The sequence below is a fragment of the Oncorhynchus masou genome, chromosome 23 (assembly GCF_036934945.1).
Source record: "Oncorhynchus masou masou isolate Uvic2021 chromosome 23, UVic_Omas_1.1, whole genome shotgun sequence".
NCBI lineage: Eukaryota > Metazoa > Chordata > Actinopteri > Salmoniformes > Salmonidae > Oncorhynchus > Oncorhynchus masou.
The window spans coordinates 9,920,520-9,982,598 of NC_088234.1; the positions used below are offsets into that span (position 1 = coordinate 9,920,520).

General features: G+C 45.4%; 2 protein-coding genes and 1 pseudogene across 2 annotated transcripts in view; 1 reads left to right on the plus strand and 2 right to left on the minus strand.

The window, feature by feature from the left end:
- The window catches only part of m1ap (meiosis 1 associated protein), a 79,262-nt gene extending 61,148 nt beyond the window's left edge, over nt 1–18,114 (minus strand). The window contains exons 1-4 of the mRNA XM_064932867.1: nt 17,860–18,114; nt 17,459–17,650; nt 11,651–11,768; nt 11,262–11,327 (exon numbers count right to left, since the gene is read on the minus strand). Coding sequence (XP_064788939.1) covers nt 11,262–11,327; nt 11,651–11,768; nt 17,459–17,650; nt 17,860–18,114 — 631 coding nt within the window. The remainder of the gene's footprint in view (nt 1–11,261; nt 11,328–11,650; nt 11,769–17,458; nt 17,651–17,859) is intronic.
- Nucleotides 18,115–48,623: 30,509 nt separating this feature from the next.
- Nucleotides 48,624–51,693, plus strand: LOC135509908 (uncharacterized). The gene is made up of 2 exons (XM_064930736.1): nt 48,624–49,105; nt 50,881–51,693. Exons 1-2 carry the CDS (start codon nt 49,004–49,006, stop codon nt 51,436–51,438), a joined length of 660 nt encoding a protein of 219 aa, XP_064786808.1. The 5' UTR covers nt 48,624–49,003; the 3' UTR covers nt 51,439–51,693.
- On the minus strand, nt 49,600–50,280 carry LOC135511206 (uncharacterized; annotated as a pseudogene).
- Nucleotides 51,694–62,079: the final 10,386 nt, after the last annotated feature.

Sequence of the window (62,079 nt, forward strand, 5' to 3'; positions counted from 1 at the left end):
TTAGATGATCATCTTTACTGTTGATAGCAATGGAGTCCGATGATCAGCTTTACTGTTGATAGCAATGGAGTCCGATGATCAGCTTTACTGTTGATAGCAATGGAGTCAGATGATCATCTTTACTGTTGATAGCAATGGAGTCAGATGATCATCTTTACTGTTGATAGCAATGGAGTCCGATGATCAGCTTTACTGTTGATAGCAACGGAGTCCGATGATCAGCTTTACTGTTGATAGCAATGGAGTCAGATGATCAGCTTTACTGTTGATAGCAATGGAGTCCGATGATCAGCTTTACTGTTGATAGCAATGGAGTCCGATGATCAGCTTTACTGTTGATAGCAATGGAGTCCGATGATCAGCTCTATTCAATTTTATACACTTACATTTTTTTATTCCACAGCTTCACTTTTTGTGATGAGTCTCAAAGGAAGGAGCACATCTCCTCTGGCCTTCAGGTAATCCCTCCCTGTGTCAGGGATTCATATTCATATCGATTTGTAACTGCTTCTCTACTTGTGGGAAATCTCGGAAGAGGTCAAAATGTAATTAACCTGGTTAAACCCCTAGATTACAATCCCACCAACCTGGAGGGACTGTGGGGAATACGATGTCACACATATGCAGGGACACACACACACACTGTGTTCCCCTCTGTCTGTCTGTCTGTCTGTCTGTCTGTCTGTCTGTCTGTCTGTCTGTCTGTCTGTCTGTCTGTCTGTCTGTCTGTCTGTCTGTCTGTCTGGTTAACTCTGTTCCCCTCTGTCTGCCTGGTGATCTCTGTTCCCCTCTGTCTGCCTGGTTAACTCTGTTCCCCTCTGTCTGCCTGGTTAACTCTGTTCCCCTCTGTCTGTCTGGTTAACTCTGTTCCCCTCTGTCTGCCTGGTTAACTCTGTTCCCCTCTGTCTGCCTGGTTAACTCTGTTCCCCTCTGTCTGTCTGGTTAACTCTGTTCCCCTCTGTCTGCCTGGTTAACTCTGTTCTCCTCTGTCTGTCTGGTTAACTCTGTCCCCCTCTGTCTGCCTGGTTAACTCTGTTCCCCTCTGTCTGCCTGGTGATCTCTGTTCCCCTCTGTCTGCCTGGTTAACTCTGTCCCCTCTGTCTGCCTGGTTAACTCTGTCCCCTCTGTCTGCCTGGTTAACTCTGTTCCCCTCTGTCTGCCTGGTTAACTCTGTTCCCCTCTGTCTATCTGGTTAACTCTGTTCCCCTCTGTCTGCCTGGTTAACTCTGTTCCCCTCTGTCTGCCTGGTTAACTCTGTTCCCCTCTGTCTGTCTGGTTAACTCTGTTAAATAACAGTAAATATTACACTCACAGAAGTTCCAAAAGAATAAAGACATTACAAATGTTATATTATGTATATATACAGTGTTGTAATGGTGTGCAAATAGTTAAAGTACAAAATGGAAAATAAATAAACATAAATATGGGTTGTATTTACAATGGTGTTTGTTCTTCACTGGTTGCCCTTTTCTTGTGGCAACAGGGTACAAATCTTGCTGCTGTGATGGCACACTGTGGTATTTCACCCAGTAGATAGGGGAGTTTATTAAAATTGGATTTGTTTTGGAATTCTTTGTGGGTCTGTGTAATCTGAGGGAAATATGTGTCTCTAATATGGTCATTCTCTCTCTCTCTCTCTCTCTGCAGCACTTGAGTAAAAACAGGATGCTTATCTAGGCGTTAGCTTGGCGACACACACACTTCATGAACAATAGGCTTGTGAAACCTCTCACTGATATTAGTGCACACCTGTGTAGGCCTGAGGTCGTCTGTCCATGTTAGAGGTCGTCTGTCCGTGTTAGAGGTCGTCTGTCCGTGTCAGAGGTCGTCTGTCCGTGTCAGAGGTCATCTATCCGTGTCAGAGGTCGTCTGTCCGTGTCAGAGGTCGTCTGTCCGTGTTAGAGGTCGTCTATCCGTGTTAGAGGTCGTCTGTCCGTGTCAGAGGTCGTCTGTCCGTGTCAGAGGTCGTCTATCCGTGTCAGAGGTCGTCTGTCCGTGTCAGAGGTCATCTATCCGTGTTAGAGGTCGTCTGTCCGTGTTAGTGGTTGAGAGGTGTCAGACTCAGGGCAGTGATTTAATACATAGAGTACAATGTTAAATTCAAACAAAAGAAGTTCACTGATGAGATTTTTTTGTTTCTTTGGATTAGTCCCAAATGGCACTCTAATCCTGGTCAAAAGAAGTGCACTACACAGGAGATAGGATGCCATTTGGGATGCAGATCTTTGTCTACAGTTATGCAATTTCCATCCACTTCTTCGCCAAGAAGGTTAAGAACTCCTTTCATGAGAAAAGGGGAAAGTGAGAAAGAGAGAGTGTGTGAGGGAAAGAGAGAGAGAGAGAGAGAGAGAGAGTGTGTGAGGGAAAGAGAAAGAGAGAGAGAGAGAGAGAGAAAGAGAGAGAGAGAGAGAGAGAAAAAAAGAGAGAGAGAGAGAGAGAGAGAGAGAGAGAGAGAGAGAGAGAGAGAGAGAAGAGAGAGAAAGAGAGAGAGAGTGTGTGAGGGAAAGAGATTGTTCTAGATTAACTTTGAAAGGGAGAATGTGCACTACTCCACCCAGTTCAACTATATTGTAATATGTTACCTAGCTAACATACACAAACACTAAGATACATACAATTGAAGTCAGAAGTTTACATACACCTTAGCCAAGTATATTTAAACTCAAGTTTTCACAATTACTGACATTTAATCCTAGTAAAAATCCCCTGTCTTAGGATCACCACTTTATTTTAAGAATGTGCAATGTCAGAATAATAGTAGAGATAATTATCTATTTCAGCTTTTATTTCTTTCATCATATTCCCTGTGGGTCAGAAGTTTACATACACTCAATTAGTACTTGGTAGCATTGCCTTTCAATTGTTTAACTTGGATCAAACGTTTTCGGTAGCCCTCCACAAGCTTCCCACAAGAAGTTGGGTGAATTTTGGCCCATTCCTCCTGACAGAGCTGGTGTAACTGAGTCAGGTTTGTGGGCCTCCTTGCTCGTGCACGCTTTTTCAGTTCTGCCCACACATTTTCTATAGAGTTGAGGTCAGGACTTTGTGAAGGTCACCTTGACTTTGTTGTCCTTAAGCCATTTTGCCACAACTTTGTAAGTATGCTTGGGGTCATTGTTCATTTGGAAGACCCATTTGCGACCAAGCTTTAACTTCCTGACTGATGTCTTGAGCTGTTGCTTCAATATATCCACATAATTATTCTGCCTCATGATGCCATCTATTTTGTGACGTGCACCAGTCCCTCCTGCAGCAAACCACCCCCACAATATGATGCTGCCACCCCAGTGCTTCACGGTTGGGATGGTGTTCTTCGGCTTGCAAAGATCCCCCTTTTCCCTCCAAACATAACGATGGTCATTACGGCCAAACAGTTCTATTTTTGTTTCATCAGACCAGAGGACATTTCTCCAAAAAGTACGATCTTTGTCCCCATGTTCAGTTGCAAACCGTAGTCTGGCTTTTTTATGGGGGTTTTGAGCAGTGGCTTCTTCCTTGCTGAATGGCATTTCAGGTTATGTCGATATAGGACTCATTTTAATGTGGATATAGATACTTTTGTTCCTGTGTCCTCCAGCATCGTCACAAGGTCCTTTGCTGTTGTTCTGGGATTGATTTGCACTTTTCGCACCAAAGAACGTTCATCTCTAGGAGACAGAACGTGTCTCCTTCCTGAGCGGTATGACGGCTGCGTGGTCCCATGGTGTTTATACTTGCGTACTATTGTTTGTACAGATGAACGTGGTACCTTCAGGCATTTTGAAATTGCTCCCAAGGATGAACCAGACTTGTGGAGGTCTACCATGTTATTTCTGAGGTCTTGGCTGATTTCTTTTGATTTTCCCATGATGTCAAGCAAAGAGGCACGGAGTTTGAAGGTAGGTCTTGAAATACATCCACAGGTACACCTCCAATTGACTCAAATTATGTCAATTAGCCTATTAGAAGCTTCTAAAGCCATGACATCATTTTCGGGAAATTTCCAGGCTGTTTAAAGTCACAGTCAACTTAGTGTATGTAAACCTCTGACCCACTGGAATTGTGACACAGTGAATTATAAGTGAAATAATCTGTCTGTAAACAATTGTTGGAAAAATGACTTGTGTCATGCACAAAGTAGATGTCCTAACCGACTTGCCAAAACTATAGTTTGTTAACAAGAAATTTGTGGAGTGGTTGAAAAACAAGATTTAATGACTCCAACCTAAGTGTATGTAAACTTCTGACTTCAACTGTAAATAGGACAGGTCTCAGGGAAACTAGAGAGACACATCTATAGAAACACAAACATTCCAATTCCAAGATTCCAACACACTTAAACCACCACCTCACCCACTGACACAATTACCATTCAGCACTACCATTCCCCACTACCATTCTGCACTACCATTCCCCACTACCATTCCCCACTACCATTCCGTACTACCATTCCGCACTACCATTCAGCACTACCATTCAGCACTACCATTCAGCACTACCATTCCCCACTACCATTCCGTACTACCATTCCGCACTACCATTCAGCACTACCATTCCCCACTACCATTCTGCACTACCATTCCCCACTACCATTCTGCACTACCATTCCCCACTACCATTCCCCACTACCATTCTGCACTACCATTCTGCACTACCATGCAGCACTACCATGCAGCACTACCATTCAGCACTACCATTCCCCACTACCATTCCCCACTACCATTCCCCACTACCATTCAGCACTACCATTCCCCACTACCATTCCCCACTACCATTCAGCACTACCATTCAGCACTACCATTCCCCACTACCATTCCGCACTACCATTCCCCACTACCATTCCCACTACCATTCTGCACTACCATTCCCCACTACCATTCTGCACTACCATTCCCCACTACCATTCCCCACTACCATTCAGCACTACCATTCCCCACTACCATTCAGCACTACCATTCCCCACTACCATTCCCCACTACCATTCAGCACTACCATTCTGCACTACCACTCAGCACTACCATTCTGCACTACCACTCAGCACTACCATTCCCCACTACCTTTCTGCACTACCATTCCCCACTACCATTCCCCACTACCATTCCCCACTACCATTCAGCACTACCATTCAGCACTACCATTCCCCACTACCATTCCCCACTAACATTCAGCACTACCATTCAGCACTACCATTCAGCACTACCATTCCCCACTACCATTCCCCACTACCATTCAGCACTACCATTCCCCACTACCATTCCCCACTACCATTCAGCACTACCATTCCCCACTACCATTCAGCACTACAATTCAGCACTACCATTCCCCACTACCATTCCCCACTACCATTCAGCACTACCATTCCCCACTACCATTCCCCACTACCATTCAGCACTACCATTCAGCACTACCATTCCCCACTACCATTCAGCACTACCATTCCCCACTACCATTCAGCACTACCATTCCCCACTACCATTCCCCACTACCATTCCCCACTACCATTCAGCACTACCATTCCCCACTACCATTCCCCACTACCATTCCCCACTACCATTCCCCACTACCATTCCCCACTACCATTCAGCACTACCATTCCCCACTACCATTCCCCACTACCATTCAGCACTACCATTCAGCACTACCATTCCCCACTACCATTCAGCACTACCACTCAGCACTACCATTCAGCACTACCACTCCCCACTACCATTCAGCACTACCATTCAGCACTACCATTCAGCACTACCATTCAGCACTACCATTCAGCACTACCATTCAGCACTACCATTCCCCACTACCATTCAGCACTACCATTCAGCACTACCATTCAGCACTACCATTCAGCACTACCATTCAGCACTACCATTCAGCACTACCATTCCCCACTACCATTCAGCACTACCATTCAGCACTACCATTCCCCACTACCATTCCCCACTACCATTCAGCACTACCATTCAGCACTACCATTCAGCACTACCATTCAGCACTACCATTCAGCACTACCATTCCCCACTACCATTCAGCACTACCATTCAGCACTACCATTCAGCACTACCATTCAGCACTACCATTCCCCACTACCATTCAGCACTACCATTCCCCACTACCATTCAGCACTACCATTCAGCACTACCATTCCCCACTACCATTCCCCACTACCATTCCCCACTACCATTCCCCACTACCATTCCCCACTACCATTCAGCACTACCATTCAGCACTACCATTCCCCACTACCATTCAGCACTACCATTCAGCACTACCATTCAGCACTACCATTCCCCACTACCATTCAGCACTACCATTCCCCACTACCATTCCCCACTACCATTCCCCACTACCATTCCCCACTACCATTCAGCACTACCATTCCCCACTACCATTCCCCACTACCACTCAGCACTACCATTCCAGACTAACAGACGCTGTATCTATTCCAGACTAACATTAGACACTGTATCTATTCCAGACTAACATTAGATTCTGTATCTATTCCAGACTAACATTAGATGCTGTATCTATTCCAGACTAACATTAGATGCTGTATCTATTCCAGACTAACATTAGATGCTGTATCTATTCCAGACTAACATTAGATACTGTATCTATTCCAGACTAACATTAGATGCTGTATCTATTCCAGACTAACATTAGATGCTGTATCTATTCCAGACTAACATTAGATGCTGTATCTATTCCAGACTAACATTAGATACTGTATCTATTCCAGACTAACATTAGACACTGTATCTATTCCAGACTAACATTAGACGCTGTATCTATTCCAGACTAACATTAGACGCTGTATCTATTCCAGACTAAAATTAGATGCTGTATCTATTCCAGACTAACATTAGATGCTGTATCTATTCCAGACTAACATTAGATGCTGAATCTATTCCAGACTAACATTAGATACTGTATCTATTCCAGACTAACATTAGATACTGTATCTATTCCAGACTAACATTAGATACTGTATCTATTCCAGACTAACATTAGATACTGCATGCATTCCAGAACCCAAATCACCCTGTACAATACTGTAACATACGGACAGACATTAGACACTGTATCTATTCCAGACTAACATTAGATACTGTATCTATTCCAGACTAACATTAGACACTGTATCTATTCCAGACTAACATTAGACACTGTATCTATTCCAGACTAACATTAGACACTGTATCTATTCCAGACTAACATTAGACACTGTATCTATTCCAGACTAACATTAGATACTGTATCTATTACAGACTAACAGATACTGTATCTATTCCAGACTAACATTAGATACTGTATCTATTCCAGACTAACATTAGACACTGTATCAAAGTTCACTCAGCCTATGACTGTATTTACACTACTGCTAAAATACACCAATATGACTCCCTGCTACAATAAATGTGAAAGAAAATGTACAAAGTTAACTATGAGGCTTAGACAGGTAACAATCTAGTATTTAAGCGGACTCAGCCTTCACACGGTTAACTATCAATCGGTGTACTTTTGTTTAGGCACATGTCTTCTATTTAATACAGTTCTAGTTTCCCCCCTAACAATTCTCTCAAATCAAAATCACATTTTATTGGTCACATACACATGGTTAGCAGATGTTTTTGGTCATTACACATGGTTAGCAGATGTTATTGGTCACATGGTTAGCAAATGTTATTGGTTACATACATATACATGGTTAGCAGATGTTATTGGTCACATGGTTAGCAGATGTTATTGGTCGCATACACATGGTTAGCAGATGTTATTGGTCACATACACATGGTTAGCAGATGTTATTGGTCACATGGTTAGCAGATGTTTTTGGTCATTACACATGGTTAGCAGATGTTATTGGTCACATACACGTGGTTAGCAAATGTTATTGGTCATATGGTTAGCAGATGTTAATGGTTACATGGTTAGCAGATGTTATTGGTCACATGGTTAGCAGATGTTATTGGTCACATGGTTTGCAGATGGTATTGGTCGCATGGTTAGCACATGTTATTGGTCACATGGTTAGCACATGTTATTGGTCACATGGTTAGCAGATGTTATTGGTTACATGGTTAGCAGATGTTATTGGTCACATACACATGGTTAGCAGATGTTATTGGTCACATACACATGGTTAGCAGATGTTATTGGTCACATGGTTAGCATATGTTTTTGGTCATTACACATGGTTAGCAGATGTTATTGGTCACATGGTTAGCAAATGTTATTGGTCACATACACATGGTTAGCAGATGTTATTGGTCACATGGTTAGCAGATGTTATTGGTCACATGGTTTGCAGATGGTATTGGTCGCATGGTTAGCACATGTTATTGGTCACATGGTTAGCACATGTTATTGGTCACATGGTTAGCAGATGTTATTGGTTACATGGTTAGCAGATGTTATTGGTCACATACACATGGTTAGCAGATGTTATTGGTCACATACACATGGTTAGCAGATGTTATTGGTCACATGGTTAGCAGATGTTATTGGTCACATGGTTAGCAGATGTTATTGGTCACATGGTTTGCAGATGGTATTGGTCGCATGGTTAGCACATGTTATTGGTCACATGGTTAGCACATGTTATTGGTCACATGGTTAGCAGATGTTATTGGTTACATGGTTAGCAGATGTTATTGGTCACATACACATGGTTAGCAGATGTTATTGGTCACATACACATGGTTAGCAGATGTTATTGGTCACATGGTTAGCATATGTTTTTGGTCATTACACATGGTTAGCAAATGTTATTGGTCACATGGTTAGCAGATGTTATTGGTCACATGGTTAGCAAATGTTATTGGTCACATACACATGGTTAGCAGATGTTATTGGTCACATGGTTAGCAGATGTTATTGGTCACATGGTTAGCAGATGTTAATGGTTACATGGTTAGCAGATGTTAATGGTCACATGGTTAGCAGATGTTATTGGTCACATACACATGGTTAGCAGATGTTATTGGTCACATACACGTGGTTAGCAAATGTTATTGGTCACATGGTTAGCAGATGTTAATGGTTACATGGTTAGCAGATGTTATTGGTCACATGGTTAGCAGATGTTATTGGTCACATGGTTTGCAGATGTTATTGGTCACATGGTTAGCAGATGTTATTGGTCACATGGTTAGCAAATGTTATTGGTCACATGGTTAGCAGATGTTATTGGTCACATACACATGGTTAGCAGATGTTAATGGTTACATTGTTAGCAGATGTTATTGGTCACATGGTTAGCAGATGTTATTGGTCACATACACATGGTTAGCAGATGTTATTGGTCACATGGTTAGCAGATGTTAATGGTTACATGGTTAGCAGATGTTATTGGTCACATGGTTAGCAGATGTTATTGGTCACATGGTTAGCAGATGTTTTTGGTCACATACACATGGTCAGCAGATGTTATTGGTCACATGGTTAGCAGATGTTATTGGTCACATGGTTAGCAGATGTTATTGGTCACATGGTTAGCAGATGTTATTCGTCACATGGTTAGCAGATGTTATTGTGAATGTAGCGAAATGCTTGTGCTTCTAGATCCGACAGTGCAGCAGTATCTAACAGGTCATATCTAACAATTCCACAACAAAACCTAATACACACAATCTAGTATAAGTATATATGAGTATAACATATATGGATATATCTACGTGGCTAAATATTTTCACAATATAGAATCCCTCCCTCAGTGATATACCGCCTGGATACTTTACTGAAGAGCAGTAGAACTGGAGAAAACACACACACACACACACACACACACACACACACACACACACACACACTGGGGTTTGGCGCCACTGCGATGACATCATGTTGTGTTTGTGTGCTCCTAAACAGCTAAGTAATTCATCAGTTCTGTCAACTCTCCCATACTCAACACTGTACTTATCCTTACACACACACACACACACACACACACACACACACGCGCGCGCGCGCACGCACACACACACACGGCCCTTAAACTTCCATGCTTCCGCACTCCTAGACTTTTCCGGTAACTACAAAATTAGTGTCTACAATATCTACTTGTGTTCGGTTCATATGCTGTATTTCATGGTGTTTGGGTTAACATAAGTTGCACAGTTAATGGCTGGGTATTCTCAAAAGGATGTACATTATGGATTTCTCTATGGCTCTGAGTCCCAAATGGCACCCTTTCCCTATGTAGTGCACTTCTTTTGACCAGAGTCCTATGAGCCCTAGTTAAAAGTAGTGCACTACATAGGGAATAGGCTACCATTTGGGATGAATCCATGGTGTCAACTTGAAAATAGCTCACTACAGTGAGTTACCACCACAGCACCCTGATGAGTATAATCAAGAAAGAGGAGGGAGAGAGGGGGGACAGAGGAGGGAAAGAGAGGGCAGAGAGGAGGGAGAAAGGAGGTAGAGAGGGGGGACAGAGGAGGGAAAGAGGGGGAAGAGAGGAGGGAGAGAGGAGGGACAGAGAGGACAGAGAGGAGGGAGAGAGGAGGTAGAGAGGGGGACAGAGGGGGGAAAGAGAGGGCAGAGAGGAGGAAGAGAGGATGAAGAGAGGAGGGAAAGAGGGGACAGAGAGGAGAGAGGGAGGGGACAGAGGAGGGAAAGATAGGAGGGAGAGAGGAGGTAGAGAGGGGGCAGAGAGGAGGAGGAGAGGCGGAGAAGGGAGAGAGGATGAAGAGAGGAGAGGAAGAGGGGGCAAAGACGGGGGGAGCAGGGCGAAAGAGGACGGAGAGAGAGGAGGGAGAGAGGTGAGGAAGAGGAGGGAGAGAGGAGGGGAAGATGAGGAGAGAGAGAGGAGGGGAAGATGAGGGAGAGAGAGGAGGGGAAGATGAGGGAGAGAGGAGGGGAAAATGAGGGGGAGAGGAGGGGGAGATGAGGGAGAGAGGAGGGGAAGATGAGGGAGAGAGGAGGGAGTGTTGAACATAGCAGAGAAGAGCATAAAGATTTAAAGAGTTCAGAAGAGTGTTTATGTTCTAAGTTCTAAGGTGTGTATTTGTGCATGTACATCACTGCATAAATGTGTATCTAGTCTGTGTGTGTCTGTGTGTCTGTCTGTGTGTGTGTGTGTGTGTGTGTATCTAGTCTGCGTGTGTCTGTCTGTCCGTCTGTCTGTGTGTGTGTGTATCTAGTCTGTGTGTGTCTGTGTGTCTGTCTGTCTGTGTGTGTGTGTGTATCTAGTCTGTGTGTGTCTGTCTGTCTGTCAGTCTGTCTGTATCTAGTATGTGTGTCTGTCTGTCGGTCTGTCTGTATCTAGTGTGTGTGTGTTTTCCTACCTTCAGTCTCCTCTGCAGTCTCAGGTGAGGGTGTGTCCTGCCCCCAGCAGTCAGTCTCCCCTCTCCCTGCAGTAATTATGATGTTTAATTATTATGATGTACTTCTGGCTTGCCTAATGCTACTAACTTATACTAATACTGATAACAAATAACAAATCGGTGGTCGAGACATACACACACGCGCACAATGGTACAGAAGTATTCTTGAAGTTACGAAAGGGACCAGCTGAACCCTTCCCCCGCCCCAAGGCATGTTCAGCAGCACGCAACAGTGTTGTCACGTTCAGATAGAAATACGCTAAGCAGAACGAAAAAAAAATACTTCTCTGACATGTAGAACAGAAGTCCGTACCAGCTTCACCCACTAGAAAGAGTGAGGCCTCTCCTACCTGCAGTACTGATGTGGACCACTAGTAGGCGTCGTAGAGACACCAAGTCAGTGTCCTTTAAGCCCGCCTCCAACTGCCTCACCACGCCACGCCCTGGCTGGCTCGTCACCACGGTTACCTGGAAGCCAATGGGAGATCAATGAGTCAATACATCAATCGAACCACTTAGTGTACAAAACATTAAGAACACCTGCTCTTTCCGTGACAGACTGACCAGGTGAATCCAGGTGAAAGCTATGATCCCTTATTGATGTCACTTGTTAAATCCACTTCAATCAGTGTAGATGAAGGGGAGGAGACGGGTTAAAGAGGGATTTTTAAGCCTTCAGACAATTGCTACATGGATTGTGTTTGTGTGCCATTCAGAGGGAAAATGGGAAAGACAAAGAGAACGAAGTGCGTTTGAACAGGATATGGTAGTAGGTGCCAGGCGCACCAGCTGGTGTTAAGAACTGCAACACTGCTGGGTTTTTCAAGCTCAACAGTTTCCTGTGTGTATCAAGAAAGGTCCACCACCCCAAAGGACATCCAGCCAGCTTGACACAACTGTGGGAAGCATTGGAGTCAACATGGTCCAGTTTCCCTGTGGAACGCTTTCCACACCTTGTAGAGTCCACATGGTCCAGTTTCCCTGTGGAACACTTTCCACACCTTGTAGAGTCCATGACCCAACGACTTGAGGCTGTTCTCAGGGCAGAAGGGGAGAGGGGTGCAACGCAATAAAGATGTTCTTAATGTTTTGTCCACTCCGTGTCAGTCACCCATTCAATGAGTCAAGACTACAAGTCGGTTGATGGAGAGAGTGTCTGTCTGACTGACTACAAGTCGGTTGATGGAGAGAGTGTCTGTCTGACTGACTACAAGTCAGTTGATGGAGAGTGTGTCTGTCTGTCTGACTGACTACAAGTCATTTGATGGAGAGAGTGTCTGTCTGACTGACTACAAGTCATTTGATGGACAGTGTGTCTGTCTGACTGACTACAAGTCATTTGATGGACAGTGTGTCTGTCTGACTGACTACAAGTCGGTTGATGGAGAGAGTGTCTGTCTGACTGACTACAAGTCGGTTGATGGAGAGAGTGTCTGTCTGACTGACTACAAGTCGGTTGATGGAGAGAGTGTCTGTCTGACTGACTACAAGTCATTTGATGGACAGTGTGTCTGTCTGACTGACTACAAGTCATTTGATGGACAGTGTGTCTGTCTGACTGACTACAAGTCGGTTGATGGAGAGACTGTGTGTCTGACTGACTACAAGTCAGTTGATGGAGAGAGTGTCTGTCTAATCTACAACCTTTCTACAATACACCTGGAGATCCCCCAGACGGAGCAACGTGTCCTTGGGACATTCTGAAAATATTCAGACCCATTGACTTTTTCCACATTTTGTTTATGTTATAGCTTTATTCTAAAATGGATTAAATAGTTTTTTCCCCTCATCAATCCACACAATACCCCATAATGACATCACAATACCCCATAATGACATCACAATAACCCATAATGACATCACAATAACCCATAATGACAAAGCAAAAACAGGTTCAGAATTTTAGCAAGTTCATCAATTTAAAAAACAAAATATCCCATTTACATAAGTATTCAGAACTTTTAGTCATTTGTTGAAGCACCTTTGGCAGCGATTACAGCATCGAGTCTTCTTGGCTACAACGCTACAAGCTTAGCACCCCTGTATTTGGGGAGTTTCTCCCATTCTTCTCTGCAGATCCTCTCAAGCTCTGTCAGGTTGGATGGGGAGTGTCGCTGCATAGCTATTTTCAGGTCTCTCCAGAGATGTTCGATCGGGCTCAAGTCCGGGCTCTGGCTGGGCCACTCAAGGACATTCAGAGACTTGTCCCAAATTCACTCCTGCGTTGTCTTGGCTGTGTGCTTAGGGTTGTTGTCCTGTTTGAAAGTGAACCTTTTCCCCAGTCTGAGGTCCTGAGCGCTCTGAAACAGGTTTTCATCAAGGATCTCTCTGTACTTTGCTCCGTTCATCTTTCATTTTTCTGACCAGTCTCCCAGTCCCTTCCGCTGTAAAACATCCCCACAACATGATGCTGCCACCACCATGGTGCCAGGTTTCCTCCAGACGTGACGCTTAGCATTCAGGCCAAAGAGTTCCATCTTGGTTTCATCAGATCAGAGAATCTTGTTTCTCATGGTCTGAGAGTCCTTTAGGTGCCTTTTGGCAAACTCCAAGTGGTCTGTCATGTGCCTTTTACTGAAGAGTGTCTTCCATCTGGCCACTCTACCATAAACGCCTGATTGGTAGAGTGCTGTAGAGATGATTGTCCTTCTGAAAGGTTATCCCATCTCCAAAAAGGAACTCTGTCAGAGTGACCATCAGGTTCTTGGTCACCTCCCTGACCAAGGCCCTTCTCCCCTGATTGTTCAGTTTGGCCGGGTGGCCAGCTCTAAGAAGAGTCTTGGTGGTTCCAAACTTCTTCCATTTAAGAATGATGGGGGCCACTTTGTTCTTGAGGACCTTCAATGCTGCAGACACTTTTTGGTACCCATCCTCAGATGTGCCCCAACACAATCCTGTCTCAGAGCTCTAAGGACAATTCCTTCAACCTCATGACTTGGTTTTTGCTCTGACATGCACTGTCAACTGTGGGACCTTATATTGACAGGTGTGTGACTTTCCAAATCATGTCCAATCAATTCAATTTAACATAGATGGACTCCAAATTAAGTTGAAGAAACATCTCAAGGATGATAAATGGCCAGGGCCCTTGTTTCTTTCCCTTCAGCTTCTAGAAATGGAGCACAAGGTGGTGTTGTAACGGGCTCGTGGTAACGGCTGGAGCGGAATCAATGGAACGGTACCAAACACATCAAACACGGTTTCCATGGTTTCCATTGTCTCCGTTCCAACCATTATTATGCAGCCTGAAACGGAGAGCTTCTTCAGCCAGTCTGTGACTTGATGATGGAAGATCACAATCAGTAGGCCTACTTTTATGGAGAAAAAAAAAAAAAAACATAAAGCCCTTATTAATTAAACTCCTGATTACACCCTAATGTCCGGTTTATCTGATGACACACAGTCCTAAAATCTCTTTCTGACACATTAACACACCAGATCAGAAGAGAGAAAAAAAAAACGGAAAAATGAATTAAATTCAACCCTGAGTAACATCTTTCAGCAGTAATAACATCACAAAATCACATTACCGGGACCAGAAAATAATAATATATAATCCTAGTAAATATCCAGGTCCTAACAGCCCGTATCCCTAAATACTACACTACATCTGACCAGAAATACCTAGGTATTTGGTTGGATGACAAGTTGTCCTTTAAAGTTCACGTCGTGGATAAAAGCTGTGATAAAATTGAAATTGGGTTTTTAATTTTAGTAATAAGGCTTGCTTCCCGCTTATGGCTAGAAAGAAGTTTGTTCAGGCCACGTTTCCCTCTGTTATTAATTATGGTGACTTGTTGTATATGCATAGGTTAAATAAAAAATGAGAACCCTGAAGGGTGCCATTTGGCTGTTTTCTCCTGTTTCTTCTCTTCCTGTATAGAAGGACGTCAGTGCTGGTCGAGAATGCATCCCAAATAGTACCACATTTCCTCTATAGTACACTACTGTTGACCAGAATCCTATGAGGGATATACTGTAGCCCTATTTAGGGAATAGGATTCCATTCAGGACACAGTCAAAATAGGAAGTCTGTTTCAGAGCTAAGATGGAACACAGAGCCATATGTTTAGTGTCTGTGTTCTCTAATGGTGTTCTGTGTTCTAATGGGTCCATTCATATGAGCTCCTGGTCGGAAGCTAGTACGCTAATGGCTCTGACCGGAGCTTCTACAATCTGAGAAATGCTCAAAAACCTAAAGGACTCTCTCTCTCTCTCATATATATATATAGCATTCATTACACTCAGGGATTTTTCTGCCGTTAAAATCCCTTCAGGGGGAGGGCAGCCTTTTCATCCAGGAAGCCTGAATCAAAGAGTGTAAAAAAATTATGTATACAAATATCCTACGGGATGGAAAAACACTCAATATAAACGTGAACGGCTAATACCGGATATAACGTATGTAGGAAAGATAATGGTCCTATATCTTTTTTATATATATAATCTTTGAGAACTAACAATCACCAAAATCAAAAAATCTAGATATTAAGCATGGAATTTAAATTTCCAAAACCAATTAATTTAGTAGTACTGATTTTGCTATTATGTTTGAGCAAAAGAACACAGCATTATGTGTTGGTAGAATGCAAATAATTGCAGGAAATTAGCTTTAAAACTGTAAATTCTCTCACATTTATGGAGAAATGTATAGAATTGCAGGAAATTGGCTTAAAAATGAACAAAAATAAATCTGCTCTGCCAAGATGGGGGACTCTAAAATGTTCAGCCACGCCCTACACAGACACTTTTTGATCCACAAAATGCCCTGACACTGCCATAAAATGCCCTGACACTGCCATAAAATGACCCGACACTGCCATAAAATGCCCTGACACTGCCATAAAATGCCCTGACACTGCCACAAAATGCCCTGACACTGCCACAAAATGCCCTGACACTGCCATAAAATGCCCTGACACTGCCATAAAATGCCCTGACACTGCCATAAAATGCCCTGACACTGCCATAAAATGCCCTGACACTGCCATAAAATGCCCTGACACTGCCATAAAATGCCCTGACACTGCCATAAAATGCCCTGACACTGCCATAAAATGACCTGACACTGCCATAAAATGCCCTGACACATGACCTGACACTGCCATAAAATGCCCTGACACTGCCATAAAATGCCCTGACACTGCCATAAAATGCCCTGACACTGCCATAAAATGCCCTGACACATGACCTGACACTGCCATAAAATGCCCTGACACTGCCATAAAATGACCTGACACTGCCATAAAAAGCCCTGACACTGCCATAAAATGCCCTGACACTGCCATAAAATGCCCTGACACTGCCATAAAATGCCCTGACACTGCCATAAAATGACCTGGCACTGCCATAAAATGCCCTGACACTGCCATAAAATGACCTGACACTGCCATAAAATGCCCTGACACTGCCATAAAATGCCCTGACACTGCCATAAAATGCCCTGACACTGCCATAAAATGCCCTGACACTGCCATAAAATGACCTGGCACTGCCATAAAATGCCCTGACACTGCCATAAAATGACCTGACACTGCCATAAAATGCCCTGACACTGCCATAAAATGCCCTGACACTGCCACAAAATGACCTGACACTGCCACAAAATGACCTGACACTGCCACAAAATGACCTGACACTGCCATAAACAGGTGACCTAGCAACCTTGACCTTTCATAGTTTTATTGTGCGACCCAACAACTAATAGGAGGAGCCAGTTTCAAGCAGTAACCCAAATGAAATCATCTGTAACACATCAGTGAGGTGAGGCGTTCTTCAAGCCTGGTCCAAATCTGGTTCAAACCTGGTCCAATCCTGGTCCAAATCTGGTTCAAACCTAGTCCAATCCTGGTCCAAATCTGGTTCAAACCTGGTCCAATCCTGGTCCAAACCTAGTCCAATCCTGGTCCAAACCTGGTCCAAACCTGGTTCAAACCTAGTCCAATCCTGGTCCAAATCTTGTTCAAACCTAGTCCAATCCTGGTCCAAATCTGGTTCAAACTTAGTCCAATCCTGGTCCAAATCTGGTTCAAACCTAGTCCAAATCTGGTCCAAACCTGGTCCAATAAGGTGTGCATGTTTTTTGTTCTAGCCCAGCTGTAACAGACCTGACTCAACTAATCAAAGGCTCTCATTTCAGGACTCCTTTCAGGACTCACCTCTACAGATCCATTGTTGTTGGCCTGGTTCGGAGTGGTAGTATGTCGCGTGTACTGTTTAAACTGCTGCAGGCTGTCCAAAACAGCCTGTTTGAGCAGTTCCCCTCTAGGTGCGCGGACGCACCCCTCTCCGGGTATGGACCTCAGCTCCTCCACACAGGAACGCAGTCGGGCCAGGTTACCCCTCACCTGCTGGAGTGGGGGAGAGGCATGGAGGAAGGGGGAGAGAGATAATGTGGGGGTTAGAGAGAGAGCGCAATGATTTATTTACTTCATTACATTGCCACCATTCTGACTCACATATAAGTCCCCAGGCATGCATCTTTTCAGTAAAGAGAGAAAGAAAAGAGAGAGATAACACAACACACTTCTCTCTCCCTCCTTCCCGCCTTCCCTCTTACCACGAATGGCAGCAGACATTCATGCTGTCTACTCAGAGCGTAAAGGCTAAGCAGGGGCAGTCTACAGGGTCCGTCCAGACTACAGGCCAGAGTCAGGAAGTTATCCAAAGCCTCACACAGCGTAGTACCAGTCTCTGACCACCAGGGCGGTGACGCGTCCACGATCAGAACACGGGGCGGTTGCCGTGAGAACAAGGAGGGGAGGCACACCTGGAAGGAGGAGGAGGCGGGGCCAGAGCGGTTCCTTGCGTCCATGGCAACGATGGAATCAGGATCTAAACAAAACAATAGTAAAGGAAACACAAGGATGAAGCAAGAGGAAGGAAGACGATAAACAAACATTAAATCATTTGTTGTTTAAAGCTACAATCTGGGATTCATTTGTTGAGGGAAATGTCTGCCCCGCCACTTGCTTTGGTATATACACTACCGTTGAAAAGTTTGGGGTCACTTAGCAAATTTTTTGTCCATTAAAATAACATCAAATTGATCAGAAATACAGTGTAGACATTGTTAATGTTGTAAATGACTATTGTAGCTGGAAACTGCTGATTTTTTATGGAATATCTACATAGGTGTACAGAGGCCCATTATCAGCAACCATCACTCCTGTGTTCCAATGACACATTGTGTTAGCTAATCCAAGTTTATAATTTTAAAAGGCTAATTGATCATTAGAAAACCCTTTTGCAATGTTAGCACAGCTGAAAACTTGTCCTGATTAAAGAAGCAATACAACTGTCCTTCTTTAGACTAGTTGAGTATCTGGAGCATTAGCATTTGTGGGTTTGATTACAGGCTCAAAATGGCCAGAAACAAAGCACGTTCTTCTGAAACTCGTTAGTCTATTCTTGTTCTCAAAAATGAAGGCTGTTCCATGCGAGAAACTGCCAAGAAATCTCGTACAACACTGTGTACTACTCCCTTCACAGAACAGCGCAAACTGGCCCTAACCAGAATAGAAAGAGGAGTGGGAGGCCCCGGTGCACAACTGAGCAAGAGGACAAGTACATTAGAGTGTCTATTTTGATAAACAGACGCCTCATAAGTCCTCAACTGGCAGCTTCATTAAATAGTACCCGCAAAACACCAGTCTCAATGTCAACAGTGAAGAGGCGACTCCGGGATGCTGGCCTTCTAGGCAGAGTTGCAAAGAAAAAGCCATATCTCAGACTGGCCAATAAAAATAAAAGATTAAGATGGGCAAACGAACACAGACACTAGAAAGAGGAAGATTGAGGAAAAGAATTATGGACAGACAAATCTAAGTTTGAGGTGTTCGGATCACAAAGAAGAACATTCGTGAGACACAGAAAAAATTAAAAGATGCTGGAGGAGTGCTTGGCGCCATCTGTAAAGCATGGTGGAGGTAATGTGATGGTCTGGGGGTGCTTTGGTGGTGGTAAAAGTGGGAGATTTGTACAGGGTAAAAGGGATCTTGAAGAAGGAAGGCTATCACTCCATTTTGCAACACCATGCCATACCCTGTGGATGGTGCTTAATTGGAGCCAATTTCCTCCTACAACAGGACAATAACCAAAGCACAGCTCCAAACGATGCAAGAACTACTGAGGGAAGAAGCAGTCAGCTGGTATTCGGTCTATAATGGAGTGTCCAGCACAGTCACCGGATCTCAACCCTATTGAGCTGTTGTGGTACGTAAGAAGTGCCCATCAAGCCAATCCAACTTGTGGGAGGTGCTTCAGGAAGCATGGGGTGAAATCTCTTCAGATTACCTCAACAAATTGACAACTAGAATACCAAATGTATGCAAGACTGTAATTGCTGCAAATGGAGGATTATTTGACAAAAGCAAAGTTTGAAGGTCACAATTATTATTTCAATAAAAAAATATATTTATAACCTTGTCAACGACTATATTTCCTATTTATTTTGCAACTAATTTTCATGTATGCTTTCATGGAAAGCAAGGACATTTCTAAGTGACCCCAAACTTTTGAATGGTAGTGTACATGAAGGAGAGCAGTCATTCATCATGAAAAGGATGTTGCAGTTTGGTGAGCCTGGGGAAAGTCCCCTCTTGCCCGAGAGCTCCAGTCAGTTAATGAGAGTAGCCTATCTCACCCATGTCATTATGAAGGGGGAACCCCGCCATTATGACAACATGAATTACCCCCCCTTCATCACACTAAAGTTACCACGGTTAGTCATTTGATGGAGCAAGAACAGGAGGACGGACAGGGGGGGGGGTGAAGTAATTGAGACATATAGGGAGTTTTCAACAGTCAGTCAGTCGATCCATCAATCACGAAACAGATAGCGCTTAGTCAAAGTGATGATGAAATAACAGTGAGTCAAGTCCTCACACACACACACACACACACACACACACACACACACACACACACACACACACACACACACACACACACACACACACACACACCTGAACAAATCATTAACACTTTAAGCTGGAAAAGAGGAACAAAAAGGAGGAGAAAGGGAGGAAGAGCTTGCATCCTTAGATGATTATCACAAGAGGCACACTACTCCCTTATTGGATTCTCATTTAGCTCACAGCTGTGACCAAACAACAATGAACAAGACTGTTATGGCTGGTCAAAAGAAGTGCACTAAATAGGGAATAGGGTGCCATTTGAGATGAAACACAAGACCGTTATGTGACACTGAGGTCAGACAGAGAGATATCAAGAACCAGAGAGGTTTAATTAGGGCTAGATCAGAACATTCTGTTATCTATCCTTTCATTCCAAATGGCATCCTATTCAGTGCACTACGTTTAACCAGGTAGCATGGTTAAAAGTTGTGCACTATATAGGGAATTAGGGTACCATTTGGGACGGAACCCTTCAGAATCATCAAAAGAACCATCTCCATTCACAACGGAACTCTGTGTTCTATCTGTCCTGTTCTATATAGCCATGTTACGGAAGGATCCTCTCTCTCTCACTGTGCCTTCAGGCAGACGTTTCTAGTCAACAAGACTGGCGTGATGACAAAAGGACACATTGTGTGTGTACAGTGTGTGTGTGTGTGGGTGTGTATGTCTCTCTCTCTCGCTTGCACGCAACATGCAGGCACACACACAGCCTGGTAATTTCAATTGGTGCGTCATTAGATGAGTAGTATGATCGAAGGGCAAAAGACAAGATTTAGGAGGTTAGAGACTGATAAAAACGGGCGCTGTTACACACACCATCAAAACCCTTGCCGCCCCAGCAACTAAAATCCTTATAGACCGTTATAAGCATTTAGCAAGCTAGCTATGCTAATAGAAACGGACTGGTATGGAAGGATGTAGGCCTGTAATTAGGATGACAGCCAGGTCAAGATGAGGGAGTAACGCTGAGCTCCACTACACCCCAGGGCCACCTTCAGTTGTCAAAACGTTGCAGATATAAATGTCATGAAATGAATAGAGCTGATGTGATTCATTATTCTATATGTTCTACGTAGCCTATTTCTATATGAACGTTCATAAAAACGTCCTGCTGAACTCGGCCAAGATCCCTGATCTGTTTGTGACTGGAATCCATATAACTCTTAACAAAGTCATGCTGTTGCTAGAGTGCTGAAGAACGGTGTTATCTGTCCAGAAATACGAAATAAACTACTTTTTGGGGGCACTGTCTACCGCCAGACTACTAGCCAGCTCATAGTAGTGTTTTCCCTACCAAACAAAATGTAACATTAGTTGGAGAACATGCAAGTCAGTCTCATAGCTAACGTTAGCTAGATAGCTAGCTAAGTACTTGTTGGCAAATTGACCTTACCTCTGAAATGTACTTTTCTTTTCGTGTTTCTTATTGAATTCCCTGTGCTGGTGTATGTTCTGGTTATTTAGCTAAAATTCACGTTAGTTTTAGCTGTAAAAAAAAAATAAAAATGTAATTTAAAATAACGAGGTTATTTTCAGATTGTTTGAAAAGTAGACCTGACCTCACGTCTCGCGCTCTCCCGCCAAGGCAGCTGCGCGCGGGCAGGAGGCACGCTGAACTGAAAGGTCACAGCGGGATACCAAATATATTTCATTCATTATTATAAACCATTAGTCATAAATAGCATTACGATTGAGTCTAAATGTGTGTCTTTTTACTATACTGTTTATCTTGTCGATAAAAGACAGGCGGGGATAGGTCTGCGTTACAATAAAACAGACTTCCCTGACTACTACTAGTTAACTAGTCAGTAGTCCGATTGGATGAAGGTGTGACTGGAGAATGCACCTCACCCTTTTCCAATAAAACGGTTCTCTCTCCCAGTCATCCGTAACTGAAGTTCAAATCCACTTTAGCAGGCCATGGGGAGAGGGAAAGATGGGGACAGATCTGCTACTCTCTCTACCAATTTCATGTCACAAGGTAGGCCTAGAATTGCATGACATAAATTGACTATAAGCTTATGGCACAAAACTCCCCCCAGCTTCCCTCTCTCTTTCTCTCTCCATTCCTCCCCCTCTCTCTCCATTCCCCCCCTCTCTCTCCATTCCTCCCCCCTCTCTCCATTCCCCCCCTCTCTCTCCATTCCTCCCCCTCACTCTCCATTTCTCTTCATCCCTTTCTCTCCATTTCTCCCACCTCTCTTTTCATCCCTGTCTCCCCATTCATCCTCTCTCCATCCTACTCCTTCCACCCTTTCGGTATGCACCCCCCCATCTCTCCATTCATCCACTTTACCTTGAAGTAAATGGAAATAAGACATGGGAATGATGGCAGCATCTGAGGGAATGACTGAATAGTTTAGGGAAATAATAATGTTTTAGTTCAAGGCCTGGAAAACTCCAAATCTAAAAAGGGCCGTGTCGCATATAGCACCCTATTCCCTTTATAGTACACTACTGTTGACCAGGGCCCATAGTGCTCTATCCACATCGGAGAACCCTTTTGGGTTCCAGGTATAATCCTCGATTAGTCATCAAAAGTAGTGCACTATAGGGGATTGGGTTCCATTTGGGACTCAGACAAGAAATCCTTCAGATTTAACCCTTCAAGTTCTATTCCCAATCATGAAGGCCCTCTTAACACACATGCACCCACACACACACACACACACACACACACACACACACACACACACACACACACACACACACACACACACACACACACACACACACACACACACACACACACACACACAGACAAGACTACTGATTGGATGAAAGGCAGCCATTTATGCGTGAAATATAATATATTCAGTTAGTTTTCCCTCCTTTATAACTTGGGATATGTTAAAGTGTACAAGATTAAGTGTTGCACAAGTTTGGTAAGAGGCTTAGATGAATGCTGGGTAGTGTGAAATGAGAGCTGACACACACACACACACACACACGCACACACACAGAATGACTCCGAGAGACATGTAGCATGCACATCTGTTTGCTGGAGATAAGAAGTGTGTGTGTGTGTATGTGTGTGTGTGTGTGTGTGTGTGTGTGTGTGTGTGTACACACTAAATGAACATCCTCTTTGATCCTAACAGAATCACTCTGACGAATTTGTCTCAGCAGAAGTCCTGATTTGGTAGGCTCAGTGTGTGTGTGTGTGTGTGTGTGTGTGTGTGTGTGTGTCTCGACATGGGTGTGGATTAACGTTGCTGAGAGCAGCTTGACAAGATAAAGATCACTGAATTCAGAAACCTTTTCTCATAACCTGCCCTCATTAATTATTCTGTTCAAGAAGTTACACTTACTAATAGATTATACTTTGTCTTTCAGCTAAATTAATGTCCACTTCCTACTGTTTGTTTGAAACCTTTTCGCATCTACCTACTTTCACCTCACCTGAGCGAGGCCTGGAAGCCAAAGCTACACTCTTAGAAAAAAAGGTTCCGGAAGGATTCTATCTACCTATAGGGACAGCCGAAGAACCCTTTCGGAACCCTAAGAGTGGAGCTTTGGCTTCCAGAGTTACACATGGAATAAACAAACATACAGTCAATAACACAATAGAAAAGTCTATATACAGTGTGTGCAAATGAAGTAAGATAAGGGAGGTAAGGCAATAAATAGGCCATAGTGGTGAAATAATTACAATTTATCAAATAAACACTGGAGTGATAGATGTGCAAGTAGAGATACTGGGGTGCAAAGGAGCAAAAAATAAATAACAGTATGGGGAGGAGGTAGTTGGTTGGGCTATTTACAGATGCGCTATGTACAGGTGCAGTGATCTGTGAGCTGCTCTGACAGCTGGTGCTAGGTTCTAGATTGCACTTTTCAATGAGTGTAGAGACCTTTAAGGACAGTATATATTTAATAAATCTTTTAAGTGGTAATGTTCCTTCAGATAGGTGAGTAACCTCTTTGGTAAAGGGTCGTTCCGCCTCAAAAAGCGCAAGAGGATTTCAACATCCACCATCTCATATTGTTCTGAAATTGTTTCTGTTGTTAGAAACAGATTAGCATTCCTGCAACATTAATTTGTTGACATTTAATTTGATCTCTGAGAAATTAATGAATTAAGCTAATTGACTGCACCCCGTTACAGTTGATAGGTTTCATATAAAATTCAATAAATATCAGTGGCGGTTGGTGCCGTTTAAGATGAGGGAGGACACTTCATTTTCTTCATGAGGTATGGCCTTATTATTTCTATTACATCATGTTGGATGACTGTCATTCATATTCCATTCACCCAGTTCAATGTAACAGCGAGAGGTTTAGGATACTACATGATAGAGCTGGGCGGTATACCGTATTTTACTATATATCGGTATTTATGGACGGACCGGTTTGGGTTTTTACTTTACCTACTATAATGGTATTTGAATGTTTGGTTTGTTAAATGTGATACGCTGTGCGTAACGTCCATTTTTATAGTTTACTCCGCTAATTGAGTCATCCCTCTCCACTCTCTCTCTCTACACCACTTTTGGGGCGACAGGGTAGCCTAGTGGTTAGAGCGTTGGACTAGTAACCAGAAGTTTGCAAGTTCAAATCCCCGAGCTGACAAGGTACAAATCTTCCCCTGAACAGGCAGTTAACCCACTGTTCCTAGGCCGTCATTGAAAATAAGAATTTGTTCTTAACTGCCTTGCCTAGTTAAATAAAGGTAAATCAGTGTAACTGGTGTGAAATGGCTAGCTAGTTAGCGGCGGTGGTGTGCACTAATAGCGTTTCAATCAGTGATGTCACTCACTCTGAGACCTTGAAGTAGTGGTTCCCCTGCAGCTTTTGTGGGGAGATGGGTAACGATGCTTCGAGGGTGTCAGTTGTCTATGTGTGCAGAGGGTCCTGGGTGGAGCCCGGCGAGGGGACGGACCACAGTTAAACTGTTACATCAGCATGTTGTTTGTGCAACAGTATCTTCTAAATCTAAGAGGAAAAGGCGAAGCATAATATATAAATAAAGATTTAATTTAGCCTAAGATTATAGGGTCCCCTAGGAAACACTAAACATCACTTTGGTTCCTACCCTGTCACAATAACTTGTCCATGGCATTTTCATTCGTTGTCACGTCAAACAACATTGTATTCAAAGTGCCCACTATTATTTATATTATAATAATTATATTTTGGCCATATCACCCTATAACATGACACTCAAATTTTCCCTATACCCATCATGAGGTTGCTACAACCTAGCCTATGAATGAAAGTTTGCAACGTAGGTGCACACAAGTCGAGAGAAAAATTTGAGCTGACAGACTGTGACACATGGACCGACAGTGACACATTCAATACCGCCTTGCACAATCTTGACTGCATCTCGCTGATGTAATCATTAGTCCAACAGTTTTAAACGAGAGTTTCTATTGGACACGTTTTTCAACAGAATCGGTCCCCGATCAAATGTGAACACAGTTCACTTTCATAACCGTCACATACAAACAGCTCGTTGTATTCCTTCTCGCATCTAAGTGCTCTCCTCCTCTAAACCGTTCCCTTTCCTTGTGGACGTACATTCACAACATCAGCTGTATGTGACCAGGTGAAAAAAAACCTTTCCAAGCCAAACCATATCATAACCGCTACACACAGTGGAACGCTCGTCGTCCTAAGAGTGGACCAAAGCGCAGCGTGGAAAGTGTTCATGATCTTTATTGTCAATAATCACTCAAACAAAAATAACAAATACAAAAAAAAAACTAAAGCAAACAGTTCCGTCAGGCACAGATACTAAACAGAAAACAATACCCCACAAAACCCAAACGAAAAATGACAACTTATATATGATCCCCAATCAGAGACAACGATAGACAGCTGCCTCTGATTGGGAACCACACTAGGCAAAAACAACAAAGAAATAGAAAACATAGATTCTCCCACCCGAGTCACACCCTGACCTAACCAAACATAGAGAATAAATAAGGATCTCTAAGGTCAGGGCGTGACACACAGCCTTCATCGTTGTCACCATATTATCTAAAGTAACATAATAGTCAACATAGCTAATAGAACTAACACGTTAGTAAACCTGCTACAATCATGCAGTAACATCAAAGTGATCAGTCAGTGAGCAGTTTATCAGTTACACTGGCGGGCCCCGGTAGCAATAAATTAGTTATACCAAAAGCTTACCTTGAGTTCGAGTGTTGTGTTGGAGAGTCATAGCCAGCTGCATTTGCTAGCTAAGTAAGTGAAAATAAAATTACGCTTTCAACTTCTCCTTCATTTTGGAAGACATTAATATGTTCAAAACATCTATTGAGTCAACTACTCAACATATATTTTATACTCTGCAGTGCTAGCTAGCTGTAGCTTATGCTTTTAATACTAGATTAATTATCTGATCCTTTGATTTGGTGGGCAACATGTCAGTTCATGCTGCAGAACTCTGATAGGTCTGTGCATGTCCTCCGGAAGTTGTCATAATTGCTGTGTAAGTCTATGTAATGGGGTGAGAACCATGATCCTCCTAGGTTATGTATTGAAGTCAATGTACCCAGAGGAGGACGGAAGCAAGCTGTCCTCCGGCTACACGATGGTGATACCCTACAGAGTGCTTTTGAGGCTACTGTAGACCTGTAACGAGTGCGCTGAGAGTCGGGAAGCAAGTTCAGAGAGTCGGGAAGCAAGTTCGGGAAGCAAGTTGAGTGTTTTAATAAATAAAATAAACAATGAACACAAAACACAAACAACGCACCGACATGAAAACAGAGTCAATAACAACTGAGGAAAGAGGAGTGAAAGGGTGACACATATAGGGAAGATAATCAAGGAGAAGATAGAGTCCAGCTGAGGGTCATGAAGTTGTGCAGGTGCGCGAGACGATAGTGACAGGTGTGTGGGATAATCAGCAGCCTGATGACCTAGAGGCCGGAGTGGGGAGTAGACGTGACAAGACCTTCATTGCAAAACAGTGTGTTTTAATCAATTATTTAAGATGGTGGGTGTCATGGCTCTGCTGTAATAACATGGAAGGACCCTTCAACCTTCAGTTGTCATGAAAGGACAGCAACAGTGAACTCATTCAACCCCAGCTCTTATCACCATGAGCTCCATTGTCACACCCTGACCATAGTTTGCTTTGTATGTTTCTATGTTTTGTTTGGTCAGGGTGTGATCTGAGTGGGCATTCTATGTTGTGTGTCTAGTTTGTCTGTTTCTGTGTTTGGGCCTGATATGGTTCTCAATCAGAGGCAGGTGTTAGTCATTGTCTCTGATTGGGAGCCATATTTAGGTAGCCTGTTTTGTCATTGTGGGATGTGGGTGGTTGTCTCCTGTGTCAGTGTTTGTACCACACGGGACTGTTTTTGGGTTTTCACGTTTTTTTTTTTGGTTTTGTAGTTTATTAATGTATAGTTTCGTTATTAAAGAACCATGAATTATAACCACGCTGCGTCTTGGTCCGCCTCTCCTTCCCAGAAAGAATCCCGTTACATCCATATACATTCTGAAGACTATAAACTCATTATATCCCCTCCTCATCTCTGTCTCCCCCTCTGCCTTTCCAGTGAAAAGCTATAACTTAACTCTTGACTCAGATGTAAATGCATATTTGGAATATCTTGCCGCCTGGGAGATAAATTAAACGATGCTGGCTCTATTAATGGAATCAAAGTGACCCATGTAGTTAGTGTATTTGTATGCGTGTTCGGATTGGGTGATGATGATTGGGAGTTTGCTATTAATTCAATGAGGCTTATATCAGGCCAAGAAGAGTTCTCCACTGCGATGTCTGTGTAGGCTGAACTAATCCTCTATACAGGCCTCCTGAGTGGCACAGCGGTCTAAGTTACTGTATCTCAGCGCTAGAGGTGTCACTACAGACCCTGGTTCAATTCCTGGCTGTATCACAACTGGCCTTGATTGGAAGTCGCATAGGGTGGTGCACATTTAGTCCGGGGTAGGCCGTCATTGTAAATGGGGCGGCAGGGTAGCCTAGTGGTTAGAGCATTGGACTAGTAACCGGGAAGGTTGTGAGTTCAAACCCCCGAGCTGACAAGGTACAAATCTGTTGTTCTTCCACTGAACAAGGCAGTTAACCCACTGTTCCCAGGCCATCATTGAAAATAAGAATTTGATCTTAACTGACTTGCCTAGTTAAATAAAGGAAAAATAAGAATTTGTTCTTAACTGACTTGCCTAGTTAAATAAAAAATGAATGCAGATTATGTTTTTAACTTTAGTAAGTATGCAAGTTTAGTTGTTGAAGCGTTTAATGGTTTTCAGATGAGATGAGTGTGTTTTTCCCAGGTGGGGTGGGATGCTATAGCCTGGTTCCAGTCATTGTCAAGCCAAACAGTTGAAGTTGTAGTTGACATGATAGCACAAACAGACTGGCACTCAGGCTAGGATGCATAGAATTATCACACATCCTGGTGTCTGTGTCTACAGTGAGAGGAAGAAGGGTTACACTGTGATGTCATAGAACTCAAGGTTCTACAAAACAGGAAATTGGCTGTATTTGCAAAGTCTGGCATCACAAATGGCACCCTATTTGCTATATAGCGCACTTTTTTTGGCCAGACCCATATGGGCCCTTGTCAAAGATAGTGCACTATATAGGGTGTCATTTGGCACGCCGGTCTGGGAGCCAAATGGAACACCAGCCACAGTGAACGGAACTGAATGGAACCATTGGAACAGTTGGTTGGCTTGTGTACTTACCACTTCCTCGTGGTCTCTTTTTTATGATATAATCTCTGTTTATTATCTCTGCTTAATCTCATTCTAGATCTCTGTGTGTTTACACATTACGAATTTATTCATCTCTCACATTTAGCTTAGTTTACACACTGCTGCCAGAGAGAGAACAGACATAAAGATGGTCTCTGTGTCTCTGTCTCTCTGTCTCTCTCCCTCTGTCACACACACACACTTTAAACTCAAGTCATATCTTTATATCCAGCTAATGAGTGTTTACAACTAACTAATTGTGCACTGCACCATGGTTACTCTGTGTGTAAGCCATGTGAGAGTGAATAGACTATGATCCTATTGTTAACTGGGTGTGTTGTTAGTATGAAAGTATCTGGAGGATTAAGGGAATAGGGGGCACCCCACAGGGCTGAGGTCAAAAGTAGTGCACTATATATAGGGAATAGAGTGTGATTTGGCATGCAGTCTAAGCTTTGTGGGAGAAAACCACCAGTGGAATGTTTTGGCTGTAGCACAGTGTCCTATTGTGAACAGAATCACATTTGTATCATGTTGATTATTTTAACCGATTACCTCCTAAAAGCAAAATAAGTGTCACGTTCTAACCTTAGTTCCTTTGTTTTGTCTTTGTTTCAGTATGGTCAGGGTGTGAGTTGGGGTGGGCATTCTATGTTCCTTTTTCTATAATTTGGAATTCTGTGTTTGGCTTGGTATGGTACTCAATCAGAGGCAGCTGTCAATTGTTGTTCCTGATTGAGAACCATACTTAGGTAGCCTGGTTTCACTTTTGAGTTGTGGGTGTTTATTTTCCGTGTTAGTGTTTGTTACCACACGGGACTGTTTCGTTTGTGTCACTTTGTTATTTTGTCATTTGTAGTGTTCAGTTTGACATATTAAAATGGTCACTTACAACGCTGCAAATTGGTCCAATCTCTCTTACTCCTCATCAGAAGAAGAGGACGAGCGTGACAGAATCACCCACCACCAAAGGACCAAGCAGCGTGGTAACGGGCAGCAGCAGCGATCTCAGGACTCCTGGTCATGGGAGGAGATTCTGGACGGAAAGGGACCCTGGGCACAGGCTGGAGAATATCGCCGCCCCAGGCTGAGCTGGAGGCAGCGAAGGCCGAGAGGTGGTGGTATGAGGAGGCAGCACGGCAGCGCGGCTGGAAGCCCGAGAGGCAGCCCCAAAAATGTATTGGGGATGGGCACACAGGGAGTGTGGCCAAGTCAGGTAGGAGAGCTGCGCCAACTCCCCGTGCTTACCGTGTAGAGAGGTGGACCGGGCAGGCACCGTGTTATGCCGTGAGGCGCACGGTGTCCCCGGTGCGCAGGCATAGCCCGGTGCGGTACATAGCAGTGCCTCCAATCGGCCGGGCTAGAGTGGGCATCGAGTCAGGTGCCATGGAGCCGGCTCAGCACATCTGGTCTCCAGTGCGTCTCCTCGGACCGGGGTACATTGCACCAGCCCTGTGCATGGTGTCCCCGGTTCGCCAGCACAGCCCAGTGGGGTCTATTCCACCTCGCCCTACTGGCCTGGCTACGGGGAGTATCCACCCAGGAAGGGTTGTGCAGGCTCGGTGCTCAAGACCTCCAGTGCGCCTTCACGGTCCGGTCTATCCGGTACCGCCTCCACTCACCAGGCCTCCGGTGGCAGCCCCCCCACCAGGCTGTCTCTCAGTCTCCTCCCTACAGGTGCTTCTGCCTGTCCAGCGCAGCCAGAGTCTTCCTCCTGCCCAGCGCTGCCGGAGTCTCCCATCTGTCCTGAGCTGCCGGAGTCTCCCGTCTGTCCTGAGCTGCCGGAGTCTCCCGTCTGTCCTGAGCTGCCGGAGTCTCCCGTCTGTCCTGAGCTGCCGGAGTCTCCCGTCTGTCCTGAGCTGCCGGAGTCTCCCGTCTGTCCTGAGCTGCCGGAGTCTCCCGTCTGTCCTGAGCTGCCGGAGTCTCCCGTCTGTCCTGAGCTGCCGGAGTCTCCCGTCTGTCCTGAGCTGCCGGAGTCTCCCGTCTGTCCTGAGCTGCCGGAGTCTCCCGTCTGTCCTGAGCTGCCGGAGTCTCCCGTCTGTCCTGAGCTGCCGGAGTCTCCCGACTGTCCTGAGCTGCCGGAGTCTCCCGTCTGTCCTGAGCTGCCGGAGTCTCCCGTCTGTCCAGAGCTGCCGGAGTCTCCCGTCTGTCCAGAGCTGCCGGAGTCTCCCGTCTGTCCAGAGCTGCCGGAATTGCCCATCACTCCCGCCACTCCGGAGCTGTCGGAATCTCCCGCCCATTCGGGACCCGGGGTTAGGGTCCCCAGTCCGAGGTCGGTGGCGAAGGTCCCCTCTCTAAAGAGGCCACGGAGGCAGGTGAAGAGGTGGACAAAAACTATGGTGGAGTGGGGTCCACTTCCCATGCCAGAGCCGCCACCGCGGACATACGCCCACCCAGACCCTCCCCTATAGGTTCAGGTTTTGCGGCCGGAGTCGGCACCTTTGGGGGGGGTGGGCTTTGTTTCAGTATGGTCAGGGCGTGAGTTGGGGTGGGCAGTCTATGTTCCTTTTTCTATAATTTGAGATTCTGTGTTTGGCTTGGTATGGTTCTCAATCAGAGGCAGCTGTCAATTGTTGTCCCTGATTGAGAACCATATTTAGGTAGCCTGGTTTCCCTTTTGAGTTGTGGGTGATTATTTTCCATGTTCCTTACCACACGGGACCGTTTCGTTTGTGTCACTTTGTTATTTTGTAATTTGTAGTGTTCAGTTTGACCTATTAAAATGGACACTTACCACGCTGCAAATTGGTCCAATCTCTCTTACTCCTCATCAGAAGAAGGTGGACGAGCGTGACAATAAGTCACCTTCAATGTTGTGTACGCAACCTCCATTGTAAGAAACCCAATGTGTGATTTCTGTTATCAGGGACATTGAATGCTTGTGTTTTGTACTTTATTTATATATACATATATATATTTTTTAACCTTTATTTAACTAGGCAAGTAAGTTAAGATCAAATTCTTATTTATAACGATTTTCTACAGTCCCCGGCCAAACCCTTACCTAACCCAGACGACGCTGGGCCTTTTGTGTGCCGCCCTATGGGACTTCAAGCATGAAAAGGATCATAATATCGTGATATCTCTTACTGTAAAACGTCCAAGTCATTCATATCGTGATATCTCTTACTGTAAAACATCCAAGTCATTAATATCATGATATCTCTTACTGTAAAACGTCCAAGTCATTAATATCATGATATCTCTTACTGTAAAACGTCCAAGTCATTAATATCATGATATCTCTTACTGTAAAACGTCCAAGTCATTAATATCATGATATCTCTTACTGTAAAACGTCCAAGTCATTAATATCATGATATCTCTTACTGTAAAACGTCCAAGTCATTCATATCATGATATCTCTTACTGTAAAACGTCCAAGTCATTAATATCATGATATCTCTTACTGTAAAACGTCCAAGTCATTAATATCATAAGAAGCCAATTTCGTTTTCTCCCCAGTGTCAATTTAACTATATGGGTATGTCCCAAATGACACCCTATTTCCTTTTATAGTGCACTACCTGGGTTTTGGTCTAAAGTAGTGCACTATATAGGGAATAGGGTGCCAGCTCTAGTCTAAAGTAGTGCACTATATAGGGAATAGGGTGCCAGCTCTGGTCTAAAGTAGTGCACTATATAGGGAATAGGGTGCCAGCTCTGGTCTAAAGTAGTGCACTACACAGGGAATAGCGTGCCAGCTCTAGTCTAAAGTAGTGCACTACATAGGGAATAGGGTGCCAGCTCTAGTCTAAAGTAGTGCACTACATAGGGAATAGGGTGCTATTTGGGATGCATTCCAAGTCATTAATATCATAAGAATCCAAACTAACAGCGTTTTCCTCCCCGGTGACTGTTTAACTTTAGGCTGTATCTTTTCCCCTTCTTCTTCCAATCAGATTTACGCTTTGGGCCTCGACATGAGACACCAGCTGCACAGCCTTCTGGGTAATGACATCCTCAGCCGATGCCGTTAAGACCGAAAGAGTGAGACAGGTTTGTGCACCACACACACACACAGACACACAGACACACACACACACACACACACACACACTCACTCACTTATGGCAGCAAGAGGTCTCGCTGGAGGTCACTGCATTCCCATAATTCCCTGTTCTGACAAGGCTTGTTCCCTGGCCTGGGTGTGTGTGTGTGTGTGTGTGTGTGTGTGTGTGTGTGTGTGTGTGTGTGTGTGTGTGTGTGTGTGTGTGTGTGTGTGTGTGTGTGTGTGTGTGTGTGTGTGTGTGTGTGTGTGGTGCACAAGTCTGTCACACTCTACTGATATAGTGAGACGAGTGTGTGTGTGTTCAGATATGATGTTATGTTTTAAGTCTGTGGGAAACTCAGTGGGTGTGATCTCATTAAACCTTAAGGCTTCTGATGTGTTTTCTTGTAATATGTCTAGCGGGTGATATGATCACATTGTCCTTCAGCGTGTAAAAGGCCTCTGGTGTAGAACTGTGTAGGCTGATCTGATCTTGGATCAGTGGTATATGTTTTTAAAGGCCTCTGGTAGCTAACGTGTGTGTGTGTGTGTGTGTGTGTGTGTGTGTGTGTGTGTGTGTGTGTGTGTGTGTGTGTGTGTGTGTGTGTGTGTGTCTAGGCTGATCTTAGATTTATAATCCAACTGGGAACTAGGATCAGTGCTGTGGCTGTATGGCCCAACTAAGAACCCACACACTCATCCCTGCCTTAGGGCCGCCAGAAGAAGGAGTGTTACTCTCCCGTCTTATCTATGTACAGTGAGCATACTGTGGTTTTTCAATTCCTGTATCTTATGTTCATTGTACTGAATAAACACAGAAGTAGGTAGTCTAGCGGTTAAAGAGGTTCGGGCCAGTAACCGAAAGGTTGCTGGTTCGAATCCCTGAGCCGACTCTGTGATGAATCTGTCGATGTGAACCTGACCAAGGCACTTAACACCTAGTATTGTATTGAATATGCACATGTGGTCGTATCAGAACGGCAAGGTTGGGTGTCAGAATTATAAGACTTTCAGGTGGTAGGAATGTAGAATTCAAGGAGAGGTTCATAGGAATGTAGCATTCAAGTAGAGGTTCATAGGAATGTAGAATTCAAGGAGAAGTTGGTAGGATTGTAGAATTCAAGTAGAGGTTGGTAGGATTGTAGCATTCAAGTAGGTTTGTAGGATTGTAGCATTCAAGGAGAGGTTCATAGGAATGTAGAATTCAAGTAGTGGTTGGTAGGATTGTAGCATTCAAGTAGGTTTGTAGGATTGTAGCATTCAAGGAGAGGTTCATAGGAATGTAGAATTCAAGTAGTGGTTGGTAGGATTGTAGCATTCAAGTAGCGGTTGGTAGGATTGTAGAATTCAAGTAGAGGTTCATAGGAATGTAGAATTCAAGTAGTGGTTGGTAGGATTGTAGAATTCAAGTAGTGGTTGGTAGGACTGTAGTATTCAAGTAGCGGTTGGTGGGATTGTAGCGTTCAAGTAGCAGTTGGTAGGATTGTAGAATTCAAGTAGAAGTTGGTAGGATTGTAGCATTCAAGTAGCGGTTCATAGGATTGTAGCATTCAAGTAGAGGTTGGTAGGATTGTAGTATTCAAGTAGAGGTTGGTAGGATTGTAGCATTCAAGTAGTGGTTGGTAGGATTGTAGCATTCAAGTAGTGGTTGGTAGGATTGTAGCATTCATGTAGGAGTTGGTAGGATTGTAGAATTCAAGTAGAGGTTGGTAGGATTGTAGTATTCAAGTAGAGGTTCGTAGGAATGTAGTATTCAAGTAGAGGTTCGTAGGAATGTAGCATTCAAGTTGAGGTTCATAGGAATGTAGAATTCAAGTAGTGGTTGGTAGGATTGTAGTATTCAAGTAGAGGTTCATAGGAATGTAGAATTCAAGTAGTGGTTGGTAGGATTGTAGTATTCAAGTAGAGGTTCATAGGAATGTAGAATTCAAGTAGTGGTTGGTAGGATTGTAGCATTCAAGTAGGAGTTGGTAGGATTCAAGTAGCAATTGGTAGGATTGTAGCATTCAAGTAGAGGTTCATAGGAATGTAGAATTCAAGTAGTGGTTGGTAGGATTGTAGCATTCAAGTAGGAGTTGGTAGGATTCAAGTAGAAATTGGTAGGATTGTAGCATTCAAGTAGAGGTTCATAGGAATGTAGAATTCAAGTAGTGGTTGGTAGGATTGTAGCATTCAAGTTGAAGTTGGTAGGATTGTAGCATTCAAGTAGGTTTGTAGGATTCAAGTAAGCAATTGGTAGGATTGTAGCATTCAAGTAGAGGTTCGTAGGATTGTAGAATTCAAGTAGAGGTTGGTAGGACTGTAGCATTCAAGTAGCGGTTGGTAGGATTGTAGCGTTCAAGTAGCGGTTGGTAGGATTGTAGCGTTCAAGTAGCGGTTGGTAGGATTGTAGCGTTCAAGTAGCAGTTGGTAGGATTGTAGAATTCAAGTAGAAGTTGGTAGGATTGTAGCATTCAAGTAGAAGTTGGTAGGATTGTAGAATTCAAGTAGGAGTTGGTAGGATTGTAGCATTCAAGTAGAGGTTGGTAGGATTGTAGCATTCAAGTAGAAATTGCAAGAACCTCCATTACTTGTTCCCGTAATGACAGGAAGCAATACTTATCATCCAATCAGGTTGCTGTTCCATCAGTGGTGTTCCACTGTTACTATGGTAACAAACCTGTTGAACCTCTAGACTTTCTGATCAACTGGAAACAGTCTATTATAACAGAGTAACAAGTGCACTCTAAAAGAATAAGCCGTGTGACAAAATGGCACCCTATTCCCTATTTAGTGCACTTCTTTTGACCTAGGGAATAGAAAGCCATTTGGGATGCTCCCAGGGTCTATTGTAATGGAGTAACAAGTACACTCTAAGATCGTAGAACCACCATACGAGGTTATTCACACCGCTCTGCTTGCATCAACAAAAAGAGACATTTCAGGCCGTATCTAAAAAGGATAGATAACTGCTTTCTTATATTTAAACATGGAGGGCCGAGGGGATTTGGCTACCTCACAAACTCAGCAGGTGAATGCAAATTCAGCGTTTAAAAATAAAGCGTCCTCCCCCTCCTTCTCCTTCTTCCTATTCCTCCTCTCCTCCTTTTTGTGAGAGAGGATTACAGCTGAAAATCCTTTGCTACGAGCTGCGTGCCCCCCCCCCCCCTCAAAATCACCTTTCATGGGAGGACTGGTCAATAGCTCCATTTGAGAGGGTTATTACCATGACAACGGGACAGGATTAGGTAGACAGTCATTCCGGGGCAATTGTGAAACCAGCTTGATTTGCTGAAATGCACTCAAGATTACCTTTGGGTGAGGGAGAAGGAGAGGTGGGTGAGAGGTAAGTGGGCGGGTGGGTGGGTGGGTGGGAGGGAGGGATGGGGGGAGGTGTGTGTGAGAGGCTGAACGAGAAAATGGAATGAACTAAAAACAGAATCCGACCATGAAAAATTCATAGCTAGGACTTTAAATGTTTTTATATAAATGTTCAAAGTTAGTTTTAGGATTTGTGAAAGGTGACTGGTTCCACAGTAGGTCACGTTTAAACACAAACAAACACACCACACACACACACACACACACACACACACACACACACACACACACACACACACACACACACACACACACACACACACACACACACACACACACACACACAGACACACACACCCCACACACAGACACACACAGACACACACACCCCACACACAGACACACACAGACCCCCCCCACACACACACCCCCCACACACAGACACACACAGACCCCCCCCCCACACACGCGCGCACACACACACACACCCCACACACAGACCCCCCACACACACACACAGACACACAGTGTCAATCTTCGAGCAAAGTGTGATTCCATCTCCTCGTGTTGTAGAGGTTGTAGAGGGTGTAGAGGTGTAGGGGTTGTAGAGGTTGTAGAGGTTGTAGAGGTTGTAGATGTTGTAGAGGTTGTAGAGGTTGTAGAGGTTGTAGAGGTGTACAGGGTGTAGAGGTGTAGAGTTGAAGGGGTGTAGAGGTGTACAGGTTGTAGAGGGTGTAGGGTTGTAGAGGTGTAGGGGTGAAGGGGTGTAGAGGGTGTACAGGTTGTAGAGGGTGTATGGTTGTAGAGGTGAAGGGGTGTAGGGGTGTAGGGTTGTAGAGGTGTAGAGGTGTAGAGGTGTAGGGGTGAAGGGGTGTAGGGGTGTAGGGGTGAAGGGGTGTACAGGTGTACAGGTGTAGAGGTTTAGGGTTGTAGAGGTTGTAGAGGTTGTAGAGGGTGTAGGATTGTAGAGGGTGTAGGGTTGTAGAGGGTGCAGGGTTGTAGGGGTTGTAGAGGTGTAGAGGTTGGAGGGTTGTAGAGGTGTACAGGTTGTACAGGTGTAGAGGTTTAGGGTTGTAGAGGTGTAGAGGTTGTAGAGCTGTAGAGGGTGGAGGGTTGTAGAGGTGTATAGGTGTAGTAGGGGTGTAGAGGTTGTAGAGGTTGTAGGGGTGTAGGGGTTGTAGAGGTGGTAGGGGTCTAGGGGTTGTAGAGGTGTAGAGGTGAAGGGGTGTACAGGTTGTAGGGTTGTAGAGGGTGTAGAAGTTGTAGAGCTGTAGAGGGTGGAGGGTTGTAGAGGTGTACGGGTGTAGGGGTGAAGGGGTGTAGAGGTGTACAGGTTGTAGAGGTGTAGGGTTGTAGAGGTGAAGGGGTGTAGAGTTGAAGGGGTGTAGAGGTGTACAGGTTGTAGAGGGTGTAGAGGTTGTAGGGGGTGTAGGGTTGTAGAGGGTGTAGGGTTGTATAGGTTGTAGAGGGTGTAGGGTTGTAGAGGTTGTAGAGGTTGTAGAGGTGTAGAGGGTGTAGGGTTGTAGAGGTGTAGGGGTTGTAGAGGTGTAGGGGTTGTAGAGGGTGTTGAGGTTGTAGGGTTGTAGAGGTGTAGAGGGTGTAGGGTTGTAGAGGTTGTAGAGGTGTAGAGGGTGTAGAGGGTGTAGAGGGTGTAGGGTTGTAAAGGTGTAGAGGGTGTAGAGGTGTAGAGGTTGTAGAGGTTGTAGAGGTTGTAGAGGGTGTAGAGGGTGTAGAGCTTGTAGAGGTGGTAGAGGTGTAGAGGGTGTAGAGGGTTGTAGAGGGTTGTAGAGGTTGTCGAGGGTGTAGAGGGTGTAGAGGGTGTAGGGTTGTAGAGGTGTAGGGTTGTAGAGGTGTAGAGGTGTACAGGTTGTAGAGGGTTTAGAGGTTGTAGAGGTTGTAGAGGTTGTAGAGGTTGTAGAGGTGGTAGAGGTGTAGAGGGTGTAGAGGGTTGTAGAGGGTGTAGAGGGTGTAGAGGGTGTAGAGGGTGTAGGGTTGTAGAGGTGTAGGGTTGTAGAGGTGTAGAGGTGTACAGGTTGTAGAGGGTTTAGAGGTTGTAGAGGGTGTAGAGGGTGTAGGGTTGTAGAGGGTGTAGAGGGTGTAGAGGGTTGTAGAGGGTTGTAGAGGGTTGTAGAGGGTTGTAGAGGGTTGTAGAGGTTGTAGAGGGTGTAGAGGGTGTAGAGGGTGTAGAGGGTGTAGAGGGTTGTAGAGGTGTAGAGGGTGTAGAGGTGTAGGGTTGTAGAGGGTGTAGAGGGTGTAGAGGGTGTAGAGGTTGTAGAGGTGTAGGGTTGTAGAGGGTGTAGAGGTTGTAGAGGTGTAGGGTTGTAGAGGGTGTAGAGGGTGTAGAGGTGTAGAGGTTGTAGAGGGTGTAGAGGAGCCTTCAGAAGGTATTCCTACCCCTTTACTTTTCCACATATTGTAAGGGTTACAAAGTGGGACTAGGGGGTGTAGGTTGTATAGGTGTAGAGGTTGTAGAGGGTGTAGAGGTTGTAGAGGTTGTAGAGGTTGTAGAGGTTGTAGAGGTTGTAGAGGGTGTAGAGGTGTAGAGGGTTGTAGAGGGTTGTAGAGGTTGTAGAGGGTGTGGAGGGTGTAGAGGGTGTAGGGTTGTAGAGGTGTAGAGGGTGTATAGGTGTAGAGGTGTAGAGGTTGTAGAGGTTGTAGAGTTGTAGAGGTGGTAGAGGGTGTAGAGGGTTGTAGAGGTTGTAGAGGGTGTAGAGGGTGTAGGGTTGTAGAGGTGTAGAGGTGTACAGGTTGTAGAGGGTTTAGAGGTTGTAGAGGGTGTAGGGTTGTAGAGGGTGTAGGGTTGTAGAGGTTGTAGGGGTTGTAGAGGGTGTAGAGGTTGTAGAGGTTGTAGAGGGTGTAGAGGGTGTAGAGGGTGTAGAGGGTGTAGAGGTGTAGAGGGTGTAGGGTTGTAGAGGTTGTAGAGGGTGTAGAGGGTGTAGAGGGTGTAGAGGGTGTAGAGGGTGTAGAGGGTGTAGAGGGTGTAGAGCACATATGTCAGAGTCAAGGCCCGCGGGCCACATCCGGCCCGCGAGAAGGTTTTTTACGGCCCCTGGGATGATCTTGATTTATTATTAGAACCGGCCCGCAGACCGCAGCAAGCCGGCAGCCCGCAGATCTTTTACACGCACCAATACTACATTTCCCACAATGCAACGGTGACGCACCGAGCAGTAGGCTGCTTCATTTCAATATTTATTGGCACAGCAGTCGTCAGCATCACAGTAAAATTAACTTTCAGATACCCATCAAAAATGGCAAAACGGAAGGTGGACACTGAGAACCGGGGTTTCAAACAAGGTGGGAGTCGGAGTATATGTTCACGGAGGTAGCTGGAAAACCTGTGTGTCTTCTGTGTGGAGAAAGTGTGGCGGTACTGAAAGAGTATAATCTGAGACGACATTATGAAACGAAACACGCGGACAAAAACAAGAATATGGACATGGAACAAAGGCTACAAAAGGCAGAGGAATTAAAACGAGGCCTCAAATCTCGACAGGCTCTGTTCAAAAAAGCCAAATCACAAGGCCAGGCTGCTGTCAAGGCCAGTTTTATTTTGGCAGAAGAGATCGCTAAATCAGCCCGGCCATTTACTTTCCCAGCTGCCAGACCATGAAAGAGAAGCTCTCTACCAGTGCGTTCCCGAGCGCACAGTTGGCTGATAAAATAGGTATGCTTGCCGCTGACTTTCGACGCCGATTTGCTGACTTTGAAGCACAAAAAAGCAGGTTGGAACTGCTCGGTAACCCATTTGCTGTTGACGTGGAAAGCTCACCACCAAACCTCCAAATGGAGTTGATTGACCTCCAATGCAATGATGCACTTAGGGCAAAATATGCGGCAGTGGGTGCTGCGGAGTTCGCCCGTTTCCTCCCCGACACAATGCCCCAGCTGCGCATCCAGGCTGCTCAAACGTTGTCTATGTTTGGCAGCACATACCTGTGTGAACAACTTTTTCTTTGATGAACCTGAACAAAACATCACACAGAAGTCGACTTACTGCTGAACACCTCCACTCAATTCTGAGGATTTCCTCAGCTCAGAGCCTTACCCCGAACATTGATGAACTTGTGGAAAAGATGGGACACCACCAAGTATCACCCTCAACCTCAAACAAGTGAACATTACTGTGCAATCACATATTTAGAGTTTTTACTCAGTTCAAGTTTAAAAGTTAAAGTTTAATATTTGTTTTCACTGCATGTTACTTCTCCTTAAACAAAGTGTTGTTTTTGATTAATAGATTTTTGCACTTTATTTTATTGTATTTCAATCCAATTATATTTTAAAAATATTTCAGTTGAGTGGATGATAGAAAATTGCTATTATTGTTTTTTTCTTTGAAGTAAATTTAGCCCACTTTTGCTAAAATAGAAAATATAGGCTACTGATGGTGCCTTGAATACCGGTTTCTTTCATTTAATGTTCATGTTATGGGGATTTTTATATAAAGGAAATTTGTCTTTTGTGTCTGTTGAAAATTAAAGATTACTGACAGAGCCATAAGAAAATATTGCTTTATTTATCTGATCATATTGGAATATATTTGTTAGGTTTTCAGTAGGTTCAATTAGGTTCACTAGACTATATGCGTCATTTAAAATTTTTTCAATGAACATTCGAACAGTCCGGCCCTCGGCTTGTAGCTAAATTTTTTATTTGGCCCTCCGTCCATTTGACTTTGACACCCCTGGTGTAGAGGGTTGTAGAGGTGTAGAGGGTGTAGGGTTGTAGAGGTGTAGAGGGTGTAGAGGGTGTAGAGGAGCCTTCAGAAGGTATTCCTACCCCTTTACTTTTCCACATATTGTAAGGGTTACAAAGTGGGACTAAAATGTATTTAATTCAACAACAAAAAATGTGTCAATGATTTAGACATGATACTCTGTAATGTCAAAGTACAAGAAAAATGTTAACATTTGTAAAAAAAAACAAAAACATTTATGAAACATAAAACATGATATAAGTATTCAACCCCCTGAGTGATTTGGCAGTGATTACAGCTGTGAGGCTTTCTGGGTAAGTCTCTAAGAGTCATTACAGCTGTGAGTCTTTCTGGGTAAGTCTCTAAGAGTCATTACAGCTGTGAGGCTTTCTGGGTAAGTCTCTAAGAGTCATTACAGCTGTGAGGCTTTCTGGGTAAGTCTCTAAGAGTCATTACAGCTGTGAGGCTTTCTGGGTAAGTCTAAGAGTCATCACAGCTGTGAGGCTTTCTGGGTAAGTCTCTAAGAGTCATTATAGCTGTGAGGCTTTCTGGGTAAGTCTAAGAGTCATCACAGCTGTGGGGCTTTCTGGGTAAGTCTCTAAGAGCTTTTGGATTGTACATTTACACATTATGTTTTTAGATGTTCAAGTTCTGTCAAGTTGGTTGTTGATCATTGCTAGACAGCCATTTTCAAGTCCTTTTTTTTTTCAAGATGATTTAATTCAAAACTGTAACTAGGCCTCTCAGGAACATACAACTACGTCTTGGTAAGCACCTCCAGTGTATATTCGGCCTTGTGTTTTAGGTCCTGCTGAAAGGTGAAACTCTCTCCCAGTGTCTGGTGGAAAGCAGACTGAGCCAGGTTTTACTCTAGGATGTTGCCTGTGCTTAGCTTATTCCGTTTCCTTTTATCCTCCACAACAACTCCCTAGCCCTTGCCGATGACAAGCATACCGATAACATGATGCAGCCACCACCATGCTTGAAAATATGAAGTGGTACTCAGTGATGTGTTGTGTTGAATTTGCCCCAAACATAATGCTTTGTATATAGGACATATATGACCCGTTTCAAGAAGCTATATGACCCGTTTTAAGAAGATATATGACCCGTTTCAAGAAGCTATATGACCCGTTTCAAGAAGCTATATGACCCGTTTCAAGAAGCTATATGACCCGTTTCAAGAAGCTCTATGACCCGTTTCAAGAAGATATATGACCCATTTCAAGAAGCTCTATGACCCGTTTCAAGAAGCTATATGACCCGTTTCAAGAAGATATATGACCCGTTTCAAGAAGATATATGACCCGTTTCAAGAAGATATATGACCCGTTTCAAGAAGATATATGACCCGTTTCAAGAAGCTCTATGACCCGTTTCAAGAAGCTCTATGACCCGTTTCAAGAAGATATATGACCCGTTTCAAGAAGCTCTATGACCCGTTTCAAGAAGATATATGACCCGTTTCAAGAAGCTAGCTACTTCACAGAAGAGGTATTGGAATGTAATTAACTTTTTTATTTTTATTTATCAATGGTTTTTTTTAGGATGAAATTCCTTCTGAAACATGTGAACTTTCATGTGCCTTAATAACAAACTTGTTTGCCATCTATAAATACGAATACAATTGTTCAATTATGAGCCTAGTTGGTTTAGCCACGGAAAAAGCCAGGAACCTTCCCCCTAGCCATGATTGGCTGAGATCATGGATTAGCTAGCTAACATTGAACCTCGTTAGTTAGCTTTAGCTACCTGCAGTTTCATACTACAGCATTTCATGCATAGTGGCTAGCTATAACAAACTGTTTGTGCTGTATCTATGTGTTGGGATTATGGTTAATTGTTTAGCTAGCTAAGGAAAAGACTCCACTTTGGTAGGTGATTACATGACCCATCAAGTTAGCCAGGTTTGTCTGAGGGTAACTATGGCCATGTATTGTACGTGAATCCTTAAAGAGATGGGTGGGACTACGGCTTAAGAGGGTGTGAACGATGCTGAATGGGTGTAAACAAAGACGAGCTCGCCAGTAGGTGTACCAAAACATTCAAGGGCCATTTTCAAAAGTGGGGTTACAAGTTTATCAACTCTCAAGCAGAATTGCTTTGCCGTTGTCCCTCAACTGCAGTGTATGATATACCATTTTGTAGCTCTTGAGTCTCTACTTTTATCCAGTGTAACAAAAAAACAAAAAAAACGATTTCAAATTTGTACTACAATCTAGTCAGCTGAGATATCTCCATCATGTGGTGTTACTCAACACTCCAGTTCTGGAACACTGAACACAGTCACACCAAATGGCTTGGCCGTATTCTCCCTGTTCCATATTTTCCCTGTCTCATGAATGGCCCCTCAGGGAGGTCATTTAGTTCAGTTCAGGATGAGTTTCTGAGTCCCCACAGGGGTAATTAAAGCATTGTTGGAGCACAATAACACATTGACATATAGCCCTTCATATGTAGTACAATCCAAAGTACATAGACATTAATATTTTATTAAGCTACATACACACACACATACATACATAGAGTTTGCATGTACATTACACATTACTGGTACATAAAGTTGTATACTGTGAACAGCAGTGTAAAGTCACACCATCTGTATTCTCAATGGTCATTGGTCAGTCACAGTGGTGGTCAGTCACAGTGGTGGTCAGTCACAGTGGTGGTCAGACAGTCTGACGGAAACAACACTGTGCACACTACTAGAGGCCATGAGATCCGTGTGACCAATCAGCAGGGACCATGAGATCTGTGTGACCAATCAGCAGGGGCCATGAGATCCGTGTGACCAATCAGCAGGGGCCATGAGATCCATGTGACCAATCAGCAGTCCCTCTGAGGAACACAACACAGTAGAAGTAGAGATCATCGTGCGACTGATCAAGAGATCCTAGTACTGCTGTACTGTTTGTTTAACACACACACTGGGTTATCACCCTGCTGTTGAACACCATATAGATCTGGCTCAGACAGCAAATAGAGGGAGTCAAGCAGAAAGGTTGTCCTAGTATGTGTATCACAGGTGGCCGGTGGAGAGAACAGGCTCATAGTAATGGCTGGAGTGGAATAAATGGAGTGGTATCGAACACATGGTTTCCATTTCCGTTCCAGTCATTACTATGTCCCCTCCGCAGCCTCCTGTGATGTGTGTCCGTTTTCTTTTCCTTCTCTGAATATATTGTGCCCTTGACATTTGTACATCCGGTCTTCCAAGCTATCATTCTTTTTGTTTTCGCTCACTCTCTTTCCCTCATTCTCTTCGCTCTCTCGCTTACTGTCTCTCTCTCATTGTCTCTCTCTCTTTCCCTCATTCTCTTCTCTCTCTCTCTCTCTTTCCCTCATTCTCTTCTCTCTCTCTCTCTCTCTCTCTCTCTCTCTGTCTCTCTCATTGTCTCTCTCATTGTCTCTCTCTCCCTCTCTCTCTCTCATTGTCTCTCTCTCACTCTCATTCTCTCTCTCTCTCATTGTCTCTCTCTCTCTCTCTCATTGTATCTCTCTCATTCTCTCTCTCTCTCTAATTGTCTCTCTCTCTCTTTCCCTCTCTCTCTCTCTCTCTCTCATTGTCTCTCTCTGTCTCTCTCTGCCTCTGTCTCTATCTCGGTCTCTCGGTCTCGGTCTCTCTCTGTCTCAGACAGACAGACTCTGAGAGAGAGAGGACGGTGAGTGAAACCTAGAGGGAGGTGAGAGTTCAACCTGGAGGGAGGTGAGAGTTCAACCCGGAGGGAGGTGAGAGTTTAACCTCGAGGGAGGTGAGAGTTCAACTTGGAGGGAGGTGAAAGTTCAACTTGGAGGGAGGTGAGAGTTCAACTTGGAGGGAGGTGAGAGTTCAACTTGGAGGGAGGTGAGAGTTCAACCTCGAGGGAGGTGAGAGTTCAACCTCGAGGGAGGTGAGAGTTCAACCTCGAGGGAGGTGGGAGTTCAACCTCGAGGGAGGTGAGAGTTCAACCTCGAGGGAGGTGAGAGTTCAACCTGGATGGAGGTGAGAGTTTAACCGAGAGGGAGGTGAGAGTTCAACCTCGAGGGAGGTGAGAGTTCAACCTCGAGGGAGGTGAGAGTTCAACCTGGATGGAGGTGAGAGTTTAACCTGGAAGGAGGTGAGAGTTTAACCTGGAGGGAGGTGAGAGTTCAACCTGGAGGGAGGTGAGAGTTCAACCTGGAGGGAGGTGAGAGTTTAACCTGGAGGGAGGTGAGCGGTCAACCTGGATGGAGGCAAGAGGTCAACCTGGAGGGAGGTGAGAGACCAACTTGGAGGGAGGTGAGAGGTCAAACTAGAGGGAGGTAAGAGTTCAACCTAGAGGGATCAGCACATCATTCCTTTCTTTCTTCAGTTTGTGTGTGTGTGTGTGTGTGTGTGTGTGAGAGAGAGAGAGGTACATGGCAGCCACACTGAGTGACATGCAGCAGGTCTTCCAATCCCAGATAAAATGTGTGTAACAAGACAAGATCTCTCCCTCTCTCTCTCCCTCTCTCCCCCTCTCTCTCTCCCCCTCTCTCTATCTCTCTCTCTCTCTCTCTCTCTCTCGCTCCAGAAGGCTTCACAGTGTGACAGTAGAATGGTAGACCAATGCGATGTGACACTGCATTAGAAAGCAGCATAAAAAATGTAAAAGACATTTGAGTAATTTAGCAGATCCCTCTTATCCAGAGCATGGTACATTCCTCTAAGGTGAATGAATAAAGTACAGTGGTACATTCCTCTGAGGTGAATTAATAAAGTACAGTGGTACATTCCTCTAAGGTGAATGAATAAAGTACAGTGGTACATTCCTCTGAGGTGAATTAATAAAGTAAAGTGGTACATTCCTCTAAGGTGAATTAATAAAGTGGTACATTCCTCTAAGGTGAATTAATAAAGTACAGTGGTACATTCCTCTAAGGTGTATTAATAAAGTGGTACATTCCTCTAAGGTGAATTAATAAAGTACAGTGGTACATTCCTCTAAGGTGAATTAATAAAGTACGGTGGTACATTCCTCTAAGGTAAATTAAAAAAGTACAGTGGTACATTCCTCTAAGGTGAATTAATAAAGTGGTACATTCCTCTAAGGTGAATTAATAAAGTACAGTGGTACATTCCTCTAAGGTGAATTAATAACGTGGTACATTCCTCTAAGGTGAATTAATAAAGTACAGTGGTACATTCCTCTAAGGTGAATTAATAAAGTACAGTGGTACATTCCTCTAAGGTGAATTAATAAAGTACAGTGGTACATTCCTCTAAGGTGAATTAATAAAGTACAGTGGTACATTCCTCTAAGGTGAATTAATAAAGTGGTACATTCCTCTAAGGTGAATTAATAAAGTGGTACATTCCTCTAAGGTGAATTAATAAAGTGGTACATTCCTCTAAGGTGAATTAATAAAGTACAGTGGTACATTCCACTAAGGTGAATTAATAAAGTACAGTGGTACATTCCTCTGAGGTGAATGAATAAAGTACAGTGGTACATTCCTCTAAGGTGAATTAATAAAGTACAGTGGTACATTCCTCTGAGGTAAATTAATAAAGTACAGTGGTACATTCCTCTGAGGTAAATTAATAAAGTACAGTGGTACATTCCTCTAAGGTAAATTAATAAAGTACAGTGGTACATTCCTCTAAGGTAAATTAATAAAGTACAGTGGTACATTCCTCTGAGGTAAATTAATAAAGTACAGTGGTACATTCCTCTAAGGTAAATTAATAAAGTACAGTGGTACATTCCTCTAAGGTAAATAAACAAAACAACCACAACACAGGTAAAGACAAACATACATTCATTTGAATGATTCACTTTCTACTTCAAGTCGGCAACACTTTCTGGCTAAAAATCCAGTTTCCATGTTAAAGGGATACTTTGGGATTTGACCAATGATCTACTTCCTCCAGAGTCACATGACCTCGTGGAAGCCATTTTTTATTTCTCTGTGTCCAGTGTGAAGGAAGTTAGAGGTTGACCCAGACGCTAGTTGAGCAACTTTTCCTATAATGCCGTCCCACTATCAAATCACCTACCCTCTTTTGTCAAAACACACAGTGTGTACTCTGTCTGTGTGAGTGTGTACTCTCTGTATGTGTGTGTACTCTTTGTGTGTGTAGGTGTACTCTGTCTGTGTGAGTGTGTACTCTCTGTATGTGTGTGTACTCTGTCTGTGTGAGTGTGTACTCTGTCTGTGTGAGTGTGTACTCTCTGTATGTGTGTGTACTCTTTGTGTGTGTAGGTGTACTCTGTCTGTGTGAGTGTGTACTCTCTGTATGTGTGTGTACTCTGTCTGTGTGAGTGTACTCTGTCTGTGTGAGTGTGTACTCTCTGTGTGAGTGTGTACTCTTTGTGTGTGTAGGTGTACTCTGTCTGTGTGAGTGTGTACTCTCTGTATGTGTGTGTACTCTGTCTGTGTGAGTGTGTACTCTGTCTGTGTGAGTGTGTACTCTCTGTATGTGTGTGTACTCTGTCTGTGTGAGTGTGTACTCTGTCTGTGTGAGTGTGTACTCTCTGTATGTGTGTGTACTCTTTGTGTGTGTAGGTGTACTCTGTCTGTGTGAGTGTGTACTCTCTGTATGTGTGTGTGTACTCTGCGTGTGTGTACTCTGCGTGTGTGTACTCTGCGTGTGTGTGTGTACTCTGCGTGGGTGTCTCTTCTCTCTGTTATTGTTTTTGTGAAACAGGAAGTACAGCCCTTGGGTCTCCTCTCAACTTCCTGTCCGTTGGCCGACCCGGCTGTACCTGCTTCCTGGAAAGCAACCGGGAAAGTGTTACTAGCGTCTGTCAAAAGGTCACCTGGCAACTGTTTCCCCGGGATACAGTAAGGCGTCCACTATGGGATGGAAATGGACGCAGAGGAGGATAGGGGAGGAGACAAGAGGAAAAGAGAAAAGGGGACGAGGAGAGGAAGGGGAGAGGGGAGGAGTCAAGAGGAGAGGGGAGGAGACAAGAGGAAGGAGAGGAGAAGGAGAGGGGAGGAGACAAGAGGAAGGGGAGAAGAGAGGAGACAGGAGAGGGGAGGAGACAAGAGGAAGGGGGGAGGAGACAAGAAGAAGGGGACAAGAAAGGAGACAGGAGAGGGGAGGAGACAAGAGGGAGGAGACAGGAGTGGGGAGGAGACAAGAGGAAGGGGGGAGGAGACAAGAGGAAGGGGAGAAGAGAGGAGACAGGAGAGTGGAGAAGACAAGAGGAAGGAGAGAAGAGAGGAGACAAGAGGAAGAGGGGAGGAGACAAGAGGAAGGGGGAGGAGACAAGAGGAAGGGGAGAGGGGAGGAAGCAAGAAGAAGGGGAGAGGGGAGGAAACAAGAGGAAGGGGACAAGAGAGGAGACAGGAGAGGGGAGGAGACAAGAGGGAGGAGACAGGAGAGGGAAGGAGACCAGAGGAAGTGGGAGGAGACAAGAGGAAGAGGGGAGGAGACAAGAGGAAGGGGAGAAGAGAGGAGACAGGAGAGGGGAGGAGACAAGAGGAAGGAGAGAAGAGAGGAGACAGGAGAGGGGAGGAGACAAGAGGAAGGAGAGGAGAGGAGACAAGAGGAAGGAGAGAAGAGGAGACAGGAGAGGGGAGGAGACAAGAGGAAGGAGAGGAAAGGAGACAAGAGGAAGGGGGGAGGAGACAAGAAGAAGGGGAGAGGAGAGGAGACAGGAGAGTGGAGGAGACAAGAGGAAGGAGAGGAGAGGAGACAAGAGGAAGGGGGTAGGAGACAAGAGAAAGGGGAGAGTAGAGGAGACAGGAGAGGGGAGGAGACGAGAGGAAGGAGAGGAGAGGAGACAAGAGGAAGGGGGAGGAGACAAGAGGAAGGGGAGAGTAGAGGAGACAGGAGAGGGGAGGAGACAAGAGGAAGGAGAGGAGACAAGAGGGGAAAAGAAGACCCTTTATCAACAGACACATGTTTCTTTATTGTAATTTTCACCTCCATTTTTCTCACCAGTTTCGTGATTTTGATCTTGTCTCATCCCCAACGGGCTCGGGAGAGGCGACGGTCAAATGATGTTGGGCCAATTGTGCGCCGCCTTATGGGACTTCTGGTCACAGCCGGTTGTGACACAGTCTGGGATCAAACCCGGGTCTGTAGTGACACCTCAAGAACTGCGATGCAGTGCCTCAGACCGCTCTGCCACTCAGGAGGTCATATTGACATTGTTTTATGACCGTCTATCTTTTCATGTGTTTGACACTTTCTCCCTTTTTAAAATTCTTTCTACAACAGAAAATGGACACAATTCAATGGATATCGATCAACAACGAGGTAAGACTCGATGCTGTTACTGCAGATGACTGACTTGCTCACTTATTTGTGTGTGTCTGTCTGCAGGGAGGAGGAGGAGGAGGTCAGGGAGGAGGAGGAGGTCAGAGAGGAGGCGGAGGAGGTCAGGGAGGAGGAGGAGGAGGTCAGGGAGGAGGAGGTCAGGGAGGAGGAGGAGGTCAGGGAGGAGGAGGTCAGGGGAGGAGGAGGAGGTCAGGGAGGAGGAGGAGGAGAAGGTCAGGGAGGAGGAGGAGGTGGTCAGGGAGGAGGAGGTCAGGGAGGAGGAGGAGGAGGAGGTCAGGGAGGAGGAGGAGGTCAGGGAGGAGGAGGAGGAGGTCAGGGAGGAGGAGGAGGAGGTCAGGGAGGAGGAGGAGGAGGTCAGGGAGGAGGAGGTCAGGGAGGAGGCGGCGTGTACAATTGCTATTGGTTTTTGTCTCATGATGTTATGCAGATCACATGTATCATCTACAGTTTCTCTGAAACCTCATAAGACTCAGTCACAGCAGATCTCTTCCTCCTCCCTCACCTCCTCCTCCCTCACCTCTTCCTCCTCCCTCACCTCCCTCACCTCTTCCTCCTCCCTCACCTCCTCCTCCCTCACCTCTTCCTCCTCCTCCCTCACCTCTTCCTCCTCCCTCACCTCTTCATCCTCCCTCACCTCTTTCTCCTCCCTCGCCTCCCTCACCTCTTCCTCCTCCCTCACCTCTTCCTCCTCCCTCACCTCCCTCACCTCTTCCTCCTCCCTCACCTCTTCCTCCTCCCTCACCTCTTCCTGCTCCCTCACCTCTTCCTCCTCCCTCTCCTCCCTCTCCTCCCTCTCCTCCCTCTCCTCCATCACCCCTTCCTCCTCCCTCACCTCTGTTTCCTCCCTCACCTCTTCCTCCTCCCTCACCTCTGTTTCCTCCCTCACCTCTTCCTCCTCCCTCACCTTTTCCTCATCCCTCACCTCTGTTTCCTCCCTTATCTCTTCCTCCTCCCTCACCTCTTCCTCCTCCCTCACCTTTTCCTCATCCCTCACCTCTGTTTCCTCCCTTATCTCTTCCTCCTCCCTCACCTCTTCCTCCTCCCTCACCTCTTCCTCCTCCCTGACCTCTTCCTCCTCCCCGACCTCTTCCTCCTCCCTCACCTCTTCCACCTCTTCCTCCTCCATCACCTCTTCCTCCTCCCTGACCTCTTCCTCCTCCCTCACCTCTTCCTCCTCCCTGACCTCTTCCTCCTCCCTCACCTCTTCCTCCTCCCTGACCTCTTCCTCCTCCCTCACCTCTTCCTCCTCCCTCACCTCTTCCTCCTCCCTCACCTCTTCCTCCTCCCTCACCTCTTCCTCCTCCCTCACCTCTTCCTCCTCCCTGACCTCTTCCTCCTCCCTGACCTCTTCCTCCTCCCTTCTCCCTCACCTCTTCCTCCTCACTGACCTCTTCCTCATCCCTCACCTCTTCCTCCTCCCTGACCTCTTCCTCCTCCCCTGACCTCTTCCTCCTCCCTCACCTCTTCCTCCTCCCTCACCTCCCTCACCTCTTCCTCCTCCCTGACCTCTTCCTCCTCCCTGACCTCTTCCTCCTCCCTGACCTCTTTCTCCTCCCTGACCTCTTCCTCCTCCCTCACCTCTTCCTCCTCTCTGACCTCCTCCTCCTCCCTCACCTCTTCCTCCTCCCTGACCTCCTCCTCCTCCCTCACCTCTTCCTCCTCCCTCACCTTTTCCTCAGTGCACGATGTCATCTACAGGGTCAGTGGTCAGGGTCAGATTCACCAGAATGACATGGGCCCCTGCATTTCAACAGGTTGTTGGTGCCACCGATGGCTTCAGGCAGAGTCCCCGGGCAGAGTCCCCGGGCAGAGTCCCCGGGCAGAGTCCCCGGGCAGAGTCCACGGGCAGAGTCCACGGGCAGAGTCCCCGGGCAGAGTCCCCGGGCAGAGTCCCCGGGCAGAGTCCCCGGGCAGAGTCCCCGGGCAGAGTCCCCGGGCAGAGTCCCCGGGCAGAGTCCCCAGGCAGAGTCCCCAGGCAGAGTCCACAGGCAGAGTCCACAGGCAGAGTCCCCAGGCAGAGTCCCCAGGCAGAGTCCACAGGCAGAGTCCACAGGCAGAGTCCACAGGCAGCCAGTGGAGGACACCTACATTGCACAGCATTCCGAGGCAGAGGAATGTGGTGGATAATGAAAACCCGCTGGCGCCCTGGAGGTGAAGCCCTACTTTTGTCCCTGAGGCGGTGGCCTGCTGCGCTGCACAACGTCTGCCTCAGCAACAACGACACTGTGAATCCTGAGGCCGCGGAGGGGAAGGAAGATGGAGCCCTGGACCAGCAGCAGGATGGGGACCACCCGCGGGACAGCACCCGCTAACCCGTCCCAGGTGACCACAACGACTGCAATCCGCAACAGTAGAAAGAAACCCACGGTATCTTCACACGGCCTGTTGTTAAAAACATCATTGATGATCCTTAAATTAATCAATATCATTATTATTATTATTATTATTATCATCATTATTATCATTATTATTATTATTATTATCATTATTATTATCATCATTATCATTATTATTATCATCATCATCATCATCATTATTATCATTATCATTGTTATTATTATCATTATCATTATTATTATTATTATTATTATCATTATTATTAGTATCATCATTATTATTATCATTATTATTATTATTATTATTTTCATCATTATCATTATTATTATCATCATTATCACTATTATTATCATGATCGGTATTATTATTATCATTATTATCATCATCATTATTATTATTATCATTATTATTATTATTATCATTATTATTATTCTCTTTATTATCTTTATTATCATTATCATTATTATTATTATCATTATTATTATTATTATTATCATCATCATTAATATTATCATTATTATCATTATCATTATTGTTATTATTATCATCATTATTATTATCATTATCATTATTATCATTATTATTATCATCATTATCATTATCATTATTATTATCATCATCATCATCATCATTATTATCATTATCATTGTTATCATTATTATTATCATCACCATCATTATCATTATTATTATTATTATTGTTATTATTATTGTCATTATTATTATTATTATTGTTATTATTATTATTATTATCATTATTATTATTATTATCATTATTATTACTATTATCATCATCATTAATATTATCATTATTATTATCATTATTATCATTATCATTATCATCATCATCATTATTATCATTATCATTGGTTTCATTATCATTATTATTATCGTCATTATTATTATTATTATCATCATTTTTATTATCATTATTATCATTATTATTAGCATCATTATCGTTATCATTATCATTATTATTATCATTATTATTATTATTATTCTTATTATTCTTCTTCTTCTTCTTCTTCTTCTTATTATATAACTGACTGTTCTGCTTTTTATACCGGTGTTTATATTTGACAGATCTACTATTCTATTACTATTCTGATGTTTGTGTGCTGAGTTTCATGACCTAAAACGTTATGGTTGTGTTCATACCATTTACAATAGTATCAAGCTGTGTGTGGACCTTCCATTTGTATATATAAAAACCCACTTAATGAAATGATCTCATTTAATTTCACCCCCAAAAAACGTGTATTTTTTAAATTAGATCTGGCACTGGCATTTATAGGCAGAGTCGATCAAGTGCTCAAATTGGTTTGAAAGAAAACAAATGGTTATTGGACCCAGGTCTGGAACTCAAATAATGGCTGAGATCAAATCAAATCAAATGTATTTATAAAGCCCTTCGTACATCAGCTGATGTCTCAAAGTGCTGTACAGAATCCCAGCCTAAAACCCCAAACAGCAAGCAATGCAGGTGTAGAAGCACGGTGGCTATTGATATTAATATTGATCACTCTTTTGGAACTTGTCACTGGCAAATATTAAGCATATCAATAATCCCAGAGTGGATGAGCAACAGAAAAACATTACTTTTTGTCAACAAAAAGCTTCCAAAACACCTGAACAGTTCATTCTCCCTCTGTACTTGTCTCTCCATCTGTTCTCGTCGTCTATTCTCCTCATCCATCATCCTCTGGTACTCCTCCTCTTTCTGCTCCTCCTGTTTATGGTTCTCCTCATCTCTCTTTCTGTTCTCCTCTTCTCTCTTTCTGTTCTCCTCTTCTCTCTTTCTGTTCTCCTCATCTCTCTTTCTGTTCTCCTCATCTCTCTTTCTGTTCTCCTCATCTCTCTTTCTGTTCTCCTCATCTCTCTTTCTGTTCTCCTCATCTCTCTTTCTGTTCTCCTCATCTCTCTTTCTGTTCTCCTCATCTCTCTTTCTGTTCTCCTCCTCTCTTTCTGTTCTCCTCATCTCTCTTTCTGTTCTCCTCTTCTCTCTTTCCGTTCTCCTCATCTCTCTTTCTGTTCTCCTCATCTCTCTTTCCGTTCTCCTCCTCTCTTTCTGTTCTCCTACTCTCTTTCTGTTCTCCTCTTCTCTCTTTTTATTGCATCTTCATCTCTCTCAACTCATCATGAGAGCTGGCCTGTCTTTCTCTCTCTTCATCTCTCTACTCATCATGAGAGCTGGCCTGTCTTTCTCTCTCTTCATGTCTCTCTCTACTCATCATGAGAGCTGGCCTGTCTTTCTCTCTCTTCATGTCTCTCTCTACTCATCATGAGAGCTGGCCTGTCTTTCTCTCTCTCTTCATCTCTCTACTCATCATGAGAGCTGGCCTGTCTTTCTCTCTCTTCATGTCTCTCTCTACTCATCATGAGAGCTGGCCTGTCTTTCTCTCTCTTCATGTCTCTCTCTACTCATCATGAGAGCTGGCCTGTCTTTCTCTCTCTTCATGTCTCTCTACTCATCATGAGAGCTGGTCTGTCTTTCTCTCTCTTCATGTCTCTCTCTACTCATCATGAGAGCTGGCCTGTCTTTCTCTCTCTTCATGTCTCTCTCTACTCATCATGAGAGCTGGCCTGTCTTTCTCTCTCTCTACTCATCATGAGAGCTGACCTGTCTTTCTCTCTCTTCATCTCTCTCTCTACTCATCATGAGAGCTGGCCTGTCTTTCTCTCTCTTCATGTCTCTCTCTACTCATCATGAGAGCTGGCATGTCTTTCTCTCTCTTCATGTCTCGACTCATCATGAGAGCTGGCCTGTCTTTCTCTCTCTTCATGTCTCTCTCTACTCATCATGAGAGCTGGTCTGTCTTTCTCTCTCTTCATGTCTCTACTCATCATGAGAGCTGGTCTGTCTTTCTCTCTCTTCATGTCTCTACTCATCATGAGAGCTGACCTGTCTTTGAGGGTTACCTCCCCCCTCCCTCCCTCCCTCCCTCCCTCCCTCCCTCCCTCCCTCCCTCCCTCCCCTCCCTCCCTCCCTCCCTCCCTCCCTCCCTCCCTCCCTCCCTCCCTCCCCCGTCTCTCTCTCTCTGTCTCTCTCTCTCTGTCTCTCTCTCTCTGTCTCTCTCTGTCTCTCTCTCTCTCTGTCTCTCTCTCTCTCTGTCTCCCTCTCTCTCTGTCTCTCTCTCTCTCTCTTTGTCTCTCTCTCTGTCTGTCTCTCTCTCTCTGTCTCTCTCTCTCCCCCTCTCTCTCTGTCTCTCCCTCTCTCTGTCTCTCCCTCTCTCTGTCTCTCCCTCTCTCTGTCTCTCTCTCTCTGTCTGTCTCTCTCTCTCCCTCTCTGTCTCTGTCTATCTCTCTCTCTCTCTGTCTCTGTCTATCTCTCTCTCTCTCTGTCTCCATCTCTCTCTCTGTCTCTCCCTCTCTCTGTCTGTCTCTCTCTGTCTGTCTCTCACCCTCCCTCCCTCCCTCTCTGTCTCTCTCTCTCTGTCTCTCTCCCTCCCCCCCTCCCTCCCTCCCTCCCTCCCTCCCTCCCCTCCCTCCCTCCCTCCCTCCCTCCCTCCCTCCCTCCCTCCCTCCCCCTCCCTCCCTCCCTCCCTCCCTCCCTCCCTCCCTCTCTCTCTCTCTCTCTCTCTCTCTCTCTTTCTGTGTGTCTCTCTCTCTGTCTCTCTGTCTCTCTCTCTGTGTGTCTCTCTGTGTCTCTGTGTGTCTCTCTCTCTGTGTCTCTCTCTCCCTCTCTGTGTGTCTCTGTCTCTGTCTCTCTCCCTCTCTCTGTCCCTCCCTCCCTCCCCTCTCTCTCCCTCCCCTCCCTCCCTCTGCTCCTGCACTTTCCCAGAAAACACCACTACCTCCTGGCTGGATCAGCCAATGACAACAGTCGGTGTAGTAGCGCGTTCTCCCCTCCCTCCGCTTACCCAGTTTAGGGACACTTCAAATCCTAAAAGAAACAAGTTGGGGACACAAACAGCTGAGTTTGCACTCACCATACAACCTGGACACTGTGAAGATATTGAGACACTTGCCTATGCAAAAGAAAGAAAAGAAAGAAACATACGTTATACTTTTGTTTGAGGTTCTCCTATTTTTTAAATGCTAATGATCATGAATGCTAATGATCATGAATGCTAATGATCATGAATGCTAATGATCATGAATGCGAATGAGCAAGATCAAATCAAATCAAATCAAATTTTATTTGTCACATACACATGGTTAGCAGATGTTAATGCGAGTGTAGCGAAATGCTTGTGCTTCCAGTTCCGACAATGCAGTAATAACCAACAAGTAATCTATCTAACAATTCCAAAACTAATTTCTTATACACAGTGTAAGAGGATAAAGAATATGTACATAAAGATATGAATGAGTGATGGTACAGAGCAGCATAGGCAAGATACAGTAGATGGTATCGAGTACAGTATATACATATGAGATGAGTATGTAAACAAAGTGGCATAGTTAAAGTGGCTAGTGATGCATGTATTACATAAGCATGCAGTAGATGATAGAGTACAGTATATACGTATACATATGAGATGAATAATGTAGGGTATGTAAACATTATATTAGGTAGCATTGTTTAAAGTGGCTAGTGATATATTTTACATCCTTTCCCATCAATTCCCATTTTGAAGTGGCTGGAGTCAGTGTGTTGGCAGCAGCCACTCAATGTTAGTGGTGGCTGTTCAACAGTCTGATGGCCTTGAGATAGAAGCTGTTTTTCAGTCTCTCGGTCCCAGCTTTGATGCACCTGTACTGACCTCGCCTTCTGGATGATAGCGGGGTGAACAGGCAGTGGCTCGGGTGGGTGTTGTCCTTGATGATCTTTATGGCCTTCCTGTAACATCGGGTGCTGTAGGTGTCCTGGAGGGCAGGTAGTTTGCCCCGGTGATGCGTTGTGCAGACCTCACTACCCTCTGGAGAGCTTTACGGTTGTGGGCGGAGCAGTTGCCGTACCAGGCGGTGATACAGCCCGCCAGGATGCTCTCGATTGTGCATCTGTAGAAGTTTGTGAGTGCTTTTGGTGACAAGCCGAATTTCTTCGGCCTCCTGAGGTTGAAGAGGAGGCTGTTTCTCTCCCAAACACAGCCAGAATCACATCCAGGTGTAGCAGGGCCCGGGGCCAGGGGACAGGCAGCCCATATCTACAACGTGCGTTGACCTTGTCTCCATGCTTTACCTTGGGAAATGTTTCTCTTCCTTCCTATTCATCACTTGCCCAGTATTTAATGTACTCAAGGCAGGAAGAGGAAGAAGGCTAATTGTTTACTGAGTATTGGAACAGAACCAATATCAACGTTGAATAGTTCAGCATAAGGAGTATTGGATCAGAACCAATGTCAGTGTTGAATAGCTCAGTGGCTTTGGTTCAGTTTGCTTCTGGTGTTTGATAACTGATGTTGTGCGCCCTCCCACTCCTGTCTGTCTGTCTGTGTGTCTGTGTGTCTGTGTGTCTGTGTGTCTGTCTGTCTGTCTGTCTGTCTGTGTGTCTGTGTGTCTGTGTGTCTGTCTGTCTGTCTGTCTGTCTGTCTGTGTGTCTGTCTGTCTGTGTGTCTGTCTGTCTGTCTGTCTGTCTGTCTGTCTGTCTGTCTGTCTGTCTGTGTGTGTGTCTGTCTGTCTGTCTGTGTGTCTGTCTGTCTGTGTGTCTGTGTGTCTGTCTGTCTGTGTGTCTGTGTGTCTGTGTGTCTGTCTGTGTGTCTGTGTGTCTGTCTGTGTGTCTGTCTGTCTGTCTGTCTGTCTGTGTGTCTGTCTGTCTGTCTGTCTGTGTGTCTGTCTGTCTGTCTGTCTGTCTGTCTGTCTGTCTGTCTGTCTGTCTGTCTGTCTGTCTGTCTGTCTGTCAGACAGCCAAATTCAACACCATAATTACCAGTCATTCTCTGGTGGCCTCTTTCTCTGACCTGACACACCAGCCATGTCCTGTTCTGAAACATCTTCTGCTGTAGCAAACGGACTCAAATTAAGACCCTACATCTGTAGCCTTTGCTACACACACACACACACACACACACACACACACACACACACACACACACACACACACACACACACACACACACACACACACACACACACACACACACACACACACACACACACACACACACACACACACACACACACACACGCACGTGGATGTTTTCTTATCTCTTCATTTTGACACCGTGTTGCACAAGGACAAACAAAGATATGATAACGCTCCAATTTCCCTTCTTATAAAGCCTTATAATAACAACACAATATAATAACGTCCTACAGAAATGACATTTTGATGTGTTGACAACTTGAATTACAATCTTTGTCAATGCATTGTCCTCCACTGAAGGAACAACTCTCAACTGTCTGTCCAATATGGCACCCTATTCCCTAGATGGTGTCCTATGGGCCCTGGTGGAAAGTGGTACACAATATAGGGAATAGGGTACCATTTGGTGTGCAACTATAACAGACTGTGTGGTCTTTACATTTTGAGGTGCTGGCTGTCCCTTTCCCCCAGTCAGAGGAAGGAAAGGGTGGAGGGTGCAGCTTAAGGTGTGTGTGTGTGTGTGTGTGTGTGTGTGTGTGTGTGTGTGTGTGTGTGTGTGTGTGTGTGTGTGTGTAAGATGGGGGGTAGGAGTCTATTATGTCATCTTCAGAACAGTAGAACCCTGGAAGTTGCCACTTCAACACAACAATTCCAGAGAAGGAATTCTATGTGAGCATTCTCTCAATATCCCCTCCCTCTATCCCCTCCCTCTCTCTATCCCCTCCCTCTCTCACTCTCTCCCTATCCCCTCCCTCTCTCCCTATCCCCTCCCTCTCTCACTCTCACTCTCTCCCTATCCCCTCCCTCTCTCACTCTCACTCTCTCCCTATCCCCTCCCTCTCTCACTCTCTCTCTATCCCCTCCCTCTATCCCCTCCCTCTCTCTATCCCCTCCCTCTCTCACTCTCTCTCTATCCCCTCCCTCTCTCACTCTCTCCCTATCCCCTCCCTCTCTCACTCTCACTCTCTCCCTATCCCCTCCCTCTCTCACTCTCTCCCTATCCCCTCCCTCTTTCACTCTCTCTCTATCCCTTCCCCCTCTCTCTATCCCCTCCCTCTCTCACTCTCTCTCTATCCCCTCCCTCTCTCACTCTCTCCCTATCCCCTCCCTCTCTCACTCTCACTCTCTCCCTATCCCCTCCCTCTCTCACTCTCTCTCTATCCCCTCCCTCTCTCCCTCTCTCCCTATCCCCCTCTCTCTCTCTCTCTCTCTCTCTCTCTCTCTCTATCCCCTCCCTCTCCCTATCCCCCCTCTCTCCCTCTCTCCCTATCCCCTCCCTCTCTCACTCTCTCCCTATCCCCTCCCTCTCCCTATCCCCCCCCCTCTCTCACTCTCTCCCTATCCCCTCCCCCCTCTCTCCCTCTCTCTCTATCCCCTCCCTCTCTCACTCTCTCCCTATCCCCTCCCTCTCTCACTCTCTCCCTATCCCCTCCCTCTCTCCCTCTCTCCCTATCCCCTCCCTCTCTCACTCTCTCCCTATCCCCTCCCTCTCCCTATCCCCCCCTCTCTCACTCTCTCCCTATCCCCTCCCCCTCTCTCCCTCTCTCTCTATCCCCTCCCTCTCTCTCTCTCTCCCTATCCCCTCCCTCTCTCACTCTCACTCTCTCCCTATCCCCTCCCTCTCTCACTCTCTCTCTATCCCCTCCCTCTCTCCCTCTCTCCCTATCCCCCCTCTCTCTCTCTCTCTCTCTCTATCCCCTCCTTCTCTCTCTATCCCCTCCCTCTCCCTATCCCCCCCCTCTCTCCCTCTCTCCCTATCCCCTCCCTCTCTCACTCTCTCCCTATCCCCTCCCTCTCCCTATCCCCCCTCTCTCACTCTCTCCCTATCCCCTCCCCCTCTCTCCCTCTCTCTCTATCCCCTCCCTCTCTCACTCTCTCCCTATCCCCTCCCTCTCTCACTCTCTCCCTATCCCCTCCCTCTCTCCCTCTCTCCCTATCCTCTCCCTCTCTCACTCTCTCCCTATCCCCTCCCCCTCTCTCCCTCTCTCCCTATCCCCTCCCCCCTCTCTCCCTCTCTCCCTATCCCCTCCCTCCCTCTCTCCCTCTCTCCCTATCCCCTCCCCTCCCTCTCTCACTCTCTCCCTATCCCCTCCCTCTCTCACTCTCTCCCTATCCCCTCCCCCCCCCTCTCTCTCTCTCTCTCTCTCTATCCCCTCCTTCTCTCTCTATCCCCTCCCTCTCTCACTCCCACCTTTATTTCTCTCTCTCTCTCTCTCTCTCTCTCTCTCTCTCTCTCTCTCTCTATCCCCTCCCTCTCTCACTCCCACCTTTGTTTATCCCCCCCCTCTCTCTCTGCTTGTCTGTCTTTCAATGCCCCAATGCTAGGTGTTAATAGTGTCCCCCCCCCTCCTTCACCACTAGATGTTTATAGTGTCGTCCCTCCTTCCTTCACCACTAGGTGTTAATAGTGTCCCCCCCTCTCCTTCACCACTAGGTGTTAATAGTGTGTCCCCCCCTCTCCTTCACCACTAGGTGTTAATAGTGTCCCCCCTCCTTCACCACTAGTTGTTTAGAGGGGAGACACTATTAACATCTAGTGGTGAAGGAGAGGGGTGGGGGACACTATAAACACCTAGTGGTGAAGGAGAGGGGGGGGACACTATAAACACCTAGTGGTGAAGGAGAGGGGGGGACACACTATTAACAACTAATGGTGAAGGAGAGATGATAGGGACAATATACTGGGTCCTGGACTTCCTGACAGGCTGACCCCAGGTGGTGAAGGTCGGCAACAATGCCCCCACTACGCTGATCCTCAACATGTTGGCCACCACAGGGGTCAGCCCCCTCCTGTACTCCCTGTTCACTGCGTGCTCATGCACGTCTCCAACACAATCATCATGTTCTGTGACGACGCAACGGTGGTGGGCCTGATTACCAACAACGACGAGACAGACTACAGGGAGGAGGTGAGGCCCTGGCAGAGTGGTGCCAGGAAAATATCCCCTCCCTCAACGTCAACAAAACGAAGGAGCTGATCGTTGGACTACAGGAGACAGCAGAGACAGCACGCTCCCATCCACATCGACAGGGCTGCAGTGGAGAGACAGCACGCTCCCATCCACATCGACAGGGCTGCAGTGGAGAGACAGCACGCTCCCATCCACATCGACAGGGCTGCAGTGGAGAGACAGCACGCTCCCATCCACATCGACAGGGCTGCAGTGGAGAGACAGCATGCTCCCATCCACATCGACAGGGCTGCAGTGGAGAGACAGCATGCTCCCATCCACATCGACAGGGCTGCAGTGGAGAGACAGCATGCTCCCATCCACATCGACAGGGCTGCAGTGGAGAGACAGCACGCTCCCATCCACATCGACAGGGCTGCAGTGGAGAGACAGCACGCTCCCATCCACATCGACAGGGCTGCAGTGGAGAGACAGCACGCTCCCATCCACATCGACAGGGCTGCAGTGGAGAGACAGCACGCTCCCATCCACATCGACAGGGCTGCAGTGGAGAGACAGCACGCTCCCATCCACATCGACAGGGCTGCAGTGGAGAGACAGCACGCTCCCATCCACATCGACAGGGCTGCAGTGGAGAGCATCCTGTCAGGCTGTATCGCCGCCGGCAACTGCTCCGCCCACAACCGTAAGGCTCTCCAGAGGGTGGTGTGCGGTCTGCCCAACACATCACCGGGGGCAAACCACCTGCCCTCCAGGACACCTACAGCACCCGATGTCACAGGATTCCAAGAAGATCATCAAGGATCTCAGCCACCCGAGCCACTGCCTGTTCACCCCGCTGTCATCCAGAAGGCGAGGTCAGTACAGGTGCATCAGAGCTGGGACCGAGAGACTGAAAAACAGCTTCTATCTCAAGGCCATCAGACTGTTAAACAGCCATCACTAACATTGAGTGGCTGCTGCCAACACACTGACTCAACTCCAGCCACTTCAATAATGGGTACATCGAAGCTGGGACCGAGAGACTGAGAAACATCTTCTATCTCCAGGCCATCAGACTGTTAAATAGTTACCACTAACAGTACCCTGCCCTGAACCTTAGTCACTGTCACTAGCCGGCTACCACCCGGCACCCGGCACCTTAGAGACTGCTGCCCTATGTACATATGAACACTGGTCACATTAATAATGTTTACATACTGTTTAACCCACTTCATATGTAAACACTGTGTTTAAGTCATCCTATATAACTACCGCTGTACACACCTTCTCTATAAACATACTGTCTATAGTGTCAATACACACCATTATTTATATATAGAAAACATTCCGGACTCTTACATTGGGGCGGCAGCGTGGCCTAGTGGTTAGAGCGTTGGACTAGTACCCAAAAGGTTGCAAGTTCAAACCCCCGAACTGACAAGGTACAAATCTGTCATTCTGCCCCTGAACAGGCAGTTAACCCACTGTTCCTAGGCCGTCATTGAAAATAAGAATTTGTTCTTAACTGACTTGCCTAGTTAAATAAAGGTAAAAATCAAAAAAACATTGTGCATTCTGATATTTCTTATTTTTTTTAACTTGATGTATAATGTGTGTATTGTGTTGTATTGCTAGGGTACTACTACACTGTTGGAGCTGGAAACACAAACCTTTGACAGCACCTACGATAATATCTGTGTACGTGACAAATAAACGTTGATTTGATTTGTGTCCATGGTAACAGGTCGCTAGCGT

Excerpts from the sequence above, each read along its gene's own strand:
- LOC135509908 (XM_064930736.1), top strand. The coding sequence starts at position 49,004 with ATGACCGTCTATCTTTTCATGTGTTTGACACTTTCTCCCTTTTTAAAA. Across the intron at positions 49,106-50,880 it reads GGATATCGATCAACAACGAG|GTTGTTGGTGCCACCGATGG; the intron begins GTAAGACTCGAT and ends GCATTTCAACAG.